We start from the raw sequence: 72,089 nt of genomic DNA, 5'->3' as shown, positions 1-72,089 counted from the left end.
CTCAGGAGTATGTGGTGTAGTAGTCTCCCTCTTAATGCCAACCTCAGGTATGCCTGAATAAACCAATTGTAATAAATCGGAGGTCTTGCTTTGGCTTGAGGGGAATGGTCCCCTTTTGAGCTTTCCTTTGGCACATCCCGAACATACACCTTCTTTCTCTACTTGGAATTTGGGCATCCCTGTTACCATCTGTCTTACATCGTGTAGAGCTTTGTAATGAAGGTGGGAAAACCTCTGATGCCAAAGTTCGGACTAAAGAGTTGTGTCACAAGACATGACACCTAGCGGACTTCCATCGACCTAATATAATGAATCAACACTAAACCCAAGAGTAAAGGCATCTTTAACATTATTTTTCCATATACATACCTTGCCATTGCTGAAGGTTACCTTGTAGCCTCTAGGTTCCTTTTGAGGTCAGGTGCATTTAATACATCCTGGACTTTCTAGCCTTCTTGAATGGTTGTCCTCTTCCTTGATCTCCAGCTCTCCTCTTACCTTTGCTGTTGAATTTGTCATTCCTTTGATTTGCCATCAGAGGGATTTTGATCATCGTCCCGGTGTGAGTCCTTTCTTATCTTTGCATGAGAAGAAAAGGCAGCAGGAGGACCTTTAGGCATGGGCATTTCTTGCACTTCTTCCCTTGTTTCTTCTTGAATGCATCTAGCCATTAATTCCTCGAAACCAAGAATTACATTATAGTTCGGAAGAGTAGTCTTGAACACGTACCATTTGGATGGTAATCCTCCAAGAGTTATGAGTGCCATTTCTCTGTCAGTAATAGTTTCCCCAATAGATAAGAGATTGTTCTTGATCTCAGTGATACTTAAGAAGTATGCTTGCATACTTTCATCCTTATTCTTCTTGATTTACCTCAGCTTATTTCTAAGAAACAAAACTTGATTTGCATCATTAAATTTAAATAAACTCACCAGTCTATTGTAGATTTCCTTGGAGGTGTCCAGTTCAGAGATGTAGGCCACCAAGTGCTTGTTGATAGAGTCCCGGATGATCTTCTATTGTTTTGACTTCTCCATTTTTCCATTTTTTCCAGGCAGCAGCAGATGCATTTGATGGAGGCTTAACAATATTGCCTCTTACGTGACTCAACACTCCTTGATCCTCTAGGGTTAGATCGATATACATCTTCCATCCGTGATAGTCAGCTTTCTCACGGAGCTTGTCTTCGGCATGAAAGCGTGTTGAGGACCCCATAGTTCTTTTAGGATAGCCTTGTCAATCTTCTCTTCAATGATTGCTCTTTCTCTTCCTCGGGCTTTGTTTTTACCTCAGCTCTGATACCATGTTAAGTTATGGTATGTTCTATACTTATAACAGTTTACTTCTTTTTCTTATTATATTCCACCGATTAGCAATCACATGTACATAAAGTAAAGTGCAGATAGAACATTAAATGATCGACAGAAAACAAGCCAAGACAAGAGACACAAGATGTGGCGGCTAGCCAGGGACAAACCCCACAATGTGTGGGGAAACCCTTTGATCAAATCTTCTTTTATCTTCAATAATTCAGCAGAGAGAAATAGTACAATAAATCTGATTCATATCAGCAGTAGCAAACCCTAGATCAGTAGCATCAACATTAGCGGTTTCATTATCAAACTAGGGCAGACCATATCTCACAAACCGACAGTCGGATTCACTTCATTCCACCACCAAAAGTTTCGGCTTCTAGAGGAGGTTCAGATGAACCTACAGCGTAGTTCAGATGAGGAGATCTTCTAGGCCACGCAAGTCAATCTTTACTTCTGCAGTTACAGCTTCAGTTTCAGCAGTTTCCGGCTTCAAACTAGGGCAGTCGATATCTTGCAAACCGTTCGTCGGATTGACTTCATTCCACCACCAAAAGTTGCGGCTTTCAAAGGAGGTTCAGATGAACCTACAACATAGTTCCAAAGAGGAGATCTTCTAGGCCACGCAAGTCAATCTTTACTTCTGCAGTTGCAGCTTCAATTTCAGCAGCTTCCGGCTTCACATGTGTGAGAGAGAGAGACCCATTTTAGCGCAGTAGAGAAGAGACTCATATCTGCGCAGTAGAGAGAGAGATGTGATGAGATGAGTGAGTCCAAATGAGGAAAAGTTCTCTTATATTTATACACAACGTTGGTGGGTGAATAGATGCGACTGTTGGGCTTCTGAGCCTACATGAGTTGTAGGTCGGCTTGATAATAATTCCATAATCAAAATAAATTCATATCTCCATGAATACTTATCGGAATTGGATGATCTTTATATCAATCCTACACCTCTCGACGAGAGGAATCTAATAAAAATATTTTTAGCCATGAATAAGATGACCCACATGAAGTTTTGCGCTGGTTTCCAATTTTAACACATGTGTTCCTCTCGGAGCGTAGTTCTCCCATCCAGTGAGGACTTCTTGGGGGCCATGTTCTCGTATGGTCCATGAACAAAGTGTCCGAGCATAGTTCCTTGTCTTGTGTCAAGCTCGTTAAAAAAACAAGGGATGTGGAAGATAGTTCATGGTCTTGTGTCTACCTCATTAAAAAATGAAACAAAGTGTTGGAGGATAGTTCCTGGTCTTGTGTCAAGCTCGTTAAAAAATGAAACAAGGGGTCAGAGTAGAGTTCCTTGTCTTGTGTCAAGGTCCTTAAAAAATGAAACAAGGAGTTTTGAGGATAGTTCTTTCATTGTGTCAACCTCTTTAAAAAATGGAACACCTCCCATTTCCAGTTCAATTATTTAATTAAGATCTTGTAAAATCCCAGTCGAGTCTTTCCTGGATCTCGAAAGTTAACCTTCATTCCATCCACCTAGATGAATGAAATGAAGCTTGGGGGGCATGTACCTCGAATTGAGTCATTATGCTGGGGGCATGCGAACTTAACTCAAGCATAGTTTGTCTTTGTTTTAAGCTTGTGTAAAAATGAAACCAAACTCAAGCATAGTTTTTCGTTTCAAGCTTGTGTAAACATGAAACCGAATTCAAGCAAAGTTCCCCATGGTTCAAGCTTGTGTAAAAATGAGCCCATGCCCAATTTAAATATCGTGATTTCCATTTTTATCAGCTAATTTTTGCTAGATGAGCCTTGGTTTTTTCTCCATTCCATCGCCACCATCTCTTTTCACTTTCACTTAGTTGTTTTACCCTTTCTTGAGGAGTCACAATGATGAGTGGTTTTACTAGCCATCCTCTTGACCTATTAGCTTTTGAGCAGTTCCATCATAACTGGAACCACTTGCTATCCCTTTATACCGCTCGTTCCTCCAGGACGAGTCACCTTTAAGCTCTTTACTGTCTCGTAAAAAATGAAAAGATTGCAGAGTATTTTTCCTTTTTGACTCGTTAAAGTAAATAAAAATGAGGAGTTTGCTTTAAGCTCTTTTCTGACTCTCAAAACACAAAAATAATTTCGAGCTGTTGTTGTTTTGAACTCGTTAAAGGCTATGAAATGTTGTTTACCCAGTATACATTTACCCCTTTTTTAGGCTGGGATAAACTATTTACAAAAAAGGTACTCCTTGGCTGACATGGTCAAGAGGTTCTTTCGAGTATTGTTTTCTACCTTTTTGGGCTCGAGAGACAACTTTACGAAAAGGGACCTTTTGGAGTTTTCTTTTTCGTGTCTTTTTCAAACTCTCTAAACATGAAAAAGATATCGAGTTTTCCCTTTGTCGAACTCGTTAAACTTTAATGACATCGTATTCGTCACCATGACAGACACGAGCTTCTCCTTACTAGGGATCGTTAATCTTACTAGGATGGATCCATCCGAAGGATGGACTTATAGTACAAGCATATGCTATCCTCGTCAAGCTTGTGTAAAAACAACTGGGGTACTCGCCAGAAATGGTGGGAGAAAATTGGAAGTATTTCATCAATGGTATTCTTCACTAGCAGCATGTCGCTCTTGGACATTGGCACTCATATGTTGTTCGTGTTGGGTTTTGGAACATCTTCACTCTATCACTTGCCTCCCTGGATTTTGGATTATCCATATGATCTCTGCCACGTCACCATGAAATTTGATCCTATGATGTCAAATGCTGCCAAAATCTGGAGTTGTATCATACACATATTCAAGATAAGTCTTCCTACTTGTACATTGTCTGATCATATGTCACCATATTGGATTACTCTCATTCATTGTGTTTCCCATTTCACGTTGATGATGAAGGATCCGTTATGACCTTCCTTCGATGGATTTATTCCTGTCGACTTCAGCTCATTATCCAGGAAGTTGATCTAGAAACTCCCTTCCAGTACCTTAGAGCTTGCATGCCTCAATGACAAGTTCTTCGCACTCGACGACAGGTTCTCATCATTGTCCTTTTATCGAATGATTTCACGAGTGTACAACTTCGGTTCCTTATTCACATTTTGTGAATTGTACTGATAGTACCTTGAGAGCCATTGACATTATGGGTGGTTTCTCTCACTCTTGTTAACATTTCACATCATTGGCTAGTAATCAAGTGATTTTCTAGCATGTTCGACTTCAACATGTCTATTCACATGTTAGAATTTGTACTTTGATCGGGTTGTGTTGGAGTGCAATACCCTGGGCTTAGATCACAAAATTCCAGGTTGCGAGGAGTGATGAGTCATTCATGATTATATACATGATTCTTTAGACGGATGGTTGCGACCATGCCGTGGGTATCATTTTGATCTTGTTCAGTTGAATGGCTGCAACCATACCATGGGTATTTTCATTTTGATCCTCTCTATGCAGATGGTTGTGCCCATGCCGTGGATCTATTTCATATGATCCCTTCAGTCGGATGGCTGTGTCCATGCCGAGGATCCATGCACATGATCCTTTTCTTGATGGATAGATGTGCCTATACCATGGATTCATGTATTGTTATATGCCTCATGTTTATCAGGCATGACTATCAGATTTCAAATATGTACATGTATGTTTGAGTTGCAGGTCTTCCAATGATGGTATTCCAAGTCCTCGCTCCATCTTAAAGCATTTCAACCATCTCTCTCAGCTTTGACTTCATGCTTTAGGGGGCATCTGTTACACAATAATTTGTCACTCTCCTGTCACTCCCCATTCTTGATCCCGGAGAACCCTAGTAGTGACTACTGTGTTATACTTTCACCATGAAACCTATGCTCTTGCATCCCTTGAAGTTTGAAGAAATCAGTCCCCACTCCCTTCAAAACATTTCCAGAGAATCCTTCTTAAAAGCCAATTTTTAAGATCAACGGTCTTTCCCAGTTTCCCACCCGCACCAATTTTCAAATTTTAACATTGTGACTTGCACCGATCGGCGCTACTATTAGTCCAATACCCACTCCGGTCTACTTTTGGAAAGTTTTTATAAAAGGAAACAGAGTTTCACGTCCAGAAACTTCTAGTGGCAATGTTCTAGATGTTCATTTGGGTGGATAAGGGCCGAGAACTCCATATAAGGTTCTTTCCCCCTTAAAAGTGGACCTTCCCAAGGAGATAAGACCTTATTCCCCTTTGAGTGGATCTCATTCTTATCCTCCTCTCTCTATATAAACCACTTCCTCTTACCCTTTTTGGTTACAATACAACACATAGTGAAGCTGAAAAATTATGAAATCTTTAGCTTTTGATAGAAGAAGATTAGTCTTAGATGGCAAAAGACTAGTCTTTGGTAGCTAAAGTATGAGGAAAGAGAGTTAGAGCTTGGAAGCCATTTCCTGTCAAGCTAGGGGAGGAAAAGAGTGCTGAAAAGGCGTGTAGCAAGACTTGGATACCACAAAGGAGATCTCCAATGTCAAGGCTTCAGTTGTATCTCTATTTGAAGTTTATTTTAATACAACTAATTGTTTATTTCCTATATTGGGTGTAATATTACATTTGATAGCTTAGAACTCCTTAAACTTTTAAGTAGATTGGATTCAATTTTAAGCTATCACATTTGTTGTTGTTTCTTGCATGTTTGTTTCAGGTACTTGAATGAAAGGAACTTGGAGAAAGGAAGCTGGAGAAAGGAAGCAAGATCACCATAAAGTGGATTAGTGTTATAAGAGGTAGGCCCTCTTACTTGATTATAATCTAAGGAAATGTACATTAGATTATCTTGCTTGTGGCTATACCCACTCTCTTGGGCTAGAGGGATTGTCTCTGTCTACAGAGAGGATATTCCTACACCACATTGCTCTAGCTTTGCCACTGTTTCTCCATCATCCCTCGCACCAACTGACTCTCGTCATTCTGCTACTGTCATTAAGGGCTCTCGTAGCCTTATGTGATCCAAGATTTTGAGCACCTCAAGGATTCTGGCCTCTTACTTCACTGTAGATCCACCTACAGTTCTATATCACCCCACTTCTTTTCTAGAGGTGCATGAGTACTCATGGCGCAGTCATCATCGTCCTCTTTGTCAACTTGCATTGGAGCATCCTTTGAGTCAAATTTCTCTTCTTTGCCCTTCTTCTGAGGGCACTGTGTGACGAAATGACCCATCTCTCCACATCTAGAGCATCTAACTTTGGATATGTCCTTCTTCTTTCGTTTAGGTTGCCCTTGTTGTCCCGTTGATGCGAGAGCCACATCCTTCTCATCCTCCTTCTTGATTCTGATCCCTATGCTTCTGCTTCCTGCCTTGGTCCATCGTTTGATCTCTTCCTGTCGAAGAGCTGCCCACATCTCCTCCCAACTGGGAAGAGAAGCCCTACCCAAGATGATTTGGACAAAGGTTTCCTAGTATTCAGTGACTGCATTTAGCACAATCTTGATTATAAATTTAGCATTTGGTGTAGCCCCTATTGTTACACAGTAATTTGTCACCATCCCTGTTACTACTCTTGTCGTACTTTGGAGGACTCATCCCGGGAGTTATAAGAAGTGACAAAGTCTAAAAACACTTGCATTATGTTCCCCTGAGTATGTACTTCATGTTCCCTGAAGACACCTTCTACAGATTATCCCTGAAAAGTGCTCTTTTTCCATTGGCGCAGGTCCACAGTATCTTACCCGCGCCAATCATGGAGATCCTCAAAAGAGGGCGCGACCATTGGCGCTCTGTCTTAGAGCAATAGTCGCGCCAACCAAGTTCGGTCATGCTTTTTGCCTTAACGCACGCCCGACTGTTGTTTCCTTCATTACATGGAGCTTTTTGAGGATAAAAAATCAGTCTTATGTCGAGTTCTATCCTATCTCCATCTTTAATGGCTTTTGGGGATAATGTTAATCCACAATAGGTGTCCCGGTTCATCGTATCCTCCTCCCTTCTTCATCTATATAAGCTTGTCCTTATGCATTTGACAAGCTAGTCATGGAGTGCTAGATGTTGAGTTCTTGAGTTCATGGAGGAATGCTAGTTGTGGTTATCATGAGGGATAATGAAGCATAGAGAGGTTATGCTGCCGGAGAGGAGATACATTGCAAGACACATATAGTTGCTCGCCCAGCCAGGAGAGGTTCAACGTCAGAACCTTGGTTGTAACTTTTCCTGTTTATGATTAATTAATGAGCGACTGCTATTATAGTTCCAATCTCATCGTCTATTATGGTGATGTGTTGATTTATTTCCTTTCTGACTGAAATATAGTTGTGCCTTGGTAGATTTTATGTTGGTATCTGTCTCTTCCTTTGCATGTGCAGGTGTCTGTTTATGATCTGCTGGAGCGAGGGAGCGGGAATATCAACTCTGCTTCAACCATAGCGTTGGATTCCAGGTTGGTCTTCTTAATTTACCTTTGGTGCATAACTAGGAACTTGCGTGGCAGCGTGGTTTGATTGTGGCTAGTTCTGTTTTAGGCTAGTGGGATCGCCTCTGTCCGCAGAGGGGATTTACCTATCCAACAATTTGGCGACTCCGCTGGGGAGGAGCTATTTGGAATTTGTCTTGCATGTTAATTTTCTTCGGCTTGCTTGAGTGAATGAGCTTCCTGGGTCAGTTCTGAGTTTATTCTTTACTGTTTGACCCATCTGAGCACTGTCAACCCGACCTGAGGTCGTATTATTTATTTTTCTAGCCGGCAAGCTTAATTGGCGCGGTTATTATTCTGACAGTCGCGCCAGTTGGCGCATGTTGCTCAAAAGCAACTCGCGCCAATCCTGTGGTAGCGCAAGTTGCAGGCTGACAGTCGCGCCAGCCCTGTAAATTTTGCCTGTGTGTGAGTGGAAAGCTTTTTCAGCCTCTTTTTATATCTCTTACAGCCTCTGGAAGTGTGTTGAACCTCTGTTTGACTGGTTTTAGCCTTTATCCTTCAGTTGTTTGCTTATTTCTATTGATTTTCGTCTCAGCCCTAGAACATCTAGTGACTTTGCATGTCTAGCCTTCTGTGGGAAGTTTCGATCTCTTGATTATCCAGTCAACTTGTTGGTTGTGTTCTGCACCTATCCAGTGATTTGTTAAAGCTTGATCTTCTATACTCTGAGTGATTCACTTCTAGCCTCTTTGGATTTTACTTGACTTCATTCGAACTTAGATTACATGGTTCATTGAAAGTCTTGGTGTTTTTCCTTGCTTGCATAGTTCATTTTGGTGTTTCAGAATTGGTTCTATTTCATTGAGTGAACTTGGATTGTGCATATCTCTTAAGATTTGTTTAAATGCATCATGCCATCTTAAAGGAAAGAAAAACAAAATATCTTTTGCATTCTATTAGTTAACATTTGTTGTTATTTGTTGCTATTAAAAAGAAAAAGAAAAAATTTCATTTCTTGTTATTAGCTGCATTAGGATCTTTGTTGTTTGTTGAGTGATCATTTCGTTTGTGTAAAGATCTCAACCCTCCTGTAGATAGAATTCATCGAATCAAATGATATAATTTTGGCATATTGTTTGCATTTAAGAAGTTTTTGAGATATCACATACGGTAGGACCAAAAAACTAAAACATAATCGAAGATAAACTTTAAAATAAACTCAATGAACATAACAACGCATTGGAACATAACGCAAATACTCTAGAGGTCTAGGTTAGAGACGTGTTCCGGCGTCTTTAAACCTGGTAGTTTATCGTCGAGTGGTTGGGTGATTCCTCCACGGTGAAACGATAGGTGCCAATACGGACTGAGCTCCCACGTACCGTCGCGTATATACGGGAGACCCCACTAGGCTATTATCCTTTATCCATAGGAAGCCGAGTCTGCCGCCCTACGATTCGCAATGCAGTGAACACAGCATTCACGAAGATCGACCACCCGTACCCTAAAAAGTATTCTGTGGTTTTGCGAAAAGTTTGGCACACCCTCTACCTAGAATTCCAGAGCAGTCACTTTTGATCCTTTTCGGACTCCCTAAAAGAAAAGGTGCCTATGAGCGTCTTGTCACTTCGTGCTCATTAAATATTCGAAGGAGACTAGAGTCATCTTTTATCCTTTTCTCGACTCTTAAAAAATGAAAAGGTTAAGTTCAGTGTCTTAAAATTTATTGGCCACGATAACATCTACCCAATTAGATTTTGTTTGCGTTAGCTTGAGTAGCATTATTTCTCGTTCAATGGCAGCCTTCCCGGCGCCCACCGGCCAAGGTGTTCCTCCTGATGGGAACCCTCGTCCATTTCCTTCTGTTGGAAATGTCAGTGTTCAGTATATCGCAACATTGTCTTTGCCTGGGTTGACCATTGGTTTACCCGTATGGTTGTTTTCAAACTCGGTGGTCTCGAGTGTGATAACTCCTGTTCCACCACCACCTCCACCCGAACAACACCATGTTGATTCTAAGGTGGACCCCTTCCCTTCTTCGCCCATTGCTGCGTCCTCATCTTCTACTTCGCCTGGTGAAACCTTGGATTTCAGTAACCAGGTGGCTAAGAAGAAGAAGAAAAAGACCAAAAAGAAGAAGTCTCCTAAGGGAAAGGTCGCATCTACCATGAAAATATCTGAAGTGGAACCACCTTCTGCTCCTCCGCGGAAGGCTAAGTCTCCTTGTCGATTATGCAAGGAGGACCATTTTCTTTCTGATTGTCCTGGTATTCCCAGGATCCTAGATATATGGTCCCGTGACCCGACTCACCCCTTGTCATCGCAGATCGACGATACCTTATCAGTTGGTAAGAGAAAAGGGAAGGTTCGTTTCCCTTGTCGACTTTGTGAAGGTAATCATCTCCTTCGCCTTTGTCCACTTATGGGTGAAGCCTCCCGTCTTTTGGAAAGTCTGTCAGCTCCCTTACCCCAGCTACCCGCTGGATATCAGCGTCTTTTTGCAACTGCAGATCATTTCTCCACTAACCAAGTGATCAAGCATGATTCCTCTTTGGTCCAGCCTTCTCTTCCTGAACCTATCTGTGCTCCACCTGTTCCAGACCAGTCCCTGGTCGGAACGAGTGTTGATTTACATTCATCATCTATGCGCCACCTTATCATCAAAGATGAACCACCTGAGTCCAAACCAAACGAAAGTCCAAAGTTCCAGATTACAGTTGACCCGGTCTTTCAGAAGGTCCAGCTTACAAGTGACCCGGTTTTGCCTACAGAAGTTCCATCCTTCGATGATCTTACATCTGAATCCCAACCAGACAAAAGTCAAAAGGTCCAGCTTACAAGTGACCCGGTTTTGCCTTCAGAAGTTCCCTCCTCAGATGATGTTATCACTGCAAAGAATGACGACACCACCGTCCAAATTCTATTCATCAACATAGACTCTAATGATCAAGTGAGCATCCCTCTCATTCCTTCGCACCAGGAAGAAAGTCCATCGGAATCATATCCGGCTGTCTATCCAGTCCCACCTCCAAGCAATCTAGTTGTTTCTTTCAATTGGGATCAACTAGGCAATCCTCGGTTACCAGCCTCCATACCATTTCGAATTATAGTCCAAGTCTACCGCATGGTTATGGTCGGTACAATTATTGATGAGGGATCTCCTGTGAGTATCCTTTCTTCAACAGCTTGGGAAGCACTTAGTTCCCCACTACTTCTGCCTGAGATGAGAAACCTTACAGGTTTCCATCGAGAAACCACTCGACCTTTAGGAATTCTTCCCAATGTACCTATCACATTAGAAGGGAAGACTGTTCAAATGGGCGTCATGGTAGTCCAAGGTCCGTTAGATTACAATTTACTCCTTGGACGGGACTATATTTATCGCATACGTGCAATTGTGTCCTCACTCTTTAGAGTGATGTGTTTTCCGCATGAAGGAAGGACGATCAAGGTCGTAGACCAACTTTCATTCCCCGGTTCACACTTCACATATAGTCATCTACCATTCCTAAATGGTCTTATTTCCACAGGAAATGCCCCAACATCCACTCCGTCATTCTGATAACGGCAGCTGACCCGGGCGCGTGACTGAGGCCCGGGGGGGGGGGGGCATGCATCCTCCTTCAAAATCGAGTCTTTCCAAGTAAACCTTCATTCCATCCACTCCGTGCATGCCATGAAGCTTGGGGGGCATGTACCTCGATTTGCATTATCATGCTGGGGGCATGCAAATTTATAGCAAGCATAGTTTTTCGTTTCAAGCTTGTGTAAACATGAAACCGAATCCAAGCAGAGTTCTCCATGGTTCAAGCTTGTGGAAAAAATGAACCCATACCTGATTTACATCCCGTGATTTCCTTTTATCTGCTAAATTCTGCTAGATGAGCCTTGGTTGTTTCATTCCATTGCCACCATCTCTTTGGCCAATCATATGCTTTCACCTGGTTGTTTATCCTTTCTTGAGGAACTGCAGCGATGAGTGGTTTTATTAGCCAGCCTCTTAACCTTTACATGTTTCGGGCAAGTTCCACCGTTACCGGAACCAGTCGCTACCCTTTATACCACTCGTTCCTTCAGGACGAGTCACCTTTACGCTCTTTTCTGACTCGTAAAATATGAAAAGATTGCCGAGTATTTTTCCTTTTTGACTCGTTAAAGGGAATAAAAATGGAGGTCTGCTTTTAGCTCTTTTTCTGACCGTTTAAAGAGAAAAGATTGCCGAGTTACTCCTCTTGACTCGTTAAACGTTAAGAAGGGGCGGTCGTTTTAAGTTCTTTTTGTCGACCGTTAAAACATAAAAAGATTACCGAGTTTTTTTTGTTTCAAACTCGTTAATGGTTACGAAACGACGTGGTTTTGACCACTTTTTTACTTTTTCAGGTCGAAATCACTAATTATGAAAAGTACTCCTCGATCGTAATGATCGGGCGGTTCTTTCGGGTATTATTTTATACTTTTTCAGGCCCGAGAGACACAACTTTACGAAAAAGGACATCCCTGGAGTTTCCTTTTCTGCTGTCTTTTCAAACTCTCTAAACATGAAAAGACGCCGAGTTCTTCCTTTGTCAGACTCGTTAAAACTTAATGACATCGGATTTTGTCACAACACAAGCATATGCTATCCCCATCAAGCTTGTTAAAAATAACTGGGGTACTCGCCAGAAATGGCGGGGGGGGGAATTTTTGAACCATAATTTTACCGTGACGGCAGTATGTCGCTCTTGAACATGGCACTTTTCTGCTTTCGTGTCCAGGGTAGGGATATCTCCTCTCATATCTTTCACTTGCTTCCATGGACTTGGGTACCTTATTTGACCTCTCATCCACTCATTGCCTCGTCATTATGACCTTTGATACATTGATGTCAAATACTGCCGATTCCATTAATGTGCCGTCGATATGTTCAAGAGAAGTTGACCTCTGCAAAGAAACAACCTCCTTCTGATAGTTCGCACAATCTTGATTCACAACATTATCTCTCTGTCTCGTGTCGATGATGTGGGAAACATTATGGCCCACCTTCGATCAAGGTCACTTCCTGTCGACTTCAGCTCATTATCCAGGAAGTTGATCTAGAGACTCCTTTCCGGTGCCTTGGAGCCTGCATGCCTCAATGGCAGGTTCTTCGTGTTCGACGTGAGGTTTTCATCATTGGCCTCCGATCGAATGATTCTACGGGTGTTCGACTTCAGATCATTAATTCACACGCCGTAGATTGTACCTATAGTACCTTGAAGGCCATTGTCATTATTGGTGGTACTTCTCGCGTCTGTTAACAGTTTCCACTATTGACTGGTAATCAGACGATGTTCATGCATGTTCGACTTCAGCTCATATATTCACATGCTTGAACTTGTACTCTTGTTCGGGTCGAGATGGAGCGCAAGACCCTGGATTGTGTCTGTTGTAATCCAGGCGTGATTCTTGATACTTGACTCATTCACAGGATGGCTGCGACCATGCCTGAGTCTATTCATTGATCCTAACCAGATGGCTGCGTCCATACTATGGATCTAGATTATTTATGTACTCTCTTATGGATGGCTGCGACCATACCACGTACATCATGTAATTGAACTATCAGTCATGTCTCTTAACACAGATCCTCGGCGGCAGCTCTCTATATGTGTTCTTGTGTGTTCTTGTAAAGCATTTCACCCCTCTCCACCTCTCGGACCTCATGCTTTAGGGGGCATCTGTTACACAGTAATTTGTCACCATCCCTGTTACTCCTCTTGTCGTACTTTGGAGGACTCATCCCGAGAGTTATAAGAAGTGACAAAGTCTAAAAACACTTGCATTATGTTCCCCTGAGTATGTACTTCATGTTCCCTGAAGACACCTTCTACAGATTATCCCTGAAAAGTGCTCTTTTTCCATTGGCACAGGTCCACAGTATCTTACCCGCGCCAATCATGGAGATCCTCAAAAGAGGGCGCGACCATTGGCACTCTGTCTTAGAGCAACAGTCGCGCCAACCAAGTTCGGTCATGCTTTTTGCCTTAACGCACGCCCGACTGTTGTTTCCTTCATTACATGGAGCTTTTTGAGGATAAAAAATCAGTCTTATGTCGAGTTCTATCCTATCTCCATCTTTAATGGCTTTTGGGGATAATGTTAATCCACAATAGGTGTCCCGGTTCATCGTATCCTCCTCCCTTCTTCATCTATATAAGCTTGTCCTTATGCATTTGACAAGCTAGTCATGGAGTGCTAGATGTTGAGTTCTTGAGTTCATGGAGGAATGCTAGTTGTGGTTATCATGAGGGATAATGAAGCATAGAGAGGTTATGCTGCCGAAGAGGAGATACATTGCAAGACACATATAGTTGCTCGCCCAGCCAGGAGAGGTTCAATGTCAGAACCTTGGTTGTAACTTTTCCTGTTTATGATTAATTAATGAGCGACTGCTATTATAGTTCCAATCTCATCGTCTATTATGGTGATGTGTTGATTTATTTCCTTTCTGACTGAAATATAGTTGTGCCTTGGTAGATTTTATGTTGGTATCTGTTTCTTCCTTTGCATGTGCAGGTGTCTGTTTATGATCTGCTGGAGCGAGGGAGCGGGAATATCAACTCTGCTTCAACCATAGCGTTGGATTCCAGGTTGGTCTTCTTAATTTACCTTTGGTGCATAACTAGGAACTTGCGTGGCAGCGGGGTTTGATTGTGGCTAGTTCTGTTTTAGGCTAGTGGGATCGCCTCTGTCCGCAGAGGGGATTTACCTATCCAACACCTATGAAAGTTAGTTGGTCATGGATCCTTTGCAACCTGAGAAGGAAGGGATCGATTTCTTCTCCCTTCTACATCTGAAACTGTCTTAGCTGACTCACAAGCAACATCTTCTGCTAAACAGAAGTTCCCTCGTACAATTTGGTCAAGGCCTCCCAAATTTCCCTTGATGTGTCCTTCTAAGCAATATGTGGGATCACATTATCCTTGACCCTATCCAAGATCATGCCCTTTGATTTTTCCTGAGCCTCCTCATACTTTTTGAGAGGATTGACATCAACTGGAACAACAACCATCTTCAAGGCATAATCCTTGACGCGATGTTTATCCAAAACTGCCAGGATCCTGGCCTTTCAGATGATGAATTTGGATGCTCCATCCAATCCTGATCCCTTAGTCCGTTAAGGGCTATCTCTGCTCAAGTGAATGTCAATCTGGTTCTCTTCTCCCTCTTTCGTTGCTGCCCCAGCAAAACTCAAATCCGGATTTCTTTGGCGCTAGAAATCCTCTAAGGAACAAGCTCCCTCTGAATTTCGATTTCCTTCACGGAAATACTTCTTCCAACCACTGTCAAACCACCCCTCTTTGATCTCTCTTTGCTGTTGCTCAACACTGGATCTATATTTCTTTGCAAGAAATATTCTAAGGAACTGATTCCCTCTACTTTGCTTCTGCCCCACTAGGTATCGTTCTGCACCAATAGAATCAACACCCCACCAACAACTCCAGATAACATATGCGCTGCACCGTAGCCACAACAATTGGAAAACTAAGACTCAACAGTCTCTGCGTTGCCCTCTGCAGCAACACCGTTACCCAATCAAGCTAACATAGGCACCGCGTGAGCCTTCCTTGGTGATCGCGTCACCTCTCCTATGCTCTCTTGGCCTAAAACGACCCTATCTCTCGGGACAATTGTATTCACGCACAAATTTATCCTATGTCCTTTTGCTCATGGCTTTAGTCCTCCTTGATCTGGAATCGCTCTAATACCATGTGAAATTTTTTTAATCTAACAAATCAGAAATCCTACTACAGTAAACTGATTTTCATTACCTACTTGTGTTCTTTATTTTAACAAGTTTTTCATAATCATTCAGAAAATATTAATGCAAATAAACTGTAGCCTACACCAATATACAGATCAAGTACTAAAAAATAAATGAGACAACGACGTAAATGACACACTTATTTTTGGACTAAACGTCCCCCAAAAAACCCAATGTGGGAAAACCAGTGCAACAGATATGAGGGTTTTATTATTATGCAGATTCCTGAATACAACTAGGGTGCCAAATCCAGCTCACCCAACAGAGAATAACCCCAACAAAAGTACCTTTATCCGAAGACAGATATTTTGGCAGATCCAACAATTGGATGAACAAACCCCAATTGGAGGTCTCATGTGATCTAGCCCCTCCACAAAATTTTGGAGTTAGAGCACATCCGATGCTACCCAAAAAATCAACAGTTGGAACTAGTTTAACTGAATTTAACTCAGCTAGACTGAATTAAATAATTGCAACTCAAAATAAACTCAACCAGGGCTCCTAAAAATTAGGATACACTCTACATGACTCATGTTAGACCCTCAACTCAGTTTAACTGAGACAACTAAGTTAAATTAACTTAGTTAACTATTACAAGTTGTCATGAGATGTCGAATTACAATTTAATTCAAGGACAAAATTAAATTAGGATTTTCTTGTTGCATTTTCAACACTCCCTCTCAACAAGAAAGGGATTATCTACTGCCCCGATCTTGCCTCTGTGAAACTCGAATTTACATATTGACAATGCTTGTGTCAAAATATCTGCATCTCACTCCTCTGTAGGAATATACTCCAGCAACATGATTCTCCTCTACACACAATCTTGTAAATGGTGATATCAGATGTCGATATGCTTGGACTGATCATGAAAAATTGGATTCTCAGAGAGTTTGTTACAACTCTGATTGTCATAGTAAATCACTGTAGGATCCATATGCTGACCAAATAACCCAACAAGGATCTTCCTCATCTAGATAGCCTCACTAGCTTCTTGACTAGCAGCCATGTACTCTGCTTCTACTAAACTGAGTGCAATTAACCTCTGCTTCCTGTTGTACCAAGAAACTGTTGCTGACCTAATACTAAAGATTCCCCTTGATGTGATATTTATTTCGGATGGAATCCCTACCCAATATACATATGTGAAGCCTTGAAGCTTCACTCCCTTTGTCTATTTGTACCAAATTGAGTGGTGCCTCTAAGGTATCTCAACGCATGTTTAGCTACCTTCCAATAATGTTTTGTTGGCTTAACCATGGCTTGACTAAGTTGGTTAACCGCAAAACACATGTCTAGTTGTGTGTTCACCAAATACATAAGTGAACCCACAAGCTGTCTATAAATAGTGCCCTCCACTGCTTCACCTGAAGTAGCATCTTCCTTCCTCCAATTACCTACTAGAGGAGTCTCCATGGGTTTGTTGCTCTCCATGTGGAACTTCTTCAGTATCTCATTGGAATATTTGCCCTAAGAGACAAACAATTCCTCATCTTCTTGCCATACTTCCATACCAAGAAAGTAATGTATGAGCCCCAGGTCCTTCATCTTGAATTATTTTGCAAGATCCTCTTTGGAATATTTTATTAGCCTCTCGTCACCTATTAGAATCAAATCATCAAGATATAATACTATAATAAAAAATTTACCTTCAACCATAATATGGTAAAGGTTCGCATGCTTCACTTTTGGTGAAGCCCAAATTGGTGAAATAATTATCAATTATGGTGTACCAAGCACGGGGTGCTTGTTTTAGTCCATACAATGCTCACTTGAGTATGCGCACATGTGACTCTCTGTTGAAGGTCTTGAATCCTTCTGATTACTCAATATACACCTCTTCCTCAATCATACCATTGAGGAATGTTTTCTTCACATCTATCTGATGCATCTTCCATCCCATCTGCGCTGACAGTGCTAGAATAGATCAGATTGAAGAGTACCTTGCTACTACAACAAAGATCTCCTCATAATCAATTCCCTGCACCTGAGAGAAGCTTCAAGCCACAAATTTGGCCTTATGTTTCTCCACACTCCCATCTGTTGCTTACTTTACCTTGTAAAGCCATCTAGAACTCACCACTGACTTGTCTTTTGGTCTTGGGACCACTTCCCAAACATTATTTCTGATAATGGAGTCATACTCCTCAACCATGGCATCAACCCATACAGGTTGTTGCACTGTTTCCTCGAATGATGATGGCTCAAGCTCGACACTCTCGCTCAACAAAGCCATGTATCCAGTGTACCAATCTGGTGACCTCCTCTGCCTGCATTGTGATGTGGGTGCTCCCACATTCTCTCTAGCATCATGCATCAATCTACCAGCCTATCTGGTGTGCTTCCTTCCATCTCTAGAAGTCTTTGCATGAGTGGGTGCTTCCACTCTCTGCTCCTCTGCATGTGGTTACTCCACATCATTATGAGGTTCCTTATTTGGAGCTAAAAGTTCCTCATTTGCATGTAATTGAAGCTCCCTCTCAAGGGAACGTCTCATGGCCTTCTCTTTATCTAACTTCACATCTGTACGAACCACTCTCATCCTATTAGATGGCATGTACATCCGATAGTTGTAAGGTTGATCCGAACTTAAACAGGAATGCAACAAATTATAGATATAATTATAAACACAAAGATGCATCTGAAAAACACTTCCTTTCATTAATAGAAAAATAATGAACTATGCTTACAAATAGAATGGAAATAAGATAGCTCGGGCGATGGTAGCTTGTCTCTGAGAAGAGATGTGATAGCTACATGCCTTTGAAATGAGTTACAATGAGGCTCAAGGGCCTTTTTATTATTGAACAATAACAGAAAGCCCTAAAAAACCAAAACCCTAACCCGAGGAGATGTAACACTGAGATTTTATGGGCCCTGTTCGGGTTAGTTGGGTAGCCAACTTCCCGGGGTAGTAACTTGGTCATATTATCTCTGTTTGACGCGTATGATACCTTGTTGGAAAGATCTTTATGAGGACTACAACAATCAATGTGATTTCCATAACATTCAGTAGAGGAATTTTGCAAAAAAAATGTCGTTTAGGGCCTTAAAATGGCTTCGGAAGTTCAAGACCCAAAAAACTGCCAAAAATAGTAAACTATGCTACAATTAAGGAAACATATGAAACTGACTTGGGGTTCTAGGTGGAATAGGCAGGTGGCCACCAATATCCACCTGTATCATTCCTCCCCCCTTATGAAGCAATGGTCCCCATTGCGTACAGAGCCTCCAAGAGGTGAGGAAATTTCTGTTGAACCTGGTCCTTGGTGAACCACTTGCACTAGTGAAGGAGTTCGCCTACTTTGAAAACTTGATATAGTTGTATCCTTTGTTGCCGAGTGCATTGATCTGTGTGTCCATGATCTGATCTGTTTTGGCCCATTCCATGCAATCTGGATTGAGCTTTGTTGGTGTGAGATGTTATGCAATGTCAGATGTCTCCAAAAAAGATGGAAAGTAAGGCCAGAGGCGATCTACATTGAATACTGGGTGCAAACCAAGGAACGGTGGGATGCTGAGCTCGAAGGCATTGTCCCCGACGGATTTGGTGATGGTGTATGGCCATATCGGAGCCGGCGAAGCTTGCGGTGGGGCCCAGCAAGGCGCTCCTTCTCCAAATGTAGCCAAACAATCTCGCCCACCTGGAACCTGTGCAGCAATCGATGCTGATCATGGAGCTGCTTGTGCTTAGCATTGGATCTGTCTAATATATCATGGGCTCGTTGGCAGATGTGTTGAATGCGCTCAATGAAGTTGTTAGCCCTTTCAGCTTTGGACTGCACGTGAGCCAAATCTACCTGAGTGGCTGCAAATGGTATGGCCACATCAATGGGGCATAATGGCTAAAATCCCAGCCCTACCTGAAAGGGGTTGTGGCCTGTTGAGCTATGGAGAGCTCTGTTGTAGCTATGTTGGACATAGGGGAGACTTTCATCCCATGTGCGTGGATGCTTCGAGTTGTACATGCGCAGAATGTGTACGATCATCCTGTTGACAACCTCTGTTTGGCCATTAGTTTGGGGATGGAAAGTCGTGGACTTAGTAAGTTTTGTATCCAACATCGACCAAAGACTTGACCAAAATGCACTCAGGAATCTATTGTCCCGATTTGAGATAATGGACTGTGGGATCCCAAAGTGTACCCACACTCGCTCAAAGAAGAGCTTAGCAGTGGCCTCTGCTGTGGTAATCTTCTTGTAGGCTGCCATGATCGCCATCTTAGAGAATCTATTAATGACCATGAAAACACAATTGTTGTCATGCTTAGTAGAAGGAAGGCCCAACATATAATCCATGGAGATAGATTTCGAAGGCCAGCTAGGAGTAGGTAGAGGAGTATACATGCCTTGTTTCTTGATGGTTGATTTGGCAATGGTGAGGCGGTGTAGGATCTAATGTACTTCCCAACATCCGGATGAATTTTAGGCCAATAAAAATACTTCTGCAATACCTCGACTGTTTTTCTACTTCAAAAGCTCCAACGACCCAACTTTAGTGCGCCTCCCAAATTATCTTGGCACGCTTACTTGAAGGAACACATATGTGTCCAAAGTGGCATAACAATGCATCCTAAAGGTGAAAATTTCGAACTTGCTTCCCTTCCAGGAGTGTCTAGTATGTGTTGTCGAATTTTGGATCACTCTTGGCCACTCCGATGTCTCGTGCCCACAGGAGTCGAGCACATTGATTAGCACCAAGACCGGTGGTCGGCTGAGGCAATTAGTGACATTATTGGTGCTTCCCTTCTTATACTTAATGTTAAAATGGAACTGTTGCAGATAGGTGGACCATTTCTGATGGCGATCATTCTGCAACTTCCCTTGTGTCTGTATGAATTGCAGAGGTTGGTGGTCTGTGTGGATGACCGTTTCCTTCCCCAGAATGTAATGCTTCCATTGATGACAGGCCTGCATAATGGAATACATTTCTTTGTCGTAAGTGGGGTACTTTCGGACTGTGTCTGAAAGTGTCTCATTGTGGTAAGCCACTGGATGCCCATGTTGAGTAAGAATCGCACCAAAAACATAGTCAAAGGCATCTGTCTCGATCTCAAATGGTTGTTGTAGGTCTGGTAGTGTAAGAATTGGTGCAAAACAGAGGAGTGTTGACAACAGAGTAGGAGGCTCAGTAGCAGAGTCAACAACAACACATTTTTCCTAGGAGACAGTTGCAGACACAATTGATTCAACTTTTTTTTGGATGCTTTTCATTTGTAGATGTTGCAGTAGCAGCAACAATAGTGAGAGGTGTTGCATGCAGTACATTCCACAGGTACAGGATAGGATTGGTTGATAATCCCTTTCTTGCTGAGATGGAGTGTTGAAAATGCATCATGAAAAGTCTCAATTTTGATTTTTCCTCAATTAAATTGAGGAAAATTGAAATTCCACATCAGCATACAACTTGGAGGATTTAACTGAGTTTACATGGCTCTGGCCACTCAGTTAAGAACACTCAATTAGAGTTAATGAGTTGAAGTTCAGTTTCTGTGAGTTGATTCCTAAAAAATAGGAGTCTAGCTCAGTTAATTCGAGTTAGGGGCATGACTGTCAGTTGTGTGCGGTGGTTCCTAAATTTTAGGATCCTAGGTTGAGTTAATTTTAGTTGTAGCAATTTAATTCAGTTAAATTGAGTTATGATCAGTTCAACTAGTTCCAATTGTTAGAGAAACTAGTGGAGGTCAAGTTGTGGAAGTGGAACTTCAACCACACTTAGTGATCAACTAATTAATTAATCGATCATACCAAAATAACTGATGCATGTAGAGAATTTAGGTTACCCAGTTGATATGGAGATTCCAAGGCAATGTACTATTAGCTATAGACTATTCACATGTGTACAGGTGGTGCATGTAGTCAAAGGAAGGGCCTAGAGGAATTGTGCAATCCAATTGAGGAATTTCCCTATTTAATAGGGGCCTAATTCCTCAAGGAATAGCGCAAGGAAATAGGAGCTTGGAGGGCTTGAAAATTGGCTAAGTGTTGGCCAAAGTCAGTTATTCGGGCAAAAAGATAGACTATACACTTGCAGGTTGTTCTCAATCTTGAGCAAGCATTTGTGTTCATCTCTATTCTTTGATTAATACAATACATATAGGAAGGGGTTTTGAGCAGTTGCTTTCCCCTAGATAAATCTTTGTGCATTTGTGATGTTTCCTTTTGCATGTCTATGATTTGTGTTCTAGATTGTGAATTGTATTCCGCAGAGCAGTAGAGTAGCTTTTAGTCTTGTGATTTAGCAAATTTCATGATCAGTTTCGAATCTACACATTAATTTCTACACTTTTTATATGATCATACTACCATGAATTAAGCCAATGATTGGCTAGTGCATGGTGGATAATACTCACCATTTTATTACTAGAAAATTATAGATGTACACAACTACAAAAGTAAGAAAAAATTAACCCTTAGTGGTTTCAAAGAAAGTGAGAGAGCTTCAACCTTAATACTTTGGGAGAAATTAGAGTAGCCATAAAAGATATGCTCTTTCACATCCATTCTAAACAATGTTTAGATAAGAGAAAAAAAAAAGAGTTTTAGAGCCTTCCCTTAGGGAAGTCAAACATTACTAAGAGAATCATGAGAATAATTCTCAGGGTCAACTTGCCACCTAGAAACCAAACTGGCCTTGAGCGAAGTTTTAAACAACTAAAGTCTAGAAACAATGTTTAGATAAGACAAAAAACAAAAAGTGTCCTTAAGTATGTCCTTAGGGAATCCACACATTACTTAGAGAGTATTGAGAAGAATCTTTAAGGTTAGCTTGCCATCTAGAAACCATATTGGCCTTGAGTCAAGTTTTAAACAAGTAAAGGATAGAAACAAAAATCCAACAAAACATTCATAACAAAATATCCATGTGACATGAGAAAGTAAATAGAGGAAGATCGTTTAATCAACATGCATTGCTGAGAAATTGTTGGGGTTATCTTTGGAGCATCTAGCAACTTGAAAGATAAGGACACCACCATGTTTCTTCACTAGCCAAGTGCAGAGAGTAACTAGCTAGAAAATTTGTTTTTTTGGTTTGTAAAGATGTTGTTTAAGCTCTAGTTGGTCTACATCCTAAGTGAGGAGGGAACAAGTTACAAAATTTTAAGTGTACTAGTAGAGCTCCTGGGATAATGGAATTTGGTGTCCCGCATTCTGTTGGTTCCTGGGTCCAAAACAAGATGATCTACCATGAAGTTGAATTCCTCATCAAAGTAATAACTCTTATCCCTTTTAACTTCATCACTTTGGGTTGGAAGGTAGTGTTTGATTGAAAGGTTAAAGGAGCGATGAAAGGCATTCACTACATCGCGGGTTGTTGGCTCCACCATAGTATGATGTATTGGACCTTCCTACGGTGGCAAGCACATGGAGCCATAACAAACTATAAGAGCTAGAATCGTAAAGAAAATAGAGAGTGAGGATAATAGTTGCGATGATCCACAATGGAAATAGAGTGCAACAAAGGAGTGGCTCAAATAATCCATTGGGTAATAGTTGAGACAAAGTTGCATACATTATGTTTATGGTGAATAGATGGTACTACTTTCCATTACCATTTTTTCTACATCCCAAGCCATTAGTCCAAAAACTCCACGTTATGCTAACCTAAACCATGATCTTCACTTGGCGATTGTGTACGAAGAAGGTGTCCAAAACTCCATGTGTGTGGGGAGAGATTGTGAAAATTTAAGAATCTTTACAAACATAAATCCTACTACAGTTACTGGTTTAACATCTCCTACTTGTTATTTCATTCAACAAGTTATTTAATTAGATAAACAATGATGTAAACACTACTACAGACCACATTGACATACATATCATAATCTAAAACAATAGATGAGATAAACACACAAGGGGCACTTTTATTTTTGGACAACACGTCCCTGAAAAAACCCAAAGCAGGAAAATCGGTGCATCAGATAGAGGGTTTGTATTATTAAGCAAGCAGAATTTGAGTACAACAGGTTGCCTCTCACACCAACTAACCTTACAGAGAAATCAAGGCAACAAGAAATACATTTGAGGGTATACCTCGCTCCCCAATTCACAGTTGATCCAATGAGTGATATGACACCCTCCTAGCAAACATTGCGAAGTCCCTTTGCAATCACTGCGTGGGCCAGCATCTTGCCCCTGGAGAATTGTGTCACCCCTTCTACTAGATCGATTTGCTGGATGAAGACTGTTGTTCAACCCTCCTGGCTCACAACCTTGCTTCTCCAACAAAATCTTGGACTATTGACGAATACTCTGCACTGCCACTGCAAGAGCCCCTCTGGACTATGTTAGCTTTACGTGAGCCCCTCCTGGGATCTGTAGGCCTTTGTGCTGCCTCCCTGATGCTCAAGTTGCCTCTCTGCTACGTACTCTTTGGCTCAGAACTTACTCTCTGATCCAAATCTCTATTTCTGCCCCTCTCACTGCAACTCAGATCACTTGTTTTATTTTCTTAGCTAACCACGCCCTAGAAAAATCGAACTAACTGATCAACATGGTGTATCTCCAACTAACCCTCAAGCCTCCTCTTATACTTTTCCTGGTGATGAATCAACGATCGAGGTTAAGTCACTAATCAACGACTAAGATTAAATTAGACTTGATATTCGTCACTTAGAAGCTTCTCACCCATATTTTCATTAATATTTTTATTTTCCTAAGTTTAGACTTAGGAACACCATTAAAAATATTAATTATTTTAATAAAATACAATCTAGGTGGAAATTCAACAAACATTTTTGGGTCTTGGAGATCTCATGTGTTCTAGCCCCTCCACAAAATTTCGGAGCTAGAGCACATCCGATGCTACCCAATATCAACAGAGATCATGGCAATATTTAGTCGCTAATGGTATCACCTCATCCCCATCACACGCAAGTTGTCTAATTGAACATTCAGAAATTTAATTAAAAAAACAACAACACAAATAACATATAATTTATCATATATTTTTGATATTTTCTATGTGATGAAATAATTTTTTTTTTTTTTTTTTTAAGTTAGTTTTTGAAACAATGGCCATGACATATATATATATACTCAAGGAGCTAAGGGGATTTGACTTGTTATTTAGGTGAATTACGCATATTGTACGTGTTTAAGTTAATTTTGAATATGGGGATTGGGATGCCATGTTAGTTAATTTCATTTCAACCATATGGGCCTCTATGGAAGGCCATCTTTAGTTTGAATTTGTGAATGGTCCTAAGAGCATAAAATGCTTAATGGCTTGAGCGTGGCTACTTGTCTCATGGTTGGGAATCCATGAGATGGAGATACTATATTGTGGTATTAGAGAATTATTTCATTGTTGGGTTGAATTAGGTAGTTTTATAGACCGTGAGTTTCACATTAAGTATAAAATATTTCAAATATGTCATATTTATAATGATTTTATCAAATTTTCATACAAAACCAATCATGATTTTATCAAATTTTCAAACAAAACCAATCTAGTCTATCATTAGAATCATAACGATAAATAGTGAAGAGAAAGTAAACATAGTTATTAATTTATGGAAATTAAAAGTAAAATTAAATTACAATGGAAAGAGTGAATAAATCACTTTCAATGGGAACGTGTATATCAATTATGTAAACTTCTTTATTATGAAATACCAATCTCTCTTCGTTTCCCCATAATCTTGTGTTATGTGAATTCATATATGTTCATGCTTTATTTATGCAACTGAATTTATGCACTTGCATTCTTATTTATCTATAATATATTAGCATGCAATTCAAATTCAATTCTTAGAATGGAATTCTCCACAGAAAAAGGTTTAAGATGTGATTGTATGCGAGTGTTTGAGAATTTTAGGTGATAAATGTTCATCCTACTTTTCAGCGTACAAGTCGAAGGAATGGTAAATTATTCACAACTAATTTTCCAATTTTCACTTTAATATTTTGATATTTGTATCAATATTAAAATGGAAAAGAATTTTGTTACCCATGGTTTCAATCCTTGTTAAGGAATCAAATCTCCCTAACTTAATTTCACTACAATAAAATTGATGGCTCCACTAGAGATTTGATCTTATGAATTTTCCCTATTATTTTTTGTTGGTATTTCCTTATTTTCCTAGTGTTATCTTGTTTTAAAGTCTTTATTTTGTAGTCTTAACAACTAGTTGAAAGTTGAAACCATGTAAAAATAAAATCATCAAAATTTATCTTTTCTTTTCCTCTTTTTGGAAAATGTATGTTGTAAATATTGTAAATGCAAAAATAAGGAAGGTGAAGAGACACTGGAATCTGAATTGCAAGAGTCTCCCTTTAATGTATTTATCAATGATCTCTTAATGCAAATACACAATCACATTCGTGGAGTTACTCTTGGTCTGACATAGTATTAGAGCCAACCCCCATTTTTAGTTTCCCTCTTTCCTGTCACACCTATTTTTCTTCCATTATCCTCTGTTCGTTGGCATCTCCTTCTTAATTGAATGTGTTAAATTATTTTTGCATTGTTGTTCTATAAGCGTTGGAATTTTTCTGAAGGTCTGTGAGCATTGAGGTATTACTAATTGTGAGTTAAACTCCATCAAAACTTAGAAATCGGTGCATTTGGAGGAATGAGTCTGCGTGTTTGAATTATATGTGCATTGTTCACATGTTGTTATACATTGAACAATTTTTTTGAAGTCCGATATTTACACCACTCTGATGACTGAAAATACCATGTAATGACTTCATGTTAATGGATAACGTGAGACCATGTGCACAAAAAAAACCTGTGAATGAAGCGTTGCGTTGAAGAACCATGAATGATGTGACTGATTTGAACTGGTATGAAATTCGTGTGTTGAACTTCGTTGAATGAAGATTTGTATTAATTGAATGTTTCATATGAATGTTTACATTGGGCATTGAGTTGTTTTGAAGGGCTGCACTATTTTGAAGACGCTAATGGTTACATAAGGAAATAAGAAGAAGAAGATGCAAGTGCTCATAGAGCACATGAAATAGAACACAAAGAAAGAAAGGACAGGGAAGCAAACTTTATTATCAGGGGAATAAGAGATAAAATACTCTCAATTTGACAAGAGACTTTCTGAAAGAGAAACTACATTGGAAAGGGAAAATTTGCGAAGGAAGGAGGGTTGGGAGGATATGTGAAGAGAGGCCTCGACCGATAAAAGTCACCATGGAAAGCGTCAAGACAAACACCAACTTTTGGGCAAAAAGAATCTCTTGAAAGGCTCACACTTCTTCCTCGATGAAGATTTAACGAACAAACAACAAGAGGAGATAAGGGATGAAGTGGAGAAAATTAGAACAACAACAAATGAAGAGAAAAGGGCATGGTTGTACAATGGTAAATCTGTTATTGCAGTGTTTGGGGCTCTGGGCAAAGCAGGGCAACAAGACGATAGTAAAGAAAAAACAGAGAATTCGATAATAGGGACGAAAAAACAAGAGCAACATGGATGAAAAGGGGTGAAGACTCAAATTTGAGTCTTATGTGTCAAACTGCATAGCAGTTAAATCCTACCCAGGTCTACCTAAGTTTAGTTTGTTGGAATTGTATAGGTTACCCTTGGAGGAGGGGACCTGGGTTAGGGCCTATTGCGGAAGGTAGAGGCATAATTTGTCTCACGGAAACCCATGAGCATGATGGTTGCAAAACTCCTGCGTTTGACGATTATTTGAAGTTGGCAGTTTGGAACAAGGTAGTAGAAAATGGCAAAGGGTATGGAGGAATACTACTTTTAGTGAAAGAAAAAGAAGGTCATCACATTCAATTAATTAAAGAAGATGAAAATAAACAATATTTATGCTTGAAAATATCAGAGAATGTGAATCAAATAAGAATTGCAACATGCTATTTTGCCCCTCAAGTCTAGAAAACATACAAAAATAAGGGGCTTGACAGCAAGGATCCATATGTAGCTTTAAAACAAGATATTGTCGCCTATTGTCAGCAGGGAGAAGTTTTTTTAGTGGGAGATTTCAATGTTAGAACAACAAATAATCAAGCTAGCATTCTTTGTTGCAAAGAGGATAACAATCCTATTTGGTTCACTGAAGAGGATAATCCCCAATGGGTGAGGTGTTCAGAACAAAGTTAGCAATCATTTTGGAGAGGAGTTGCTTACACTGTGTGGGGATTTCAACTTAATTATTTGCAATGGTCTATATAGATGGAAAAGGTTTTGGAAATTCACTTGCAACACATACAATGGGGCAAGTGTCGTTGACTATGTGATGTGTTCACAAAGCTTGATAGAAAAGATAGATGAAGTTAATATTGGAGAGCATATTTGGGAATTAAAATTAGACCATAACCCAATTTATATAAGGTTATCATGGTTAGAAGAAAGGTAACATAGGAGGAAAACCAAATGCTCTCGACAATCACCATCAAGGGGAAAAATTCTTCTAACACAATAAAATCGTACTATCTTCAAGACAATGTTAGAGAGATTAATTCAAAAGGAGAAAATTGGTTTCAAAAGCTTCAACAATCATGAGTTAACAAATATAATTAAAAGTACACTTGAGAAGTGAAAAATAGCAAAAAATAGGAAATTGGAATCAAATTGTTTTCCTGTAAATGCTTGGTTTGACGAGGAATGCAAAATGGCAAGGAGAACCTTGAAAAAGGCAGGAAAGGAGAAGATGAATGTAAAGTTATATAATTAGATACTAAAAAGGAAAAAAGATGAGTTCATGCAAACAAGGAGAGAAGAGTTAATATATTTAAGCAAGAATAATCCCAAGCTTTTCTGGCAGGAACTGCAACCAAGGAAGAAGCAAATTGAAAATAATATTACAGCCAATCAATGGTTTGAATATGCAAGGAAACTCGAGAAATAATTTGAGGCAGATCCCCCCCTAGGATCAACACAACTTCAAAGCTCTTCACGCTATAGGAGGTGGAGAATGGAATTAAGAAGCTAAAAACTGGAAAGGAAAAGGAGTTGGTTGAAATTCAAGTAGAGTATCGAAAATGGGGAATGAACGCTCTTACATCACACATCATGGAAATATTCAACAACATCATTCAATAAGGATTCCCAAGAGACTAGACAACTAGCCTAACAATACCCCTTTTTAAAAGTGGAGACATTAATAATCCATCCAACTATAGAACAATTATGATCAATCCTTTGTTTGGAAAGATTTTCGCAGCATGGTAGAAAAAAAAATTAGTAAGTGGGCATAAGTAAAATAAAAGAGGGCAAGAGGACAAGCGGGTTTTAGGCCGAAGCATTTTACAGTGGATCATGGTATCATGTTAAGACACATTCTTGAAAAGGTTTGGGAGGACAAAGAATAAGTATTTTGCTGCTTTGTTGACTTCAAAAAAGCATTTGATACAGTCACTAGAGATAAGTTGTGGCATAGAATGGAAGAACTTGAAATTATTGTGCATTATAGAGTTGCTGTCCAGAGAATTTATGAAGAAGTGAAAGTCAAAATTAGAACCTCAACAGGTATTTCAGAAAGCTTTAAAGTGACATTGGAGTCAAGTAAGGTTGCCCTTTCCCTACTCTTTTTGGTTTATATATTAATAAAATGGAAGAGTGGCTAAATTTGCAAGGTGGAGATGGTGTTCGGTTGGCGGAGTTTGTGATAAAGCTTCTTTTATATGCTGATGATATTGTATTAATTTCTAAAATTTTTCCCATGGATTGCAAATGCAATTATCTTGCCTTGAGCATTTTTGTAGAGCAGTAGGGATGCAAGTCAATACTAGCAAGACCAAAATAATGATTTTCTCTAATAAAAGGAAGCAGAGCCAACATATTTTCTTCTTTGAAGACAACATTCTTGAAGAAGTAAATGAGTACAAGTACCTCAGGATTGATTTCAACAACAAATTCAATTGGGAGGACTGCAGAAAGAAGAGAATTTTAGGAGGGTGGAAAGCATTATATGCTCTTCAAAATAAACATAGAGAGGCAAAGTTATGGGATTGGAAAATAATTAAAGTAATTTTTGGACTCCTAGTTTGTCCAGTGATGCTATATGGGTGTGAATTGTGGGCTAGAAGCACCCCCATCTCAAAATGGAAACAAAATGAGAAAATCCAAAAACGCTTGATCATGAGCAAGTTTAAAATAAAAAGTTCAGTACCTTATGAGATAATGTTGAGTGAAACAGGAACAACTCCCATTGAAGCAATTTCTATGGTGTGGCTCATAATATATCTAAAAATAATTGAGCAAATGAGAGTAGGTAGATGGCCTAATGTTATCTTCAATGAAGGCATGAGTGAAAGAAAGAAAACATGGATGAAACAAAACTACACATGGATGCAAAAATGGAATACCTACCTCAATGCCTGTCCCACAAATAGCAAGGAGCTAAAGAATTTTGTTATGGGAAATTTTTGTAAAAAGGTATGGGGAAAAGAGTTGGGTAGAAATAAGAAGTACTACATTGAGGAATTCAACCCTATGTGTGATCTACAACAAAAATAGTTCATTGGAGCTAGCATTTCATGGAGGGAAAATGTTCTTATTTCTCAATTAAGGACCAACCTGCATCAACTTTGGTGTGAAACAGGACGGTGGAAAAGGCCTAAAGAAGCTTGGGAAGAATGAGTGTGTACATTTTGCACGTATGGGGCTATGGAATCAGAAAAAAACATTTCATTTTGGAATGTGATGCATCCAAAGGCATCAGAGAAAGTTATGAGAACATGTTAGCATCAACTTCTTGGCATTTTATTTTTAGTGAGGGGATTGTTGGACGGTTGGGCCAGCTCATCATCAATTTGAATCAGAAAAGGATTAAATTATTAAAAGCGAAAATTAGGGAACTAATGGTCTCATAGACTATTTTTAGTCTCGTGGACCTTAAAATATCACTTCATTTCATTTATGTGTTCGTTGAGTTTTAAAAAAAGGGGTCATATGGTATATAGTGTGGATATCATATATAATTCATTTGTCGAATTAGTGTTTGTTGAGTTTTTTTTTTAATAGGAACGGATAAGATTTTATTTAGAGATGGGGGTTGGGATGGGGCCTAAACAACCTCTCTTACAACCTTCTGAAAATTGCTCCCAAACCACGCAAAAAATGCAAAATTAATGTTGTTGTATTACACAGGACTCCTTGCATAGAAGCGTTTAATTTCGATTCACTATGATAGGGAGAAGTGAAGTCTGAAGGCATCAGCGACGAGTCACAGCCACACAACATCAACACAATCAATTATGTTGTGTTACACAGGATACCATGCACAAAGGCATTTAATTTCGAGAAACGAAACCTGAAGGCATCCAACGATGATCCAATCCCCGCGACAACACTGTTCTATGTCTTCCTTCATGGGAATTTTTGATTGAATCACTAATTTATGAACATTCTTGTTTGTTGTATGCATAGAACATGCCTTGGGCGAGAAGGAGTTGCCGGACTGAGAGGGTCAATCAGGGAAAGAGATCTTGTTTTTTATGCTATTGCAGAGCCAATACATAGTTTGGGAAATAGCCAGAAATTGGATGAAATGAGTTTTGTTTGTAACCTGCATAATGGAGGACTCTGCAGAGAGAACATTGTCGCCATTGACCTGTTCTTGCATAGCTCAGAGGTATTCTCTCTTATGGAATAGGTTGCCAGACAGGTGCTTCTTCATTCTTTGAAAGTTCTCCTTGGGCTAAGAGGCAGCCCATGTTTGCCCTTATATCCGCTTCCTTGTTTAGATTTCGGAGGATGTGGTAGAAGGAGCTGGTGGTGAAGTTCTGTAGCACTTTCTTGATTCTCTGAAGGGTCTTATTAAGTGCTAGATTATTGAGATAGCCCCCTGTATTTAGGATTTTTATCAGGATTTCTGAATCCCCAAAGACTTGGACATTTTTCCTCTGTTCCCTTGAGCAAGCTGGTAGGCTTTGAGCAGTCCTAAGGTTTCTGCCTAGTTGTTAGTGCTCTATCCTAGGCCCCAGCTGAAGCTGTCTTTGTTGTGGCCGTACAGGGAGTAGATTACTCCCCCTACTCCTGATATTCCAGGGTTTCCTTTGGAGGCTCCATCGAAGAATATCGTGACTTTTCCTTGTTTCTTCCACCACTTTTGAAAATCCAGTTCAGAGGTCCGGAGCCTCCACTCTGGGTTGGAGCAAGGCCGAGTGGGGTTCTTTTTATTGCTATCACATCTCAGAGGTCCTCCTAGCCAGCTAATATCTTCTGGGAGGAGCTCATTGTCTGGCTTATGAGGTCGATTCTCGATAGTTTCCAACAACAATGCTTTTTCTTTGGCAGCCACTACAATGGGGGCTCGTAGACTGTTATTGAATATGGCTTCATTCCTTGCTAACCACACTTCCCAACAAATGTATTTTGGTATTGCATACCAGATTTTGCCCCACATGGATTTTCTCTTCAATGCGTGGGGGGAACGCCCTTTCCAGGAGGCGAATAAGTTAACCACTGTGAGCTGCGCTGGAGTTTGAGCTTTGAGCCCATGCATAGCCTGTGTCCATACTTCTTGGGTGTATGGGCATTCAATAAATAGGTGGTCAAGTGTTTCTTGAGTCAAGCAACAAAGGGGGCATCTATGGGGCCCAATAATTCCTCGTTTCGCTAAGTTATCTCCTGTTAGGACCCTTCTGTGCATGAGAACCCAACATAAGAAATTTATCTTTGGGAGGCCAAGGGGATCCCAAATGTGCTTCCATAGTGACGAAGAGTGGATTTGCAGTTGTTGTTCTTGGAGTGCTGCAAATCCATGCGATGTTTTGTAAGCACCGGTCTTCCCCTAACCCAAATGTCCTTTGAACGGAGGTGCACAGGAGCCATTCCCGAGATCGCAGCAAGGAAGAGGCGAAGTTGAGGAAGCAACCTATCTGGGAGGCGGTGGAGAGCCCAGACGATCCAATTCCCATCAAAGTCCCATGAAGATATATCTGCCAGCTTGTGGATGCCTTGTTGAGTGAGCCAGTCCTGCAGGTCTTCAAATTCAGGGGCAAATTTGAGGGGTTGGAGGCCCATGATCTTGTCTTCCCACAACCCGATTCTTTTCCCGTTTCTAGGAATTTTGTACAGGTGGTCTTTAAAGAACTCCCAGCCATGGCTGCAGAGCTTCCATAGAGTGGTTCCTTTGCAAGAGGCTCCTTCTTCCATATTGTTTATTGAGAGCCCACGCATATACTTTTTAATCAGAACTTGGCTTACCGGATGTCGGTGATTTGAGAAGATTTTCCAAAGAATCTTTCCTCCTATTGCTCCTTAAGAAACAAATTTCCTGACTGTAGGGAAATTGTGCTTAAGACATTAATAAAATTTATTTACTGTCACTTATTGTTTATTATATTCCTAAATGAAGGACTTGGAAAACTTGACCTTAGACTCTTAATACATGTATGACCAAAACATCTCAGAATGCCATTTGTTGCTAAATATAAATGATGAATGAGGAAAGTTTGAAGGGGAAGTTAAAGATAATATGCCGATCTCTCACAGGAACTATTATCTGTAACTTAGAGGAATTATGATCATGAGAAATAAATCATAGACAATATGCTGGTCTTTCACAGAAACTACTATCTATAACTTGGAAAGGAAGTAAGGACTTTAAGTATAGGAGTGCTCTTTAAGGGATTTTACCCTACAACTTCATTACTACACTTAAAAAGAAGAAAACATTACATGACACATGATAGCGAAACTTACAAATTATATGTAACAACTCCTGGAAACTTCTTGTTGTTTCATTAATCAATGATGTTATCAGGAATACAGTGGCCTGGTTCTCCAAAATTCCAACCCTTTCTTAGTAAATTTTCCACTTTTTATACATTGTGGAACAATTTTTGATTTCTGAAACTTATCTAACTGCTTTCTAACTATATGAAATAAAAATGCTACAGAATTTACAAAGGGTAAAAACACCTTGAAGAACAAGAAATATCAAAACAAAACTGAATTTAGAAGGAGATGGTAACTACTGGCTCGCTCTGCTTAATCTGCTATTGAATTCCTCTGAAGGTGCCTCAATGGTAATTAATCTACTTTAATCGTAACAACCTGTGTTTAATTTGTGCATAACCTGGCTTACGCATGTATCGGGCGCATTTCAATTGGCCAGAACAACAAGAAATTTGACCAACTGCCCTCTTCTTTAAATTTGGCTTTAACATTGATTTTTCTGTTTACACAGCAAAATCAACGCAAAACAGGTAAAACAGAACTAAAAAGGAATTAATTTAATAAACCCATCGGATCCGCCTATTTAGCGCTGCATTAAATTCCCCTTATAAATTGCAATCAACGCTTATAAATGGTGTAATAACCCAAATATTGATGACCTGCGATATGGTGGACCCGACGGTAGTATAAAACATAGCACATAAAATATCAGGTCCGACCATCGCAATCGCAATCAGCGCTTTTCCAACATACATGCATAAAGACGGACTCAATGGACTTTAAAATACAGTGCATATATTTCGGGTCCACCCGTAATCACAAATCATGATCGGCTTAGTCTTATACATAAGTATTAAGCGCTATGCGATATTGCGGACCCGACGGGGCTTATAATATAACATATATATGTTTCGGGTCTGCCTATCACAAATCGCAATCGGCGGAACCCAAACTATATATGAATAAGGCGCTCTGTTATACTGTGGACCCGCCGAAATGTTAAAAAATAGCATATATTTTTGAGGTCCAATGTTAACACTTTAATGCTTGTTTTCTTTGTAAATTCAATGTATTTATGCTTTGCGATACACACACACACACACACACACACACAAACACACACACGAATACATCCATATAACCATTCGCTTCATCCTGGGCTATATCGGGGCCGATTCTTCTATTTTACTTGTTCCTTTACAAGGAAAACATACCGATATACCATTATTACTCCTTTCTTTTGCTTTTATCTTTCTCTTGAAGGACCTGGAAACTTGGTTTTAAACTCTTAATACATGTATGACCAGAACATCTCAGAATGCCATTTGTTGCTAAATATAAATGATGGATGAAGATAGTTTGAAGGGAAGCTAAAGATAATATGCCGTTCTTTCACAGAAACTACTATCTGTAACTTAGAGGAATTATGATAATGAGAACTTAATCATAGACAATATGCTGATATTTCAAAGAAACTATTATCTATAATCTAGAAAGAAAGTGAGGACTTCAAGTATAGGAGCGCTCTTTTAGGGAACTTTAACCTTATCTCCATAAGTAAATAAAGACCTGCTGCTTCATTACTATACTTGAAAAGAAGAAAACATAGCATGATACATGATAGAGAAGCTTACAAAATTATATGCAACAACTCATGGAAACTTCTGATTCTTTCATTAACCAATGATGATATTAGGAATACAGTCCCTAGTCCCCGAGTTCTCCAAAGTTCGAACCACCAACCCTTTCTCTGTAAATTTTCCTCCCTTTATACATTTGTGAAACAATTTCTGGTCTCTAAAACTGTCAAACTACTAAATTGTTCCATAACTATCTGAATTAAAAACCTATTACAGAATTTTATAGAGGTTTAAAGACACCTCAAAGAACATAAAATAACAGAAAACAACTGCTTTTAAAAGAAGACAACAATTGCTGACTTGATCTGTTAATCTGCTGCTAAGTTTATCTGTCTATGCCTTAATCTACTTTAATTATAATAAACTGTGTTTAACTTGTGCAAAACCTGGGCTTACGCATGTGTCAGATTCGACCAACTGCCTTTTTCTTCAATTCTGGCCATATCACTGATCTTCCCTTTATATAATGAAAATAATGCAAACCTTTAGTTTACCGTGAAACTCAAAAGGTATTAAATCTGTTTCATAAATCCATCAGATCCGAACTCCCATCGCATATCGCAATCGACATTTTCCATATATATCAACGTTTCCATATATATCAACGCACTTTTTCCATTATATACTTTTATAACGAAAATATACCATAAAATGTGATTTTTCATTGCAATCGGACCAGGAACCATATATATATATATATATATATATATATATATATATATGTTATGCAATGACCACGGACCCGACGGAACTATAAATCATAATACATATGATATCGGGTCCGGCCTACAATCGCAAATTGGCAGAAACAACCACTATATGGCTTTGCGGACCCGACAGAATTATAGATCGGAGCGTAATCCATATCGGGTCCGGCCTGCCGTTACCGCAGACACGCCGAAATTATAAACGCAACACATAATTTTTCGGGTCCGACCTACCCATATCGCTATCGGCATAGTTATATGTGTATGTATTAAGAATTATGCAATAACGCGGACCCGCCGGCTTATAAAATATAACATATATGTGTTTCGGGTCCGCCATCGCGAGTCACAATCGGCGGATCCCAACGTTCATGGCTCTGTGTAAGGGCGGACCCGACGGGACTTTAAACCACGATATATTTACCTTTCGAGTCCGGCCCTTCAATACTTTAACGCTTGTTTCTTTATAAATCCGATATATTACATATATATGTATATATCGGTTATGGATCCATTTTACATTGAGATTTAACTTTATTATATGGGCCAATTCCTTTATACTTATTCCTTTTGTGATTTTGATATATTATAAATACCTCATTTTCTTTAGTCTTTGCGAAGTGGAAAATATAGAGGATTTTAATGAGGTTGAACCCCCCTTAATGATTTTAGGCCACACATTATGATAAAATTTATAAATAAGGCTTAAATCGCAATATAAGCTACAACATCTGGCTCCAACTGGGGATAGTGCTTCTTCCCCCAAAAGCACTAATAACTGCAGATCAATGCTTTATCCTTTGGGCATGGAGTCACATATTGCTTTTATTCGAAACAACCAAGTATTTCCTCCTTACTGAACAACCAGAGGAAAATATTGAAACCCAGGGAAAAGTCTTCTTGTCTTCTCTCCCTAGCAATGACGCCAATTAATGTTGTTCCTTAAGAAACCAATTTCCTGGCTGTAGGGAAATTGTGCTTAAGACATTAATAAATATCACTTACTGTCACTTATTGTTTGTTGTGTTCTCAAATGAAGGACCTAGAAACTTGGTTTTAAACTCTTAATACATGTATGACCAGAACATCTCAGAATGCCATTTGTTGCTAAATATAAATGATGGATGAAGATAGTTTGAAGGGGAAGCTAAAGATAATATGATGATCTTTCACAGAAACTACTATCTGTAACTTAGAGGAATTATGATAATGAGAACTGAATCATAGACAATATGTTGATCTTTCACAGAAACTATTATCTATAATTTAGAAAGAAAGTGAGGACTTTAAGTATAGGAGTGCTCTTTTAAGGAAATTTAACCTTATCTACATAAGTAAATAAAGACCTGATGCTTCATTACTATACTTGAAAAGAAGAAAACATAGCATGACACATGACAGGGAAGCTTACAAAATTATATGCAACAACTCATGGAAACTTCTGATTCTTTCATTAATCAATGATGATATTAGGAATACAGTCCCTAGTCTCTGGGTTCTCCAAAGTTCGAACCACCAACCCTTTCTCTGTAAATTTTCCTCCCTTTATACATTTGTGAAACAGTTGCTGATCTCTGCAACTGTCAAACTACTAAACTGTTCCCTAACTATCTGAATTAAAAACCTATTACAGAATTTTACAGAGGTTTAAAGACACCTCAAAGAACATAAAATAACAGAAAACAACTGATTTTAAAAGAAGACAATAATTGTTGACTTGCTCTGTTAATCCGCTGCTAAGTTTCTCTGTATATGCCTTAATCTGCTTTAATTATAATAAACTGTGTTTAACTTGTGCAAAACCTGGGCTTACGCATGTGTCAGATTCAACCAACTGCATTTTTCTTCAATTCTGGCCATATCGCTGATCTTCCCTTTATACAATGAAAATAATGCAAACCTTTAGTTTACCTTGAAACTCAAAAGGTATTACCCGGATGCGGGTGATAGGACGGGTGGCAGTGAGGAGCCACATGCCAGCCATGTGCTGCCTCGAGTATAATCTGAGAATTCAATGCGTCTCTCGCCGCCGAGGAATTAAGAGCTCAGGTGAGAGCGAAGGGCATTCAATGCAGCGTCAGGCTAATTGGGGCGACTGCAGAGTGCAGTTATGGAGAACAGGTCTCGAGGGAATGTTGAGGATTTTAAGAAGGATGAGGGAATGGAGCAGGTTCATGCTCAGCGCTGGGATCACGCAGTTCAGGTTCCTGCTTGCAATTTTGTTATCCAGGCTACAGCTCTTGCTGTTAAGGCCTGCATTCAAGGTGCTGAGGGCTGTCTCAAGCTCGGAAATTCTGTTGGTTGCTGTCTCTGTTCTGTTGAGTGTTGTCCCAGGTCTGCTGGGAGCGGATTCAATTCTGTTGGGGGACGTCTCAAGCCGGGAAGGCCTTCTATTGCTACACTGCTTCAAGCCACCGGCATTCCTGCAAAGATGGTTAGACCCCGGCAAAGATTGCTCAGTCGACGAGGTTCTGCTCGGGGAGGGTCTTCTCGTCCTCCAGTCACAGAGCCCCATCACCACTGTTGTTGCTGTCACTGCCACAGAAGGGCAGAGGCCAATCCTATCCAGGCGAGCCAATTCATGGACGCGAGCAGTCCCAGCTCTGAACCGAACCCTCTTCCTGCGTTCGGCTCCGCCATCTTCACTTTCGGCAGCTCGATGGACAAACCCCGCATTAATGCACACATTTCGGTTTTATTCATCGAGGAAACTCAGGATGGTGAAGGTGGTTCGCGCAGTAAGGAGAAGCTCCCAGGTGAAAGCTTGGAAGACGACGAGGAGAGACCAGCGGGGGCACCCGAGCAAACTCCTAATCGCCCTCAGGCTCAGGAGGCGTCGACTTCCAAGAAGAACATTGTTGAAGATTGGGACGCCTTCCCCACTGCAGAAGAACGAGAGAATTATGGGTGGTGCAGAATTGTCGAGGAGAAGCCGGAGGAATAACCTCCAATGGTTCAATCTATCGTCCTCCATAATTGTTCAGGTCCGGTTTCGGTTTTACGTCTATGTCTATGTCTCTCTGGTTTATGTTTATGTCTATGTCTGCTTTGGCTACGTTTGTATGGACCGTAAGGGATGTTGCTATAAGTCTTTTGATGCCCCTGCGAGGGATGCATTTTTTTGCTCCGGTGCCCCTGCGCGGGATGATTTTGTATGGTCTGGATACACTGTCGTGTTATGTTGTACTGTGAAGGTAGTTCTGTTTGGACGCGCTGCCCCTGCGAGGGCTGGTATTGTGCTGAGAAATCCTGGCCCAAAGAGCCACAGTCGGCCTTGGGCAATCTGACTCTATGTTTGTAATGTTTTCCTGTATATAATAGAATAGAATAGATTTACCGAGAAAAAAAAAAAGAAACTCAAAAGGTATTAAATCTGTTTCATAAATCCATCAGATCCGAACTCCCATCGCATATCGCAATCGACATTTTCCATATATATCAACGTTTCCATATATATCAACGCGCTTTTTCCATTATATACTTTTATAACGAAAATATACCACAAAATGTGCTTTTTCATCACAATCGGCACATGAACCATATACATATAAATGTTATGCAATGACCATGGACCCGACGGAACTATAAATCATAATACATATTATATCAAGTCTGGTTTGCAATCGAAAACTGGCAGAAACAACCACTATATGGCTTTGCGGACCCGACAGAATTATAGATTGGAGCGTAATCCATATCGGGTCCGGCCTACCGTTACCATGGACATGCTGAAATTATAAATGCAACACATAATTTTTTGGGTCCAACCTACCCATATCGCTATCAACATAGTTATATGTGTATGTATTAAGAATTATGCGATAACACGGACCTGCCAGCTTATAAAATATAACATATATGTGTTTCGGGTCCACTGTCGTGAGTCGCAATCGGTGGATCCCAACATTCATGGCTCTGTGTAAGGGCGGACCCGATGGGACTTTAAACCACGATATATTTACCTTTTGGGTCCGGCCCTTCAATACTTTAACGCTTGTTTCTTTATAAATCCGATATATTACATATATATGTATATATTGGTTATGGCTCCATTTTACATTGCAATTTAAATTTATTACATGGGCCAATTCCTTTATACTTATTCCTTTTGCGATTTTGATATATTATAAATACCTCATTATCTTTAGTTTTTGTGGCGTGGAAAATATAAATGATTTTAATGAGGTTGAACCCCCCTTAATGATTTTAGGCCACACATTATGATACAATTTATAAATAAGGCTTAAATCACAATGTAAGCTACAACACCTCCCAAAGCCAGGTCGGCCAACTTGGGATCTTTGACTTGAAGACCACCTTCTGATATTGGCCTTTTCACTATGTCCCAGCTGACCAGGTGATTTTTTTTTTGATTCCCCTTTCCTCCTTGCCACAAGAAGTTTCGAATCAACTTAGAAAGCTGCTTGGTGATCATTTTTGGAGCCAATAGAAACGAAGCCTGGTAGATTGGAAGGGAGGAGAGGACATATTTTATAAGGATAAGCTTCCTAGCTGTGCCACTGGCCGCCCCAAGTAGTCATTTTTGCCTTGATTTTGCTGATAATTTCCAGCCAGTGAGGGGCCTTGCTGATTCCCAGAGTTAAAGGTAGGCCTAAGTACTTGAGTTTATCCTAGAAAGCGAAGCCCATGAAGCCCAGGGATTGAGCAATCCGATGGACAGTGTGTTGATCTATTGCCCAACCATACACAACACTTTTCCTTCTATTGACAAGAGCTCCAGAAACTCTGCATAAACTTTGAATAACATCGTTGAAATCCCTTGCTATTTTAATGGAGGCACCTCCCATGAGCAGAGAGTCATCGGTGAACAAGGCATGGTTAATTGGGTCTATTCCTCTCATCGCCCTAATGCCTGGAAGTGTCCCTTTTAACTTCTCCGCTGTTAGCTTTCGGCTTAGGGAATCTGCCATCAGAATGTATAGGAAGGGGGATAGTGGGCAACCTTGCCTATGCCCCTTGAAGGTTTGAAGTAGTTGGCTGGCCTGCCATTTACTAAAAGGGCTATCCATGGATCTCCAGTACATGCTTTAATAAATTTAATAAATTAGAGCCAAAGACAAAAGCAGAAAGAACTTGGATGAGGAAAGAGTGCCTTACCCGGTCAAAGGTGTTCACCATGTCCAGCTTCATGAGCATCCCTTGCTCTTTGTGTTGTTGGTTGGAATGAATGATTTTCTATACCATGATCACATTATCCAGGATATGCCCTCCTTTAACAAATCCTCCTTGGTTGGGAGAGATGATTTTTTCCAGCAGAGGCTTGATTCTATTCGCAAGAAGTTTGGAGAGAATTTTGTAGGATGCATTGCACAACGAAATTGGCCTAAATTGATCAAAAGCCACTGGGTTGGCTTATTTTGGGATTAGCACTAGGAAAGTGGAATTTGTGCTTCCTCCCACTTTGGTTTTTTGGAGGAAGCCTTTGATCATTCAGAACAAATTAGCCTTGATGATGTCCCAACAAATTCTATAGAAATGAATGGAAAACCCATCAGGTCCTGGAGCTTTGTCTGGTTCCATCCTCTAGATGACATTGCTGATTTCATCTTCGGTGAAGGGCTTCAGGAGTCTTGAGTTATCGTCTGCATTTACCATTCCTAGAATGCGAGAGAGGAAGTTTATTGATTCCTCATTGTCATCCAAACCTTCTTCTTTGTAAAACTGCTGGAAGTGAGAGGTTGCAGCCTCTTTTAACTGAGTTGTGCCTTTGAGGGCAGTCCCATCAGGGGAGGTAATTTCAACAATGTGATTTCTAGAAAGACGAGCTCGAATTTGTTTATGGAAGAAGGCAGTATTTTTGTCTCCGGCCAGGAGCTAGAGATTACGGGATTTGAGCCTCAAGGATTCTTCCTCCACTCTATAGGATCGAAGAGTGTTGAGTTGGGATTTTTGCTTGTTCTAAATTTCTGAGTAGGTATTGTCTTGCTGCTCCATATCCAGTTACAGATTGAACAATTGCGTGGTAGTCTACTTTCTAAGACTGGTGGGAGAGTCTGAGGGATTTTTTATCCGATCTTTCAAGGCTGTTTTGGTGGCCTTTAGCTTTTGTTCCCACACATAGCTGGGCGATCCAAGAACATGGATGGATCAAGCCTTCAAGACTGTGTCCATAAACCCATCCCTTTGAGCCCAGAGGGGGCTGAACCGGAAGGAGATGGGCCCCATATTTTCCTCTTCTTCGAACATCAAAAGAATGGGTTTGTGATTTGATGTCAACTTTGGTGGAATTTTATTGGAGATAGTCTTCTTTTCGGAGAGGAAGGTGCTCTAAAGTAAAAATCTGTCTAGCCGAGCTGATATGTGTTTCGCCTCAGCTCTTTGTTTGACCAAGTGTAGAGCCCTTTTTTTGGCTTAAAATCCAGTAGATCCCATTGATTAATCAGGTCTTCCACGAAGGGAAGGAAATGGTCTCTACTGCTGTTTCCTCCTCTTTTTTCCTTTCGCTGAAGGATTAAATTGTAGTCTCATGCTAGAATTATATTATTAGGGGAGTAAGCATCTAGAAAATTGGATAGGGTTTGCCAACAATATTTCTTTTCTGCATAGAGGACTGGGACATAGATATTAAAGAGGGCAAAATTGATCTTATTTGCAAGGTGATAGAGTTCGATATAGATCCAGTGCTGCTTTTGGAAGGAGCTCTCAAGCAGGAATTTGTCTTCCTCCCATAGAGTGGTGAGCCCACCACATGTACCCCTTGCACTTGCTGCTTTTCCAGATTTTGTTTTCCATTTTGCTTTGCTGAGATCGAGAAGGGCATCCCCTTTTATTTTAGTCTCTTGGAGCATGAAGATTTCAGGGGATTTTGATTTCAAAAGGTTCTTCACTGCTTCAACTTTTAAGGGATTCCCCATGCCTCTGCAATTCCAAGAGACTAATCACATTATTTACTAGAAGTTGGGGGAGTATACCCTCCCTTGGGAGGCCTGGTTCTCCGATGGACATCTCAATCGTGGGCTAGCTACCTTGCATTTTTCGTCTCTCAGCCTCTTCTTCCCTTGCCTCCCTGTGAGATTTCCTCCCAACTCTTTTCGAGGGCCTCTAGGTTGTCTCATCTTCCGAGGATCCAAAGTTCTTTGTAAGCTTCTTCCCTGTCATATCTGCATAGGATGGCGGACTAGAGGCACCTTTTGTAGGTCTAGCTTGTAGATATTCTGTTTCCTCCGATCTTTTATCTTCTACCATTGTGATGGGCTGTTGTTCGACCTCTTATCTAGCTGCTGGGGCTAGGGGTTCTTCTGGTGTGCTGAGAATTTCAAAGGGATTGCTGGAGGTCTCTTCTCTTGGAGGGCTTGTGCTTCGCTCCCCTAGTATTAAGGGAGATGCTTCGCTCCCAGTGGGCCCTCCTTTCCCTTTGGTTCTGCTCTTCTGTTTAGCTGGTGCTATTTTCTGGACCTGGATCCATTGTTCTCCCTTCAAGTTCTCGACCCCTTCCTCTATTTTCTTTTTTCAATGCCTGGAAAAGTGTCCATAGTCATGGCAATGCCTTCATTTGAATGGGAGTTGCTCATAATCTAGCACTAGAATGTGATACCAATCATCCATCGTGAGCTTTATAGCTTCAGGGAGGGCTTCCTCCAGGTCGAATTCTACACAAATTCTCATGCAGGAGTATTGGTCCTTCCTTTCTGCATGATCTATGTATTTTTCGAGCTTATTGCCTATGGTTTCTAGAGATTTCGGGTTCCAGCAGTGTAGAGGTAAGTGAGGTAGGCGTACCCAAATGGGGACAACTGAGGGAACATCCTCAGTCGAGTCAAAATCTGATGTCCATTGATTCAGGTACAGACCTTGAGGGCCCAGGAAATACGGCCCATTTCTGAATATTAGATTCCTGTCCTCTATCGAGTCGAAGATGAACATGAAGAAACCCTTGCTGACTAAGTGACTTTTGATTCCTTTTTTTACCAAAGATATCCAGTTCCTTTGCACCCAGGCATCCACGGTTTTGGGAGAGGGACAGAGCCCAGTGAACTGCCCTATGAGCCCTATTTATGCCAGGTTTAAAGTCGATCTCAGGGTTCTTCAGTTGGCAGTGCAACCTTGGGGATGGTTTCCAACCTTTTGATGAATTTCTGCTGATGTTTTTTGGCTGGGCATTTGTTGGATGCAGCTACAAGTTTCCTAAATTCCATCAGCTCAGGAGGAAGAGGTAGATTGGCCTCGAGGCCCCCTCCTGGGGCCATATTGGTAGAGCAACACACAGATGTGCTCTGTACCAGCGCACATGTTCATTTTTCCAAAACCAAAGTGTTTGTTGGGTTCTTAAAAAAGGGCTTGTATGCTATATAGTGTGGGATGACATATATAATTCATTTCTTGAATTAGTATTTGTGCATTAAGATTTTTTTTAAAGGTGATATGGTATAAACTAAACCATGGCATATGCATAATGGCACCTTGAACTCCTTTTAATGGATATATGGATTTTGTATATAGTGTAGAGCGAAGATTTAAATCAACTTTGTAAGAATGCAGAAAATAAGGCTGTAATTATTTTGGAAACCAAAAGTAGGCAATTTTTTTGATGACGCATTCACTAATCTCCGTTGTGGGAGTAGTTCTCTTTGGCAAAGAGAACTATCATGAGTGGTCCCGCAAGATAAAACACACCCTCATTTTCAATGAGTTTTGGAAATGAATTTGTGAAGGAGCGGGAGACAATGCACCTGAAAATCCCACTTCAGATAAGGAGCTTGCCATTTGGGAAAACAGGAACAAAAAGGTGTATGCCTTGATTGTAGCATCAATAAATGAAGAGGTGAGTTGACATCTTTCTCCATTTTCAAATGCCTTTGAAGTCTTAAAGAACTTTAAGGAATTATATGACTCGCACTCTAGACTTGAAGTTGTTCAATAGATGATAAAGGTGTTCAATCTTGAGTTGAAAAATGATGACCCCCTTACCGTAGCATCAAAAGTAAGATAGATTATTTATGACATAAAAGATACTGGTGTTTAAATATATATTCCTCTCATAGTTTATGTCAAGGCACTATATCTCACCTATTCACTGTTAGGGTCCAACCCTAACCCCATTATTTATGTAATAGGATCGAGTCATAGGTATAGTTAAGTAAAGAGTCAATAACGCCCATATTAATAATTGTAAGTGGTTAAACCGCATTTAATGAAGGGACCGCAATTAGTTGAAAATGGGCCATGGTATTAGATAGATGGTATTAATAAGAACCGTGGTATTGCCCCATGGTATTGCATGTATGAATCCTATATAAAGGATAGAGACTCTCCTCTAGGAGCATCGTGTCTTATTTTGTAATTGAGCTCAGCTCTATTGGAGGTTGCCCCCTCGAAGAGGCAAGTGAACACTGCTTTTTGAATAATAAAATACTTACTATTATTTCTCATTGTTCAATGTTCTGGGTATATTTCTTCGCATATTTGGTATTTTGGTATCGTCTTGCAGGTTAAGAGCATAACAAGTGGTATCAGAGCGCTTTCCAGAGTCGGTGGGATCTCCAATTTTTAGCATTTTTTTTTTGGCTAGAGACGTGTTCCGACGTCTTTAAACCATGGGATCTGTCGTTGAGCGCATAAACCTGCGGATTTGGGAGGCATGCACGCAGGAAATAAAAGAGGTGGTCACGCTTGTTGGACTCCCTTGTAACCCCTATGGGTACCCCTTCGAGTAGTAGCGCATTAGATAGAACTGCGCATGGACTGTCTTCCAAGTACCCTCTGGGTATATCGGAAGCCCCCTAGCTCCCTTGAGGCCTCGCCATAGATAAACCGTCGGCCATCTTGCTACTACAGTACACTAAGAACAACACTCGGGGAGATTACTCGCGTGTACAATATGGTAGTCGAGTTGTACAGCTAAGGGTATGGTTGATCCTCCTAGGTTAGTGCCCTGAAAAATTGGGCAGAGTACTATTGTCAGACCCTTATGTATATTGCAATCTGTAGCACCTGAAACTCTTGGAGACCATAGTTCCCTTCTCTATCTCTAGATCACACATAATCTTTGCCAGATTAGATCTCACAGGTGAGGTTTTGTCGCAGCAGCAGCAATCAGATCCACCGTTCAGATCTATTAGATCAGCCATCCAAATTTATCAGATCCATCAGATTCGTAGCACCAATCAGTTTCGCTGTTCAGATCTATCAGATCAGCCATTCAAATCGATCAGATCGGTCAGATTCGCCATCCAGATCTAGCAGTTTGGGCTTCGTAGCCATCGCAACAATCGGATCCGCCATTCAGATCTGACTAATTGTGTGGGTTCCTATACCTGGGCGTGATTTTCGCAAGACTTTGGGCAACATTGAAATTTCTAGGATTTGGCTATTGCAGTATTCCTAAGGAAGGAGTAAAACTCCGTTCGGATGCTTATTGGAGACTTATCCCATAAGAATCAGGTCGACGAGCTAAGCAAGGTGGTACCATTCAATTGTTAGTGCCAAAAATTTCGGGCGGTCCCAAATTTCAAGTACATCGGATCGGTGCATGGTACAAACTAGAGCTCAAGCTATGGCCAATGAGAGGATTGACAACCTTGAATCACAATTGAAAGATGTAATGTTGCAGCTGAAGAACTTAAATGAAACAATCTCAAAGGGCAAGGTGGAGGAACGTGCGGAGGCATATATTGGCAATGAAAACATTGAGGGTGAGTCTAGCCAGTCTCTTCACCTCTTTGGCACCCACCAACAATCCCATCCGCGACCACCCAAGCTGGACATGTATAAATTTGATGGCTCTCACCTGGCCGCATGGATAGCACAAATGGAGCAATATTTCATACTGAATTACATCATGGATGATGCGACTTAGCTTAGTGTGAGTAGCATGTACTTGGACAATGAAAGATGGCAATGGTGGTAATGGCATCAACGTTGCTATGGAAGGCCCTTGACTTGGCAGACATTCAAAAAAGCTCTTACGGATCGCTTTGACCCTAAATCTAATTTTTTGGGTCGTCTCACTAAGCTTCGACAGAAAGGAACAGTGAACGAATATATTACAGCCTTTGAAGCCTTAGCTTTCCGCACTGGAGGTCTACATGATGAGTTCTACATGGAATGTTTTGTCAGTGGTCTCAAAGAAGCCATGCAAGCCCATGTTCAATTGCACCACCCTATCTCATGGCTGCATGCTTGCAGGATAGCTTGTGAAGTAGAACGTGCGTTAGCGGCCCAGTCCAATCGCCCAAATTTCATCGCCAAGGGTCGCCCCACCTAGGCTCAAAGAACTACCCAAACACTCAAGGTTAAAAAGGTGTCACCAATAGAAATGGCAAAAAGAAGAAGGCAAGGATTATGTTACTACTGTGACGAGAAATACTCCCCTGGGAATAAATGCAAGGAGCCAAAATTCTTTCAAATTGATTCTACTGATCACAGTTCATCGGAGGAAGCCCCACCACTTGAGGAACCAGAGGAGGAAGAAGAGGACAACCAGCAGGACAATGTACCTGAAGAACCAGTGATCTCGCTGCATGCTTTGGTAGGGATTTCTTCTCCCCAAACTCTAAAAATTAGAGGTTTTATTAAGAATCACCCAGTAGTAGTCTTGATTGATAGTGGAAGTACACATAATTTTATCCATCAAAGAGTCGTAGAAGCAGTGCATTGTTTTGTCTGAGAAGTTTCTAACTTCCAAGTCCAAATTGCTGATGGGGGGACAATGAAATGTGAATACCGCTATGAAAATGTCAAACTTCAAATGGGGGATTATCAGTTAAAGACCAAAATGTTTGCCATACACATGGGAGGGTGCGACATTGTCCTAGGTGCTTAATGGCTTCACACACTTGGCCCAATCACAATGGATTTCCAGGAGTTATATATGAGCTTTAAGCAGAACAACCACACAAATAGCCTTCGTGGACTCTAGGCGGGAGCTCCCTCTATCATGAGCTCACATCATATGGAAAAACTATTAAAAAAGGGCCACCATGGAGTTATAGCCCAATTTAATGCCATCCAAGCCTTCAAACTCAATTGTCTTCATATTCATCCTGAGATGCAACATATCTTAAACAACCATCTTCCAGTCTTTGACAAGCCTCATGAGATTCCACCCTCGAGAGGGGAACATGATCATAGCATTACTTTGGTCCCAGGGGCCCAACTACCAAATGTGCACCCATATAGATATCCGTTTGCCCAAAATAATGAAATTGAAAAAATAATCAAGGAACTCTTGGAAGCAGGCGTCATTCGTCCCAACATTAGTCCTTATTCATCGCCGGTGGTCATGGTGCTCAAGAAAGATGGGGAATGGCGTATGTATCCAGACTTCAGGGCCTTCAATAAGTTGATGGTCAAAGATAAATTTCCCATCCCGGTTGTCAATGATTTTTTGGATGAACTAAATGGGGCTCAATTCTTTACTAAGCTTGACCTTCGCTCGGGCTATCACCAAATTCGCATGAAAGAAGTAGACATTCCAAAGACTGCTTTCCAAACTCATGAAGGCCATTATGAGTTCTTGGTCATGCCATTTGGTCTTTGTAATGCCCCATCCAAATTCAGAGCCTTATGAACCACCTACTCAAACCATATCTCCGAAAATTTGTCCTTGTTTTCTTTGATGACATCCTCATCTACAGTTGCACCTGGGCCACACATCTTCAGCATGTAGATCTACTCTTGCAACTGCTCCACAAGCATAAATTATTTGTCAAGATGTCCAAGTGCTCTTTTGGCATGGAAGAAGTTGAGTATTTGGGCCACATTGTGGGGCGTGAAGGTGTCAGGGTGGACCCCAAAAAGATCCAGGCAATGTAGGATTGGCCTCAACCAAAGACCTTGAAGAGCTTGAGAGGATTTTTGGGTCTCACAGGCTACTATCGCAAATTTTTCCACAATTATGGTCGCATTGCTAGGCCCCTCACTCAACTCCTCAAGAAAAATTCATTCCTCTAGACTGATGAAGCAAAACAGGCCTTTACAACTCTCAAACATGCCATGTGTTCCACTCCAGTCTTAGCACTACTCGACTTCACCATATCTTTTGTGATTGAATGTGATGCTTCTGGTACGGGTATTGGGGCGGTCTTAATGTAGGAAGGTCGACCCTTGGCCTTCACGAGCCAACAACTAAGTGGGAATAATCTAGGACAATCTACCTATGAGAAGGAGATGATGGCCATCTTACATGCAGTAGATACCTGGCGACCATACTTATTGGGGCGACATTTCCAAATCCGCACAGACCATCAAAGCCTTAAATATTTTTTGGAACAACAACTATCCTTGCCACAAAAAATAAATGGCTCACCAAAATGCTGGGATATGATTATGAGATAGTTTACAAGAAAGGGCGCGAAAATATTGTAGCAGATGCGTTATCTTGCCAATTTGAGGAGGAAAGTACCCTGCTCACAATTTCCCTTCCCATTCCAGAATGGATTGAAGAGGCTCGCAAGGAATGGTTTTCACATCCCTGGCTCTCCCAACTCATTAATCAATTGCAAATAGATCCAAATTCCACAGTGGGCTACTCGTGGCAGGATGAGATTCTTCGCTACAAGGACAGAGTCGTAATATCAGCAACATCCACCCTCAGAAGCCACATTTTGGTGGAGTTGCACTCATCTCCCACTGCAGGACATTCAGGCTTTCAGAAGACGTATGCTCGCACTTGAAGATCATTTTTTTGGCAGGCATGAAAAAGGACATTCTTACTTTTGTAGCTGAATGTGATGTCTGTTAGCGCCACAAAGGAGAAATAGTCAAATCTCTAGGCATATTACAACCATTGCCCATACCGGTCTCAATCTGGACGGAGGTTTCTATGGATTTCATTACGGATCTTCCAAAGCTAGGAAACAAGTCAGTCATCATGGTGGTTGTGGACAAACTTTCTAAGTATGCTCACTTTTGCGCCCTACCCCACCCTTTTACACCGACTTTGGTCACTCAATCTTTCATGGATCAGATCTTCAAATTGCATGGCATGCCCACTTCCATTGTGTTTGATCGTGACCCGATCTTCACCAGTAACTTTTGGCATGAACTCTTTTGGCTACAAGGTACCCAACTACAACTCAGTACTTTGTATCATCCACAAACTGATGGTCAAATTAAAGCAGTCAACAAATGTCTGGAGACCTACCTTAGGTGTTTCACTTCAGAAAAGCAACATCTCTAGGTACAATGGTTACCTCTAGCCGAATGGTGGTATAACACCAACTATCATGCCACCACCAAAATGACTCCATATGAAGTAGTTTATGGTCAACTCCCTCCTTCCCATACTTCTTATATCAAGGGATGCTCGAAGGTACAAGTAGTGGATCAACTCCTACAGAACCGCACAACCATGCTGGCCCACCTTAGAGAGAATCTTCATCAAGCCCAAAACCGCATGAAGCAATAGGTAGATCAACATCACTCAGAACACCAATTTCAAGAAGGGGATCAAGTATTTTTGAGGTTGCAACCATATAAGCAAACATCACTCAAAGACAAGGGTTGTCAGAAATTATCTCCAAAATTCTACGGACCGTATCAAGTACTTCAGCGCATTGGAGAAGTCGCCTACAAGCTAGCTTTGCCACCCACTGCAAAAATCCATCCAGTCTTCCATGTCTCATGCCTCAAGAAAGTGATTGGGAACCATTGTAGAATTCAAACCAGTCTACCTGAAGTGGATGAAGAAGGGTCAATCTGGCTCCAACCTGAACAGGTTCTTGACACACGAGAACGACACCTGCGTGGCCGCACGATCAAGGAAGTCCTCGTCAAGTGGAAAGACACCTCTCTGGAAGATGCAACCTGGGAACCAGCCACTATCCTTCAGCAGTTTCCACAGCTTCAGCCTTGAGGACAAGGCTATTCTTATGGGGGAGGGCATGTTAGGGTCCAACCCTAACCCCCTTATTTATGTAATAGGATCGAGTCATAGTTATAGTTAAGTAAAGAGTCAATAAAGCCCATATTAATAATTGTAAGTGGTTAACCCACATTTAATGAAGGGACCACAGTTAGTTGCAAATGGGCCATGGTATTGTATAGATGGTATTAATAAGAACCATGGTATTGCATGTATGAATCCTATATAAAGGATAGAGATTCCCCTTGAGGAGCATCGTGTCTTATTTTGTAATTGAGCTCAACTCTATTAGAGGTTGCCCTCTCGAAGAGGCAAGTGAACATTGCTTTTTGAATAATAAAATACTTGCTGTTATTTCTCATTGTTCTATGTTCTAGGTATATTTCTTCGAATATTTGGTATTCTTGTATCGTCTTGTAGGTTTAGAGCATAACATTCACATTATCTTGAGTCATTACAAGCAAGTGGCAATCTTAAGGAGATTGCCTTTGACTCGCTTGAGACGAGTTTACTGAGAGAGAAGGGCTTTGGGAAGAAGACAACTCCTTAGTCTATTGAAGAAGTTGTGTGCCTTGCATAAAAAGAGAATAATCATGCACAAGATTCTCCTAGAGGAAGAGGTGGCTGAGGACGAAGAGGAAGGAAGAATTTCAGAGGTAGGGGGGAAGACGTTTCCAAGGAGAAAGATATGATCTTCATTCATACGATGCAATAGAGATGGACATGATGCTTCCACATGTAAGATAATTATGTTGTGGCTCATTGCAACATTGGAGTAGCTGAAGAATTATTCAATGCTTCACTTGCTTCATGGAAAGATGCTTGGTTGCTTGATTCAGGAGAAACTTGCCACATGACTTTCAGGAGATATTTCTTTGATGAATTTGCTGATAATGTTGATGGAGCAATATACTCTGCAGACAAGTCAAAACTCAAGCCATCGGGGCTTGGCACCATCAGGCTCAAACTACCTGATCTTCCATACTTTCTTCTACATGATGTTCTATACCTCCCGGAGTTGAGGAGAAACTTGTTGTCTTTGGTCCATATCCACCAACAAGGACACTCCATTCATATATTTGATGGCAAGGTTGAGGTCAGAAAAGCATCAAATCACTCACTTGTCATGACTAGGATAGAATAAGAAAGACTTCTAAAGTTGCAAGGAACCTCTGCTTGTGCACAAAACTTTTCATACAACTCTCCTTATGATGAAGGTACATTTCCATCAAATCTTTTATGGCATGCTATATTTGGACACTTGAACAATGGCAACCACCATTTTTTGAAGAAAATGGCGTTACTGGTATTTGCAAGGATTTTACAAGTTTTCATACTTTATGTTCTTGTTACTGGTATTACATTTCGATAGGGTATCCAACATAAAGTTCCTTAATTTGGATCCAGAGTGACTAATATTGAATTTGTTCATTAACTACTTGTGCTAGATTACAATCTCCACTATAGTTTCCACCTTAGCTACCAAGCTTGCAAGTAGGATTTAGAGGAGATGGAGGAAAGTTCGAAGTTCCTCAATTATGTTATCATGCTAACAAAGGGCCCAATTAAGTTTTGAAATTTTCTCGTATGACCATGGAAACAATCTTAGCAAAATATCCCCAAGCCGATAGGGGAGGGCCACTAAAGAAAAAAGAGTAATAAGGTGAACAAGAAGGGGACAAGAGCGGCACCAATAGACCAATAGTGTTATGATCCTTGCGCCTTAAAATGATAAGAAACTAATAATTATAGTCCTCTTTGATGGGGAAACCCCCTTTTACAAAGAATACCATGTACAAGAAAATATTTGATGATCCTAAGACTAGGTCTCCTTAGTATATATATAGGAGACAAAGGGTACAATTATAATAAAATGAGGCCATGACGAGTTCTCTCATATATAATAATATGTAGAACATTTCTACAAATCTAGGTTTGATACCATGTAGAAAATCCTGTAGATTCATAAGCTCATGTAGTCTACTAAAACAAGAGACAAGAATCTACTTCTACTCTTTACAACGGAAGCCCATAAAGATCGATAAAAACAAAATCGACAAGAGGAAGAACATCAATGACACATAACACAATACATATCTGGGGAAAGCCACAACTCAAGACCCCACTATCTGTATTGCACTAATCAGAAATCCAAGATGATAATACAATGCTTGTTCTCATAAGAACAATCCCAACACCTAGTAAAATCAATCTCCCAGCTCACAAGCAAGCTCAAGCCAAATTCATGCCCCTTCTCTGCTCTCCAAGACTCCTATTTCCTTGTGAAATTCATATGGATGATAAGCCCATCTTAAAGGAAAACCAATGCATCCAAAACTGCACAATCCCTTCAAGGTTTAGTTCTTGATTGCATGCACCATTTGTACAACTTAGAAAATTATACAACAAATAGTACATTGTCCCTATACTCTAGTCTCAACGGGGTCTTTCTTAGAATGTACATGCATGAGTTTTTGATGAGGGAAAATTCAGTTAAATGGAGTAGCACTAGTTAATGCATTAGTGCACCAACTGACTGTTAACTCACTATTAGTTCCTCAAATAGTTTGGAACTAATTTAAGTGGGCTTAACTCAGTAAACTGAATTAACTAATTACAACTCATACTTAACTCATCATGGACCCCTATAATATAGGGAGAACATATACATGACTTCAAAAAGACTTCCAACTCGAAATTCCTAAGTTAACTAATTCAACTCAGTCTAGTTAACTATTACAAGTTGCTATGAGAATAGAATTCAATTTTAATTCTCAGTTTAATTCAAGGACAAATTAAACTGGAATTCCTGGATTCTATTTTTATCATTTCTTGTTTCTATGTTCAACACTCCCTCTCAACAAGAAAGGAATGATCCTGATCCTGAACCTTTGGAATGTTTTGCATGCAACACTCCACTATAGTGTTTTTGCTCCATTAAATCTAGAAACAAAAAAAAATCCAACCTGAATTAGAATGAGGCCTCTGTCATCAAAGTCTCTAATTGCTATTGCCTCTATCGACTGAAAACTCTGCGCTTCTTTTGACTCTGCCTTTCTACACTATTGTCAACCCTCTCTACACTTCTTCATTATCTGACTGCTCTAGCCTCTGTCACTTTGATCTTTGACTGCATCAATCCCACTGATTCCTCCCACTACTATGTACTTTGGGCTCCCGTAGCAAGGTACGATCCATGGGATAAAACCACTCAGTGGATCCTACCCGATTTCATCCCTCTAAGGACTATCACTTCACATCGCCCCACCTCACACCTAGAGGTATTGCTGCATGTGATCCCTCTACCCACTTGGCTCGAAATTCCCCCCTACTGGAGGTCTCTACATGAGTGGACACCTCCACTTGGTCTCCTCTTGGATTCTCTAATTGTGGCTGCTCTGAAATTGTCTGATACTGCTTCTGAGGCTTCTTCTAGGGCTTCATGTTGAGAGGTAACTTTGTCTCCCTCTCAACCACCAAGTCTCTAACCTTTTCCTTGCTCCTCAAGGCTTTGCATGCACCTTGAACCTCAAGATCATATAGGTTCTTGACCCATGAACCGATCTGTTTCACTTGTCCCATTGTGATGTGTCTAAGGAAACCATTTCCCTTACAAAAACACATCATAGCCATGGTCTTCCAATACCACGACTGAAACAAGATTCTTCTTTAGTCCTAGAACATACATCATATCTGTGATCCTGAGAGGGGAGCCATACTCCTTCTGAAAGGTAACTGTATCGATCCTGATAGCTCTATACCTCTCGTCATCTCCAAACTTGTGCTTTGCTTGAGGTCTTTCTCCTCAAAATCACTAAAGAAATTTCTATTCACCATCATATGGAATGAGGCACCGCTGTCAAGATACCACATGCCTCCCATGGCAGTGTCGGCCATGCATGAATGAGAGTGAAATCAAGTTTGAATTATGAATCTAGAGATTCACCTACTGCCGCTATTGTCGACTCCTTCTTGCTTGCTTTATTTCGTGGGCAGTTCTTGGCATAATGCCTGTGCTCATGATAGTGAAAACACTTGACTTTCATCAAGTCCTTCATTCTGCTCTCCTTGCCTTGGGACTTCTTTCCCTTGGACTCCTTTGCCTTACTCGTTAAGGAAAAATCCTCTTCCACTTCCATGGAAGAGGTCCCACCTTTGGTGTTCCTCCTGATCTCCTCCTACATCAAATCCAACCACAATCATTCCCAATCTGACAGCGTCTCCTGACCATTGACAGTCCTGATAACTATGAAAACTCTTTTGGAATCCAAGAATAGAAAGACTCACCATATCATCCTTGGCAACAGTGATTCCAGCATTCCCAAGTTCGTCACGACATTGAGTGAACTTGGTCAAGTAAACTGGAATTGAGTCGCCCTTGATTTTTCGAAATTTATCTTTCAGTTCCAACTTTGTTTGGTCACCACTATTATGGAAAATGTCCTTCAATTATTTCCACATAGCATGCAGAGTTTCCTTCCCATGGAGACTCGAGACAGTGTGTTCTCGAACTCCCTCAAGGATTATCTGCCTCTCCCTTTCCACAAAATTCTTCCATTCGACCAGATTCTCAGCATCCAATGCTGGTGGCTTAGGAACATCCTGATCAATTAACTCCTTCAAGTCATTATCCCCCAACATGACCTCCATCCTGTCCTTCTAGGCTATATATTCGAGCTGCCATCCAAGGCATACTTGAGCTGCAAACCGTAGAACGCCATTTGTCGATCCTGAAGTATGTTTTGCAAATTCGAATTTCACCTGTAACCCAAAAATCAAAACTTCGAAATATCCTCTAGTATATTTTTCTCAGCTCCGATACCATGTAGAAAATTTCTACAAATCTAGCTCTGATACAATGTAGACAATCCTGTAGATTCACAAGCTTATGTAATCTACTAAAACAAGAGACAAGTATCTACTTCTACTCTTTACAACGGAAGCCCATAAAGATCGATGAAAACAATAATTGACAAGTGGACGAACATCAATGGAAGATAACACAATAAGTATCCAGGGAAAGCCATAACTCAAAACCCCACTATCTATATAGCATTAATCAGAAATACAAGATGATAATACAATTCTTGTTCTCACAAGAACAATCCCAACACTCAGTAAAATCAATTTCCCAGCTCACAAGCAAGCTCAAGCCAAATCCATGCTCCTTCTCTGCTCTCCAAGACTCCTATTTCCTTGTGAAATTCATATGGATGATTAGCCCATCTTAAAGGAAAACCAGTGCATCCAAAACTGTGCAATCCTTTCAAGGTTCAGTTCGTGATTGCATGCACCATCTGTAAAACTTAGAAAATTATACTCCAAATAGTAAATTGTCCCTGCACTCTAGTTTCAACTGGGTCTTTCTCAGAATCGACTGCATGAGTTTCTGATGAGGGAATCTTGAGTTAAATGGAACAACTAGTTAATGCATTAGTGCACCAACTGACTGTTAACTCACTATTAGTTCCTTAAATAGTTTGGAACTAATTTAACTAGACTTAACTCAGTAAAATGAATTAACTAATTACAACTCATACTTAACTCATCCTGGACCCCTATAATATAGGGAGAACATATACATGACTTTAGAAAGACTTCCAACTCAAAATTCCTAAGTTAACTAAGTCAACTCACTCTAGTTAACTATTACAAGTTGCTATGTGAATAGAATTCAAATTTAATTCCCAGTTTAACTCAAGGACAAATTAAAGTGGAATTTTTGGATTTTATTTTTATCATTTCTTGTTGTTATTTTCAACATAATATAACAATAGAAATGTAGTCACTCAATATCTAGGGCTTAATAAGGGGTTTTAGGGTTATCACGGGGCTTAAAATTCAGGGTTTTCTGCATGAAAAATTCATCTCCCTATGTCGTTTCTTCCGTTGGTAGGCTGTTTCATTTGATGAGGAACTCAATAATTGCTCGATTTCTCAGCTTCTTAGTCCTTGTTTCCAAACAAGTTTCTAGTTCTAGTATTATTTTTTGTTCTTCATTATTCTATGGTTTATACAGTATCTTGTCGCACTCCCAGTCTCGTATCCTTAAGTGTCGCACTTTGTGTTGTCAATGTCGCAAATGTCACAAAGTGATGAAAACAATCATAAACAATATATTCACCATGAATCATGTTCAGATGCATCCCTGAAAGAAGAAGAAGACTTGCCTTGAAGAAATTTTGGAGACATTGTCAGAAACCTTGTCTTGCAAGCCCAACACCACTTTTACTAGGAAAATCCGTGCTGGTAACCTTTTGTTTAACTAGTGACTAGCGTTGGCAGTGCTAATTTTGATAGGAAAACCCGCACTGGCCCTCTTCAGGTAGTTTTTCCCAAAATGGGGGAGAAGCTTCTCCTATTAGAAGTCTCGAGAACAACAAGTTGGTTGCAGTTGAATAAGGATTAGAGTGAGACCTCCCATTTATGGTTCTTAATCCTACTTTCATGGATCTTCCCCTTGAAATGTGGAACCTCTCCCTCCTTTTATGGATCCTCAACTCCCTCTCTTTCCCTATAAATCAAACCCCTATCATCTACTTTTGGTCAGCTGCTAGTTGGCTTTTCCTTGTTTGCCTTCCTAATGTTGACCTATGCCTGAATGTTGCCCATTTTGCTAAGGAGAAAGGAGTGCTTGAAGGTTGACGCTAGGACTTGGAAGCTCCCCTAAAGGACGCTTTCAACATCAAGGCTTAAGTAGTTTTAATGCTCCCTTTACCATCTATTAATAATAAGTTATGTGTTTGCTTTCTATAAATGTGTCAATCATTGCTCATTTAGTATAATACTCCTTGATCTGTTATATGTATTGCATTGGAATGGTTTTGGCTATGGATGTGTTTGTTGTCTCTACATGATTTTCCTTGTAGGTATTCATCCATAACGATGAAGAGGATATTGAGCTTGGAAGCGAGTGAATCAAGGATGACACCAACAAATTTTAGCATCAGAGTGAGGTAGTTCATCTATCCTCGTTTGTTTTTTTGGTATAAACTACTAAATTTTTCACATATTTGTCTAGTTTGTTACTAGATCCTCCCATAGGACTAGAGGGATCGTTTATGTCCACAGAAAGGATTACCTACACAACAAAATGTTGGGGGCATGCAAACTTATCTCAAGCATAGTTTTTCTTACTTTCAAGCTTGTATAAAAATTAAACCAATGTAAAGCTTAGTTTGTTTCGTTTCAAGCTTCTGTAAAAATGAAACCAAATCCTAGCATAGTTTGCCATGTTTCAATCTTATGTAAAAATGAAACCATTTCTACTCAGCCTCTCGTGATTGCCATTTTTATCAACTTGTTTTTGCTAGATGAGCCTTGGTTTTTTCATTCCATCATCACCATCTCTTTGGCCGATCATATGCTTTCACTTGGTCATTTTACCCTTTCCTGAGGAACATCTGCGATGAATGGTCTGATTATACAACCTCTTTACCTTTACATGTTTTGAGCAGTTCAATCATGACCAGAACCAATTGCTATACTACTCGTTCCTCTAGGTGGAGTCTTCTTTCAACTCTTTTCATAATCAAAAAATATGAAAAGATTATCAAGCGTTTGTCTTTTAGAACTTGTTAAAGTAAATGAAATTAAGTCTATCCCCAACGGAGTCACCATGTACCTTGAATTGAGTCATTACACTGGGGGCATGCAAACTTATCTCAAGCATAATTTTTCTTTATTTCAACCTTGTGTAAAAGTGAAACAACTCTCAAGCATAGTTTGTTTCCATTTCAAGCTTGTGTATAAATGAAACTAAATCCAAGCATAGTTTCCCATGTTTCAAGATTGTGTAAAACTAAAAGCATTTCTACTTTACCTCTCGTGATTGCCATTTTTATGAGCTTGTTTTTGCTAGATGAGCCTTGCTTTTTTCATTTCATCGTCACCATCTCTTTGGCTGATCATACACTTTCACTTGATTTTTTTACCCTTTGCCGAGAAATATCTGCAATGAGTGGTATTATTAGCTAGCTTCTTGACCTTTACATGTTTTGAGTAGTTCCATCATGACTGGAACCACTTTTTATACTACTCATTCTTCCAGGTGGAGTCCTCTTTCAGGTCTTTTCAGAATCCAAAAATATGAAAAGATGCAAAGCATTTTTTTTGGAACTTGCTAAAGTAAATGAAAAGACGTATATTCAGTATAAGTTTAACCCTTTTCCAGACTGAGATAAACTAATGTATGAAAAAAGGAATACCTTAGTCACACGTGGAGAAGAAATTCTCTTCAATGTTGTTTTCTACCTTTTCGGATTCGAGAGACTATCTACAAAAAGGGACCTCTGGAGTTTCCCTTTTTCCTCTTTCTCAAACTCTCTAAACATGAAAAAGACGTCGAGTTACCCTTTTGTCAGACTCATAAAATTGAAATGATGAAGGACTTGTCACTTTGGCGAGACAAAGCTACACCTTCCTAGGGTTCATTTAAAATACTATGATGGATTCATCCAAAGGATGAAATTATATGACAAGCATATGGTATCCTATTCAATCTTGGGATTAAAAATAAAGAGGTACTCGCTAGAAATAGTGTGGAAAAATGGAAGTAAACATACATCCTGCATTTTGTCTGAAAGGCAACATGTCACTCTTGAACATGGCACTTATCTGTATCTTGTGTCGGTTTGGGTTATCCTCAGTTCGTCATTTGTCTTACTGGGTTTGGGAAATCCATTTGCCTCTCATTTGATTATATCCTATTGTCACCAGGACCTCTGATCCTATGTTGAGTCAAATTCTGCCAAATTCGAGAGTCGTGTCACCGATATGTTCAAGATAATTACCATATTCAATTCAAACCACTTATACCTTGTTTGAATTTTTTGCAACAATCTTGAATCACTCTTGCCAACTCTACAAAATACCGTGTTTCATGTTGATGATGTAGGAAACATTATGACCCTCCTTTGACGGATTACTTATTGTCAAATATAATTAATTATGTAGGAAAATGATCTAGAAACTCTCTTTTAGTCTCTGTTGTAGTGGCTACAACCACCCTCCAAAATTTTTCCCTGCACCAATTTCAGAGCCTCCCTTAAAGAGTTTCACTTGATGAGTACACACATTTGGGTTCACTCTGTGAGCTCGTGTGAGTGTTGACATCCGCCTTGCTTGTTCATTGCATTCAAGTCTTTGCATACTGATGTCTGAGTCATGCTTGCGACCATGTTCTGGTTATGCTCAAAGTATTCGCTTCGTATGTGCTTGTTGTATTTGCTATGAAAGCATTTGTCACACTCACACACAAGGTCACATTGACTATTATGCAAGCATCATCTCGGTCAATGAAAAATCAATCATTAGTGTTGTGCTTGTCACTTACATTGTCGGTCAGTCTTGTTAAACATGTGTGTCTGGATGGTTTGGTTGTTTCATTGTCAAGTCATGCGAGTGTGTGTTTGTATGATCACATATGCATCTTTCAATTTTTCACACACTTTGCCATTTTTGCTGAAGGTCTCACAACCTGACTCCCCTCTAACAGATGGACCATCACCCTGCCATCGACTCGATTGAGTGTCAACAAGAACAGAGAAAAAACACCAAGCTAGTCTTTTCAAGCTGCGCCTCCCGCAAGCAATCCAATCAACACTCATGCTGGTCACCCAAACAGTAAGACCCGATAGTCAACCCGGGATTGACTCCCCTCAACAATTGCACAGATGCCACTGACCTCACCCGCTTAACTGACTGAGGAAATTGCGCAGATAGGCCGGACAGACACCAAGTGCCCGTCCCTATCTCCCTCAGAAAATTACGCAGTTTTCCCAGTCAGCCATCCCGACAGTCGACCAACTGTTTATCTTAGAAACTGTGCATTGTTGATTAGCATGCCTTCCACTACCCATCAGTCATCTTAGCTCAAAAATTGCGCAGAGATGATTAGCAGGTCGCCCCCCCAGCCTCAGTGCAGTTTTCCTTGCCAGCAGCCCCAAGTAGCAGACTTCTAGTTATGTCTAGGAATTGTACAATTTCTGTTGCCAGTTTCCCAGGCAGCCAACTAGCAGTTCGCTCTAGGAATTGCATAGTTTTGGTTGCCAGTGGCCACAGCAGCCAACTGGCAGTTCCATCTGGTAATTGCGTAGTTTTGGCTTCCAGTCTCTGTGGGCAGTTCCCCAGAAAAATTGCGCAATCCCTGCCTGCTGACCCTTCATGCAGCTCGGCCCGTTCCTCTAGAAAATTGTGCAAATTTGGCTGTCCAGCCCCAATGCCTGTTCATTTTGAAAAATGGCAGAGAATGCTTGCCTTTCCTTCCAGCAGCCCAGACTGTTCCTCCAAAAATTTGCGCAATTTTGCCTCCCAGCTGAGCCAGACCTTGCAAACAGTCACTGTCGACTCAGGTTGTCTGTCTCCATCTCTCAGTGACTCTTGCGCAATTCTCATCAGCAGTTTCCCAGGGCCATCATCCCGCATCATAGTCTTGCTGCCTCTCCCAGTTACCTACATCCGAATGATCATGTGGCATGGTAGACTAGGAGGTTTTTGGATTTGATGTCATCTCGTCATGAGTGACTACAGGTACGGGTACACCAACGAACATTGAAAGACGATGAATGGGATGAACGAAGGGAGCACATGCAAAATGACAGGTTCACCAATGGACGAACGAACGAAGCATGCGAAGCGGATGAACGCAACGAACATGCACCTTTGCAAACATATGAGCCTATCAAGCCTTCCAACATGCAAGCAAGGAACAACATGCTAAAGCTTCATTAGGCGAACCAAGGACCATCGAAGACTCCGTGCACTTCGCCATGCAGAAGTGAAGCTATGATACACATGAAGACATACATCACCCAACAACACTATAGCTCAACATGCACTCTAGCAGCAGTACGAATGTACCTGCATTGTCATGTCAAGTCATGTTGAGTCACGTCATGAGTATGTCTCCCACATCTCCACTATGGGGTTGCTGTCAATCAATGTGATGTAACATGGAAGTCCAAGAGACCCACTTGTTGAACAAAGAGTCACGTAAGTAGAAAAGTCATGGAAGTCAAACGATCATGACGGTAGTCGAACAACCATAAGGGTTAGTTTCACCCTTGGCTATAAATACCCCCTCATTTGTACACGCAAAGGACTTTTCACCTTAGCTCCTCCCACATAGCCAAGAGAGTCTGTAATATTTTATTTGAGGAGTAACTAGTGGCTCCAACTCCGCGCACTTGGGGTTAGTGATGTATGGTGTAACGATGTGTCTTGGAACTTTCGCTTAATTCAGAAGCATGCTAACAGGCCAACACCTATTCACACATGTATTGTATTTGTTGTAAGACTGCTCTTTAACACTTGTAATGCATGTTTCCTTAATTTGTGTTCTACATTTGAACTGCTTCATTTGTTGTAATACATAATCTATTAATGGAAATGTGTTGTATAAGCTGTTAATGCCGTGTCTCCTGTGTAGACTGCTCTCTCAGACATCAAACAAACCTTTCACATGAGGCTTGCTGTAACAACCGTTACACTCGTTCAGATTGCTTCGTGAGTACTATACGTGTTATCTCACCTTGTATGTTGTGACTGCCGCATCCATGTGGATTGCTCCACCTGAAGATGTGCATGTCTTATTGCGTTGTGTGTTCCTAGAAATGTTGGGACTTCTCCCAATCAACCTGGAACTCACTCTCATCCTCTCCCTCGATAGTGAAAGAACCATTGAAACAAGTGACACTTACACTCATCAAGAATGAAAATCTCACTTCTCGAAGACAAAGCGAACCACTCTCCTGTGCTTACAAGCAAGAGTTGAGGCAAATCCTTAAGAAAATTGCAACCGGGCCATCATACCGCATGGGACTCCCACACCAAACAGTGTGAGGTCTAGTTGTGACTTCATACTGGGGTGATCCCATGAATGTTGGTGGGTCCAACACCATCAAAATTTCTGGTGCTAGAAGGAGGGAAACCAATTGTACATGGTTGGAATTCCCCTCACACTCACTCACCAATCATCTGGTCAAGGTAGTAATTCACACTCCCTCTCACCTACACGCGACTCTACAGTTGGTTACTCCTCACCTCCCAGAATTGAACACGAGATTCCATATCAACACCTTTGCTCCGTTTGTCCCATCACTCGCCAGTTCGTGAAAGAATTCGGACTGATCCCAGTCATACAACACCTTCCATACGCATCAAAGAAGTCAAAAGCCACTCCCACGGGAGTTGTTGTGTCATCGGTGGAAGAAGTAGTCCTAGCCACACTTGAAGGTTTGGCAAAAGCCATCAAAGATGGATAGGAACCTTTGGTATTCCGATAAGGCGAACAAGACACTCTTGTGATCTTGTGACCAGACTTCGGTACAGGAGGCGGAGGGGCAAGAAGCAGAGGAGGTGGAGGTGGAGACGAACCAACAGACTCAGAGCCGAAACCATCAGACTCTGAAAGAGAGGAAGAGGACGAAGAAGAAGAAGAGATGGCTGACCCAAATCTTGAATGGATGACTCAAGGACCATTGGCTCTCCCTACTGTCTTGCACAAGATGCCGAGGTGAGTGGAGAGAATGAATGTCAAGTTTTACCCTAACATCACAGTGAAGGCAGAAGACCACTAAGACAAATTCTACATACAACTATAGAACCTTGAGGTACGTTATGATGCTGTAGCATGTAGATTGTTCCCATGTACCTTGGACGGCTGCGCAACTGCTTGGTATCACAGCCTTCCACCCAACTCCATATAGAACTAGGGTTCATTCAAAAGAATGTTCCTTGAAAAGTTTGATGATGACAAGACTCGAACCATGCGACTCAAAGAATTGGGAAGCCTCAAGATGGAGGGAAAAGAGAAAGTAAAAGATTTCAATCAGAGCTTTATACATATATTGAATAAGTTTGCAATAGACACTAAGCCTCATGACTCCATCATCACTGAGTACTACACATCCACACTACCAACTAGCATCAGGCAGTTCATCAGGCGAGCTGTGAAACCAACACTATTGGAAAACTGTGAAGCGGCTGTTACTGTTGAAAAAGACTCGCGTGTAGTCAGAGTCGTAAAGGATGATGAATCAACGAAAGAATCCAAGGATGCGAACAGGAAGTCCCAAGAAACAACGAGCAAGGGTAGAGACAAGGAAGCAACTGAAATTGAGACCCTCACTCATCTTGTCATTAGCTTGTCCACTGAAATGTACAAACTTAAACAATGTAAGATAGACACATTTGCAAGTAGTCACCCACCTAGGCAGAGATAGGCAAGCAACACATCAAGCAACAACCATTTCATTTCAAAAACTGCGCAGAAGCCTGTGTTCCAACTCGAACAGTGTGCCGATCTGAAATTCTGTTCCTTCCATAAAGATCATCATCCTGAGAACTCTTGTTCAGGATGGAAGCGAGTCACAAATTATTTTTGCACTCGTACACTCGAGGCGGAGAGAAATATGTGGGAGTAATCAGAAGACACTGGCAATGAAAAAAAGGTTGCACCTAATGAGCCATCAAGCTCTAAGCATGTGGTGAACATGTATTAGTGCTTGCAAATAATGGCAAAGATGAACACCGAGAAGTAGCCCCGAAAGCGAACTGACCATTACAATCTTAGAAGTAAAGGGGCTCCCCCCACACTTGGGGAGATGTAAGAAAAGACTAGGATGCTAATAAGGAAGACCAATCCACCGACCAACCCAAAGTAGAAAACACAAAGAAAGTCTAGGAGGACAACGACAGACAAAAACACATCGATGAGCAGCAATCTGCAAAACACTCCACCAACATAACATGAACACTCGTTTCACCCCAGACACCTTGGTAAGTCTATCACCTCTAGATTACAAAATTGTTGATGATATGAAGAAAACTCGGGAAAACATTAGTTTGTTCGAGTTGGTTAAGATCCAGAGCCAACGAAATATCCTGTTGCATGCATTGGGATAGATAGCAATATATAACACAACCTCCACCAACAAGGAAGCAAGCACACCTCCCAGATCACTTTCCACTGTGATCAATACACTCTGGATGGAAGAAGCACACTCAGGTTGCCCCCCATTTCTATTATCTTTTGAAATTTTCAAATGCAATCTTCACAATTGTTTGGTTGATTCTAGAATGGTAGCCAACGTTATGCCACTCTCCATTGCCAAGAAAATCAATGCACGATGGAGCAAAACATACGTGAGAATCATCCAACTTGATAGAACGTCAGTACCACCCATTGGTGAACTGTGAGACGTGATCATCCAACTATCCCATGATAGTCGAGTCCACTAATGCATCAACATAATTGGTGTGGACATACCAGAAGCATATGGTCTGCTACTCAGCAGATACTGGTCCAACAAGTTAGATGGATATTTTTCGAGAGACTGGTCTCACAGGTGGCTTCCATAGAAGGGAAAGTGCAACCAAATCTAGGTAGAATCTTAGAGGTACATGAAGCATAATGTCACTCCCATCAATGGGAATAATGAACCATTGGCTTTCACAGAACTCATGTTTGACAACTGCCTCCTTGAGACAACATTGGGGTGTTATCTTGCACGGCCAACTCCAACCCCACCAGGAGCACAATTGGGACTCCTTCCTTGCCAAACTAATGGTACTAAAACCTATACAACACATTGTACCAATAGTAGTAGTAGTAGCAGCAACAGTAGAAGCAACGGTACTAGCACATCAAGTGGTCTATGTATAGATGAGTTTTGGACCATGTACTTCGACGGGTCAAATACACAGGACGACTCAGGAGCTAGGTGTGTTCTGATCGACGCTTGCAACATGAAGCATATAGTGTCGAGCCTCTTGGAGAACTTTGAGTGTGCGAACAATGTAGCAGAATATGAAGCACTGGTATTGGGCTTGCAGAAAGCCATCAGCCTCAATGTGGTCATGCTCAAAGTGGTAGGTGATTCAGAGATAGTGGTATGGCAGGTACGTAACACCATTCACTATTTATCACTGCATCTCAAAGGTTACCAAGAAGAGGTATGGTGACTAACCTCAAATTTCCAAGCGTTTAATATCATTGTTGTACCACGTGCGTGTAATGCAGCTACCAATGCAGCCTCGAGAATGTCACCGATTAAGGATAGATTTACTATTGAAATTTTGTATAAACCATCTATCCCAGACAACATAACTAACTTACGTGTGTTTAATGATGATCAACAAATACTACATTTTATGGCCAACGCTGACGTTTTCAAAGATGCAGCGATAGACGATGATGAGCACGAATGCTCTCTGCAAGCAGAAGCTAGTGACATGAAAGGTCACATTATCAAAAAAGGTGTGGCATCATTGGAAAAGCTATATGACTTGCAAGAATGGTTCCAAGGGCCAAGGAACAATAAGACCCACAGTTCAACCATGAGGCACGAACTGATAAACCTGGGAACAAAATAGGATCCGAAGTTTGTCAATCTTGGTACATGTTGTACACAAGAAGAGCGACAAGCCTTTATCCACTTATTCAAACAATACCGAGATGTGTTCGCGTGGACATACAATGACCTGAAAACTTACGACACGTGGATCATTGAAGATATCATTCCAATCAAGGAAGGGGTCAAGCCATATCAACATAAGCGGAGAAAAGTACATCCGTCGCTTGAACCCCTCATAGAGAAGGAGCTTACTAAACTGTTGGATGCATGGATCATATACAAATTTTGGCATTCTACTTGGGTCTCCAACCTTGTGCTTGTATGAAATAAGTCCGGGGAAATCCGCTTGTGTGTCGATTTCCAGAACGTAAACCCCACCTCAGACAAAGACAACTACCCTGTGTTGTCTATGGACCATATTTTGAAAACAATATCTAGGGCACAAATGTTCTCTCTCCTTGACGGTTTCTTAGGATACAATCAGGTTCTGGTAGCAGAACCTGACAGACTCAAAACCACTTTCCGTACCAAGTGGGGTACGTTCGCTTATAGATGAATGTCATTTGGGCTTGTAAACGTAGGCACAACATTTCAACGCGCTATGGACATCACCTTCCACGGACTCATTGGGCAGAGCGTGGTGGTATACCTCAATGATGTGACTGTGTTCTCTAGAAGATGAGAAGACCACGTAGGCCATCTTAAGAAAATTTTTGAGTGTTGCCAAAGATACAAGATTTCCTTCAATCCCAAGAAGAGAATATTTGCCATGTCATAAGGAAACCTCCTCGGGCACATCGTTTCCAAGAGTGGGATCAAGGTGGATCCAGACCATGTCCAATCCATCACACAGATTCCTCACCCAGTCCACAAGAAATCCATGCAGTCCTTCTTGGACAAGATAAACTTCCTTCGGAAGTTCATCTCAGTTTATGTGCAGATAGTCAAGCCCATGCAGGACATAATAAAGAAAGATGTAGTGTACACCTGGGGTAAGAAAGAAAAGCATGAATTCGCCAAAATTAAAAAGGCCATTGCCGAAGGACCTACACTTTACAGTCTGGATTTCAAAAAGGATTTCCTGCTATACACCTTCGCTTCCGATAACTCACTAGATGCAATACTCACTTAGAAAGATGAAGCTAATGATGAACGTCCCATCTCTTTCATGAGTGCAAGCATGCAGGGACCAAAGCTTAACTATCCCACCATTGACAAACAAGCTTATGTATTTTACAAGGTGGTAAAACACTTTAGGACCTACTCACTGAAGAACAACTACATAGTCTTTGTCCCCCACCCAACAATCCATACATTGCTAGTAGAACAAGAGCTGGGAGAACAACGTGCAAATTGGATGGTAGGTTTGTAAGAATATGATCTTGAGATCAAGCCAGTGCACACGATCAAAGGACATGGGCTCTGCAGACTTGCAGCTGAAGCAGTGCATGCTTCGGAGAATGAAGAAGAGCTCACCAGTTGGGAGCAGGAGATTGAAATGTACGACATAAGGTGAGCAACACCCACGGAAAACGAAACCTCTTGGTACATAGATGTATGCCAATACCTGTAGAAAATTTTGAATAATTAAACACTTATTCACAGAGATTATCCCGATTATACACTATTGCAGAATGCATGCATAATACATAACCTCCTCTACGTTGATCATCAATCTTGCAGCATCAAAAACAATGAAACATCAATCGCATGCACACATTAACACAGTATGTAACTCGGGGAAAGCATACAGCTGAAAACCCCACACTATCTGTATATTATAATGATTGAGAACATGTAACAATACATAGTACAATACTCCTCACAAGTACTCAGTACTATCTCCACCTGTTACACACAAACTAGCTCAGATCTGAATCCTCAAATCTCCTCCACTGTTTGCTTGCCTCCACCGCGCAATCCTGCATGAGAATAATGAGAATGGCTGAAGAAAACTCATATTTCCTTGGCTGAACCACGCAATCCTCATTGGCAATACTCAATCCATTGATTGTGCAAATCTCATGCGCAACTATAGTCACAACTGATAGCAATCTCAACCTCTAACACCTGTCTCCACTGAACTGTCCATGCACTAAGTTAACTGATGTATTCTTTAGTTGCTTTATGAGTTAATAATTAGTGAATTAATTAATAATTAATTCACATCACTCATCACTAGTGTATTCTGCAGTTAGACTAAATACAACTAGTTTAACCAAGTCAAACTAAACACAACTCCATCGACTCAACAATCAACTCCACCAAACTCAACCACATGAGTTCTAACTGAAGTCCTGCATGCAATAGCTCAACTGGCTCACAAGAAAAGCGTATTTCCTTCTGACAGCTGCATGTGCCACATCTGTAGCTCAAGCTGAAGTGCTCCAAGAGGATAAGATAATGTTTATAGTCCAAATATTATTATGAGCTAATAATATTCGACTGTTCTATTTTTAGCCTGGCAGTCTAAAAATAGAAACCGCCCATATGTCTAAAAATAGAAGTCCATCTATTTTTACCAACATGACCAATCATCCACAAATAGCATCCTGCAACTCATAGACCATGATCCATATGTCTAAAAATAGACATAATCTAAAAATAGACTTTGCGCCAAAATAGCCTGTGGGCCCACTTAGTGAAGGCAACTCCTTTCCACTAAGCTCCATCATCTTGTTGCATTTTCAACACTCCCTCTCAACAAGGTATGGATTATCTACAACCCCTATCCTACCACTCTGGAATGTTCTGCATGCAACACATTTTCCCAGTCCACTTGCTCCAACAACACTTGGAACAAAAACACTCCCAACTGAACACTCTGTTGGGCTAGGAACATACTCTGATGCTGAAGCTCTACCTGCTGCTAACAAGTGCTCCCTCTCTGACATCTGCACTACTGCAACATCTCCATGCATCTCGCACCATTGCACACTTCTCTGTGCGACCTAGCACTATGAAAAACACTTGTGCCTCTCGCATTGCTGCAGCCTACTAGCTATGCGCTGTCTTGGGATTCCCTACACTGTCGCTCTCTCTTCTGCTCCATCCGCATCTGTCTCTACCCAATCAGTCAGTTCCTGCTACTCCACATTGGGGCTCCTGTAGCAAGGTCTCATCCAAGAGGTTGGGTACCTCAAGGATCCTGCCCCTCCTCCTTAGGACGATCAATCCACATCACCCCACCTCCTACCTGAAGGTATGGCTGCATGCGATCCCTTTGCCCACCTGGCTCGAAGTTTCTCCCTACTGGAGGTCTATGCATGAGTAGATGTCTCTACTCGATCTCCTCTCAGCTTCCCTTGTTGTGGCTGCTCCACAACCTCCTAAAGCTGCTGCACCAATCGTGGCTCCTCCACAATCATCTGAGAATTCTTCTGGCTCTGCATGTTGAGAGGTAATATACGCTCCCTCTCAACCACCAAGTCTCCATCAGTTGCCTCACTGCTCAAGGCTTTGCATGCATCTTGAACCTCAAGAGCATACAGGTTCTTGACCCGTGAACCAATCTGCTTCACCTGTCTAGTGATGACGTGTCTAAGGAAAACCTTTCCCTCACTGAAGACTACATCATAGCCTCTGCCTTCCAGCATCGCGATCAACACCAAGTTTCTCTTCAGTCCTGGTACATACTTGACATCGGTCAAGGTAAGGCGAGCTCCATGCTCCTTCTAAAAAATAACCGTGCCTACACCTGAGACACTATACTTCTCATCATTACCCATTTCTATGTGTATCTGGAGATCTTTCTCCTCCAAAGTATTGAACAGACTCCTATCACCGGTCATGTGGAAAGAAGCTCCACTGTCAAGAAACCAACCACTTCCCACCATGGATGAAACCATGCATGCGAAGAGTGTGAAATCCAACTCAAACTGTGAAGCAAGTGCCTCACCTTCAGATCCTTCCCCAGATCCCTTCTTGGATTTCTTCTTTGGGCAATTAGTAGCATAATGGCTCAACTCATGACAACGAAAGCATCTCAGCTTCGACTTGTCAACCTTCTTCCCATTATCGGAAGAACTATATTCGGAAAGAGAACCCTTCTCCTTCCCCTTCTTCACCTTACTCGCTAAGGCACAGTTCTCCTCATCATGCATGGATGAAGAATTGTCTCTGGTGCTCTATCTGATCTCCTCTTGCACAAGATTCGACCAAAGTCTTTCCCATCCTGGAAATTTCTCCCGACCATTGACAGAGTCTTGATAGGAATTCCAAGTCTTCGGAAGACCAAGGAGAGCCAAGCTCACCAAGTCCTCATCATCAACAGTCACCCCCCCACTTCCCAGCTCATCCCGGCACTGGGTGAACTTCGTGAGATACCTGGGCATACTGTCTCCATTCTCACACTTAATGTTTCTGAGTTTATCCTTGAGCACCAACTTCCTCTGGTCGCTCTTTCTTTGGAATAGATCTGTCAACGCTTTCCACATCAAGTATGGAGAAGCCTTTCCATGCAGGCTGGATACAATGTGATCCTTCACGCCCTCCAACAAAATCCTTCGACACTTTGCTGTCTTCTTTTGCCAAACCACAGCTTCAGCAGCATCAGTAGGTTTTGGGATTTCAGCATCTATGAAATCCTTCAACCCATTGTCATCTAACACCGCATCCATCTTGTCTTTCCATGCAATATAATTCGAGCTGCCTTCAAGAGCATACTCCAATCGCAATTCGTTGAAAGACATTTCAACTTTGACACCAAGAAAACACTGCTGCAAATTCGAATTCCACCAGCTCAAAAACTCAACCGCTTCTGATCTAAATTCATGAGAACAAAGTATTTCTCGTACAGAGATTGACTGTATGGGCTTTAACCGGATATCTCACCTTCCAAAAGAAGGATGAATCCAGAGGCTACCTGGCCCGATTACAGACTCTGCCTGAAGAAATAAAATGTAAACACTTCTTGAATAATAGATCTGATGATCAACTCTGCTCTGATACCATGTAGAAAATTTTGAATAATTAAACACTTATTCACAGAGATTATCCCGATTATACACTATTGCGGAATGCATGCATAATACATAACCTCCTCTACATTGATCATCAATCTTGCAGCATTAAAAACAATGAAACATCAATCGCATGCGCACATTAACAGAGTATGTAACCCGGGGAAAGCATATAGCTGAAAACCCCACACTATCTATATATTATAATGATTGAGAACATGTAACAATACATAGTACAATACTCCTCACAAGTACTCAGTACTATCTCCACTTGTTACACACAAACTAGCTCAGATCTGAATCCTCAAATCTCCTCCACTGTTTGCCTGCCTCCACTGCGCAATCCTGCATGAGAATAATGAGAATGGCTGAAGCAAACTCGTATTTCCTTGGCTGAACCATGCAATCCTCATTGGCAATACTCAATCCATTGATTGTGCAAATCTCATGCACAACTATAGTCACAACTGATAGCAATCTCAACCTCTAACACCTGTCTCCACTGAACTGTCCATGCACTGAGTTAACTGATGTATTCTTTAGTTGCTTTATGAGTTAATAATTAGTGAATTAATTAATAATTAATTCACATCACTCATCACTAGTGTATTCTGCAGTTAGACTAAATACAACTAGTTTAACCAAGTCAAACTGAACACAACTCCATCAACTCCACAATCAACTCCACCAAACTCAACCACATGAGTTCTAACTGAAGTCCTGCATGCAATAGCTCAACTGACTCACAAGAAAAGCGTATTTCCTTCTGACAGCTGCATGTGCCACATCTGTAGCTCAAACTGAAGTGCTCCAAGAGGATAAGATAATGTTTATAGTCCAAATATTATTATGAGCTAATAATATTCGACTGTTCTATTTTTAGCCTGGCAGTCTAAAAATAGAAACCACCCATATGTCTAAAAATAGAAGTCAATCTATTTTTACCAACATGACCAATCATCCACAAATAGCATCCTGCAACTCATAGACCATGATCCATATGTCTAAAAATATACTTTGCGCCAAAAATAGCCTGCGGGCGCACTTATTGAAGGCGACTCCTTTCCACTAAGCTCCATCATCTTGTTGCATTTTCAACAATACCTTGAGAATGGAACCATACCCTCTCACTTTTCTATCAGATAGAAGAGGGCATTGCACCTGAAAGCCTTAGAATATCAGTTGGTGCATGGAGTGCTCTACATAAAGCATAATAATGGAGTTTTTCTCAGGTGCCTGGAGGCACAAGAATTAGAGAAGGTACTTCAAGTATTGCATGACGGACTCGCCGGGGGTCACTTTGTAGGAAATACCACTGCACACAAGGTTATGCGAGCCGGTTTTTACTGGCCCACATTGCTCAAAGATGCACATGCCTATGCCTGCAAGTGCCCGGTTTGTCAGCGATGCGCTGATAGGACACAAAGATCAGCAGCCCCACTGCACCCTGTTGCAATGACTGAACCATTCCAACAATGGGGCCTGGACATCGTTGGGGAAATTTTCCCTCATTCGTCAAAACAACACCGCTATATCCTAACAAAAACTAACTACTTTACGCGGTGGACAGAAGAAGTTCCACTCAAACAAGT

This window comes from Pinus tabuliformis, chromosome 8, assembly GCF_031772625.1.
Source record: "Pinus tabuliformis cultivar Carrire ecotype Pingquan chromosome 8, CPIR1, whole genome shotgun sequence".
Taxonomy (NCBI): domain Eukaryota; kingdom Viridiplantae; phylum Streptophyta; class Pinopsida; order Pinales; family Pinaceae; genus Pinus; species Pinus tabuliformis.
Note: the sequence above shows the minus strand (reverse complement) of the source record.